The sequence below is a fragment of the Pistacia vera genome, unplaced genomic scaffold (genome assembly GCF_008641045.1).
Source record: "Pistacia vera cultivar Batoury unplaced genomic scaffold, PisVer_v2 Contig527, whole genome shotgun sequence".
Classification (NCBI taxonomy): Eukaryota; Viridiplantae; Streptophyta; class Magnoliopsida; order Sapindales; family Anacardiaceae; genus Pistacia; species Pistacia vera.
This window is the reverse complement of record NW_022196365.1, coordinates 1-72,089: the sequence shown is the minus strand read 5'-3', so window position 1 is coordinate 72,089 and position 72,089 is coordinate 1. Positions and strand designations below refer to the sequence as shown.

The 72,089-nt window shown below is 35.6% G+C and overlaps 4 protein-coding genes and 1 pseudogene across 8 annotated transcripts; 2 read left to right on the top strand and 3 right to left on the bottom strand.

Annotated features, from left to right (window-relative positions):
* Nucleotides 1-12,503: 12,503 nt before the first annotated feature.
* LOC116107090 (F-box/LRR-repeat protein At3g48880-like) lies at nt 12,504-14,294 on the bottom strand. 2 transcript variants are annotated; one of them, XM_031393381.1, is made up of 3 exons: nt 14,221-14,294; nt 13,330-13,675; nt 12,504-13,236 (listed from the first exon to the last, which is right to left on the bottom strand). In XM_031393381.1, exons 2-3 carry the CDS (start codon nt 13,668-13,670, stop codon nt 12,738-12,740), a joined length of 840 nt encoding a protein of 279 aa, XP_031249241.1. In that variant the 5' UTR covers nt 13,671-13,675; nt 14,221-14,294; the 3' UTR covers nt 12,504-12,737. The 2 variants fall into 2 exon arrangements, with proteins under 2 accessions (XP_031249241.1, XP_031249239.1); XM_031393379.1 differs by lacking the exon at nt 14,221-14,294 and having other exon boundaries at nt 13,330-13,800.
* Nucleotides 14,295-23,340: 9,046 nt separating this feature from the next.
* Nucleotides 23,341-35,458, top strand: LOC116107092 (putative ABC transporter B family member 8). Its single transcript, XM_031393383.1, has 9 exons — nt 23,341-23,592; nt 23,698-23,752; nt 30,275-30,453; nt 30,716-31,173; nt 32,288-32,828; nt 32,911-33,090; nt 33,216-34,502; nt 34,596-35,011; nt 35,107-35,458. Exons 1-9 carry the CDS (start codon nt 23,341-23,343, stop codon nt 35,456-35,458), a joined length of 3,720 nt encoding a protein of 1,239 aa, XP_031249243.1.
* A 2,166-nt stretch (nt 35,459-37,624) lies between these two features.
* LOC116107091 (pseudo histidine-containing phosphotransfer protein 2-like) lies at nt 37,625-38,931 on the bottom strand. The gene is made up of 6 exons (XM_031393382.1): nt 38,857-38,931; nt 38,375-38,505; nt 38,227-38,295; nt 38,054-38,125; nt 37,769-37,841; nt 37,625-37,648 (listed from the first exon to the last, which is right to left on the bottom strand). The coding sequence occupies exons 1-6, from the start codon at nt 38,929-38,931 to the stop codon at nt 37,625-37,627; spliced, it is 444 nt and encodes a 147-aa protein (XP_031249242.1).
* A 2,638-nt stretch (nt 38,932-41,569) lies between these two features.
* On the bottom strand, nt 41,570-46,168 carry LOC116107095 (annotated as a pseudogene).
* Nucleotides 46,169-68,448: 22,280 nt separating this feature from the next.
* Nucleotides 68,449-72,083, top strand: LOC116107094 (2-oxoglutarate-Fe(II) type oxidoreductase hxnY-like). 4 transcript variants are annotated; one of them, XM_031393387.1, is made up of 8 exons: nt 68,449-68,910; nt 69,952-70,147; nt 70,238-70,339; nt 70,435-70,486; nt 70,653-70,774; nt 70,881-70,981; nt 71,058-71,116; nt 71,884-72,083. In XM_031393387.1, the coding sequence occupies exons 1-8, from the start codon at nt 68,785-68,787 to the stop codon at nt 71,942-71,944; spliced, it is 819 nt and encodes a 272-aa protein (XP_031249247.1). In that variant the 5' UTR covers nt 68,449-68,784; the 3' UTR covers nt 71,945-72,083. The 4 variants fall into 4 exon arrangements, with proteins under 4 accessions (XP_031249247.1, XP_031249249.1, XP_031249248.1 ...); XM_031393389.1 differs by having other exon boundaries at nt 68,453-68,910; nt 70,241-70,339; nt 71,884-72,081; XM_031393388.1 differs by lacking the exon at nt 68,449-68,910 and adding an exon at nt 69,637-69,862 and having other exon boundaries at nt 70,241-70,339.
* Nucleotides 72,084-72,089: the final 6 nt, after the last annotated feature.

Genomic DNA, 72,089 nt, shown 5'->3' with positions numbered 1-72,089 from the left:
AGACAAGAGAGAAACTGATATAATTCCTCAGACAAACCAGGACTGCTTCGCTTGGTCCCACGTCGACATGACAAGAATCAGCCTAGAGGCAATGGTCCACACCTCAAAGTAGATCCGAATCACCCGCCAGTGAAGCAAAAGAGAAGGAAATTTGCACCAGAGTGCAACCAGATCGTCAATGAAGAGGTTGAAAAGTTACTGAGTAATAGTATGATCAAAGAAGTCCACTACCTCAAATGGCTGGCAAACATCATGGTCGTGAAGAAAAAGAATGGCAAGTGAAGGGTCTGCATTGACTTCACGGACTTTAACAAAGCATGCCCTAAGGACTCCTTCCCGCTCCCACATATCGACATGATGGTCGATACTACCATAGGCCACGAGCTCCTAAACTTCATGGATGCTTTCTTAGGATACAACCAAATCTTGATGCACCCCGATGACCAAGAGAAGATAGCCTTTATCACAGAAAAGGGAACCTACTACTACAAGGTGATGTCATTCGGTCTCAAGAACGTCGGGGCTACTTATTAGCGGCTAGTCAACAGAATGTTTATCAAACACCTTGGGGAAACCATGGAGGTTTAAATCGACGACATGCTCGTCAAGTCCCTGATAGCTGAGCAGCACCTTGACCACTTCAGCCAGATGTTCACCATCTTAAGGAAGTATAACATGAAGCTGAATCTAGCCAAATGCTCGTTCAATGTCTTGTCAGGTAAATTCTTGGGATACATGGTGATTGAGCGAGGGATAGAAGCCAACCCCGACTAGATCAGAGCGATCCTCAATAAACCATCTCCAACTTGCATCAAAGACATCCAGTGCCTAGCGGGACGAGTAGCCGCCTTGAGCCGCTTCATCTCTAGATCTGCTGACAAGTGTAATCTCTTCTTCCGCGCAATCAAGAAATCTATGAAGTTCAAGTGGACCCCTTCCTGCGGGGAAGCCTTGCAACAATTGAAGAGATACCTGATCTCCCCTCTACTCCTTTCCAAACCTATGGATGGGGAGAAGCTTTACACCTATCTAGCGGTCTTAGAGACAATAATCTCAACAGTGTTAGTTCGGGAAGATGATATGAAGTAGCTACCGGTTTACTATGTAAGTAAGTCACTCCTCGACCCAGAAACACGATACAATCAGCTGGAGAAACTTGCCTTCGCCCTCATCCATGCATCCAGGAAGCTCAGACCATACTTTCAGTGCCACTCCATAGTCGTACTCACCTCTTTTCCACTTAAGAAGACACTGTACAAACTAGAGCTATCAGGCCGACTCACGCAATGGATGGTAGAGCTTAGTGAGTTTGACATATCTTTCCAGCCACGTACTACTATCAAGTCCTAAGCACTAGTAGACTTCATCGCTAATTTCACCTCGAGCACCACTGTCCAAGCAGAAAGAGAGTTGTGATGTATGAACAGTGGGTCGCTTTCTAAGTGGACTCTCTCAGTAGATGGCTCAAGCAATGTGAATGGAAGCAAGCTCGGGCTAGTACTAACTGCACCAGATGGAGATGTCATCCAGTGGGCCATCAATGTGGTTTCAAGTGCACGAACAACGAAGCTGAATATGAGGCTCTCATTGCTGGACTCTCCCTAGCCAAAGAAATAGGAGTAAGGAGGCTGGAGGTGAAGTCCGACTCCTAACTCGTGGTTAACCGGCTGCAAGGCACTTATCAAGCACGCGACTCGAAGATGACAGTCTACTTGAACCTGGTCAAAGAATTGCAGACCCAATTCGAAGAATTCTCCATTGCCTAAGTCCCAAGAGCGGATAACTCTCATGCTGACGCCCTTGCTAACCTCGGCTCAACCCTTCAATATTCTTTCTAGTCATCCATCCCTCTGTATTCCTGTAATGGCTAGCCAACTGGAAGGAACAACCAGTAAACAAGTCGCCCTAGGAAGCAATGGACATCTAACTAGCTAACTACTGGATGACCTTGATAGTGAAGTACTTGGAACACAATGACTTCTCGGCTGACAAAAATGGAGCACGCCACCTGAGAGCAAGAGCCGTCAGGTTCACCATATATGAGGGCGAACTTCTTAGGAAATCATTCTCTGGTCCCTACCTAAAGTGCACAAGCCCAGAAGAGGCCAAACGTGTTCTCTCCGAACTCCATAAAGGCGAATGTTGAAACCATGCATGGGGACGCAGCCTTGCACACTGGGTGATCATCGCTGGATATTATTGGCCAACCATACGCACTGATTCGTCTTCTTATGTTAATAAGTGTGACAGTTGCCAGAGGTTTGCTCATGTCTCACACCTCCCACCCGAGCAACTCCACTCCATCCTCACACCTTGGCCCTTCATGAAGTGGGGAATGGACATAGTGGGAAAGCTATTGACTGTACCCAGGCAATGAGTCTTCCTGTTGGCTGTGACAGATTACTTCACTAAGTGGATCGAAGCTAAAGCTTTCGCATAAGTCAGAGACCGAGAGATAAAAGCTTTTATCTGGAAATATGTCATCTACAGGTTTGGGATACCGAAGGAAATCGTCACCGACAATGGATCCAAATTTATCAGTTCAGGCTTCAGGGATTTCTACGACATGTGGGGAATCAAGCTGAGCTTCTCTACCCCCCGCAACCCCCAGTCCAACGGCCAGGTCGAGTCATCGAATAAAACCATTATGTAGACCTTAAAAAAGTGATTACAGAAAGCGAAGGGTGTATGGGCAGATGAGCTACCTAGAGTCCTTTGGTCCTACCGAACTACAACTTGCTCATCAATGAGCGAGACTCCCTTCTCCCTTAGAGATGGTTTTGAAACAGTCATCCCAGCCGAAGTATCAATTCCGTCCACCAGACTCTAATGGGCGGACGAGGAAACCAATAACCAGAACCTCTGCCAGACCTTGGACACCGTTGATGAGCTACGCAAGCGGGCGAGCATCCGTAACACAGTTTATCAGTAACAGGCTGCCCGACACTACAACCGCAACGTCAAAATCAGAACTTTCAAAACATGCAACTAGGTCCTTCATAAAGTCTTTCAAAATACTAAGGAGATCAACTTTGGAAAACCCGACCCTACCTAGGAAGGTCCATACAAGATCACCAAAGAAGCGGGGAAGGGCGTCTACCGAATCCAAACTCCCGAAGGCAACGATATCAGCAACAATTGGAATGCAGTCCACCTCAAACGCTACTACTTTTAGGTGAACTCATTCATCTACGTGTTTCTTTTTATTTAAAAGGAATGAATGGGCCTATCCATCTCCCCATAGATAGTTGGCCTTATGGCTCGAATTTAATGAAGTATTATTCAGAAATTTACATCTTCGGATCGACCTTGCTTGATCAAATAATTTTTACACCTTCGGATCAGCCCTGCCCGATTCACGGATTTACACATTCGGATCGACCCTGCTTGATCCACGGATTTACACCTTCGGATCGCCCCTACTCGATTCATGAATCTACACCTTCGGATCGATCCTGCTCGATCTACAGATTTACACCTTCGGATCGGCCTTGCCCAATTCACAGATTTACACCTTTGGATCGACCCTGCTCGATCCACGGATTTACACCTTTGGATCAACCATACTTGATCCATGGATTTACACCTTCAGATCAGTCTTGCTCGATCCATGGATTTACACCTTTGGATAGACCCTGCTCGATTCACGAATTTATACCTTTGGATCGACCCTGTCCGATTCACGGATTTACACCTTCGGATCGACCCTACTCGATCCACGGATTTACACCTTTGGATTGACCTTGCTCGATTCACGGATTTACACCTTCAGATCAGCCTTACCCAATTCATGGATTTACACTTTTGGATCGACCCTGCTTGATCCACGGATTTACACCTTCGGATCAGCCTTGCTGGATTCACGGATCTACACCTTTGATTGACCTTGCCCGATCCATGAAGCTACACATTCAGTCGGCCAGACCGATTGAAGGGTCCTTACACCTCAAAATCGATAAGTCATCGACCCAACCCAATAGAGAGTCTACACGACTCAGCCACTAGGCTGCACCAAAATCATAACACAAGCATACAGTTCAACCCCTAGTGCATCTACGAACAAAGAAGCAATCAACAAATCATTCACCCATAAGGAAAAACATCAAAAACAGAATTGCAAGTACCATATAGAAGAAGCCTCAAGCAGCTAAGTTCAAAGTACAATGAAAGGCACACACACCAAGAAAGGGCATTGCAAGCCCCAAAATACATGACCAAAAGAAAAATAAAGCTAAGTGTCATCGGTGTGAGTCGCCTCACCCATTTCTGACTCGGTCACCTTATCACCAGTACCAGCACCAGTGCCCGCCCCTATAGCTTGGTTGCTCACATCCTCAGTTACCGATGGCCTCGGCTGGCTAGCAAAATCAAGCACCTGCTCATCAATCTACTCCTCTGTATGCCCAGCTCCCTTCTCCAACATCTCTTGCATGAGCTGGATGTCCTCATCCGGGTTTTAGTGAGAGGTGTTCCCAGCCTTATACTCAAGCATGAGCTCTCCTCGGGCCCTGATAATGGCATTATCAGCAATGGTAAGGCACTACTCCTTAAGGGACTTAACCTCTGTAGTCTTCTTGGCCAACTCTCTCCTCAGCCTTTCCAACTCATCCTCGGCTTGCTTCAGGCACTGTTGGCTCTCCTGCTCGGCCTTTTGCACTGCCGCCTCTCTCCGGCATAAACTAGTATTCGCCTTGGATACATCCTGTATCCTCTTCTCCTACGCCATTATGGACTTCCTTAGATGCAGACTGCTCGTGAATGCCTGCACAACAAAATAATTTCATCAGTATACAACCACGATGAACATAATAAAATAAACACTCCTGCCCTACCTGGAAAGCACGGGACACCCCCCAGTCAGCGATAGCGATCGCTCCCATCTAGTTCCAACGGGTCTTGTCCATCTTGAATAGGAAGGAGTCAGCTAATTTGCTCATCAAAGCCGCGTCAGAATATGCCGACATGGAAGTCAGAATCCTAAAGGTAATCATCTCAGTCTCTTCATCCAAGACCACTGTCTGGGATGACCCAGCTCCAACTGTAGGCTAATAGGTCGGTGGTGTTGCCACCATATCTTTCGCTCTTCTCTCCTCTTTGGTCGAGGATTCCCTCTTCCTCTTTTCCTGATGCCGGGTGATGGACTCGCTCGCACTGGGGACAGTCAGCTTCTTCATCAATCTTTTTACAAGCGTAAACTCTCTAACAATTAGTGGGTTCAGCCTGGACTTACCATAAGTGGTATGATTGTAGTAGCAAGTCAGAAGCACATCCCAAGTCTGCTTCAACAAAGGGAAGGGGTACCTCACTGAATCGATTTTACTCCGGCCCAAAGATGGCTGGTCCTAAGGTTAGCCTCCTCCAACACCATTCACCAATCCCTCTGTGTCTTGAGAATGGCTAAAACCTTCTGGGTCTGCACGTCCAAGCTGTCTCTGCTCTGCCCGGCCCGATTGAACTCAAGCTCTGCAAAGAAGAAACACAATAAGATTTAGTAATCAAAATACAAAAAAAAAAAAAAAAAAAAACAAGATTCGTATTAGAAAAAGCACTACCCAACTCTCACTCTTCAGCCACTCACTCACCATCTCTCTCTCTTTCTTCAAAATGAAGACCCAGTAACTCAACTAACTCTACTAATGTTATTATTAAATGCTAACTCTCACCCAATTTTGCAACTGCTACAATTTGCAATTGCTATTGCTGCAAATCAACTGCTGCTCTGCTGCAATTTGCAGCAGCAGCTGGCAACTGCCGTAAATTGCAACAGACACGCACCTTCAATCTAAGTAATAAAATTCAATCATACATAGCAATCAATCATAATTCATACATAGCATTGTGCTTAGTTTCATATCACACAGACACGCATCTTCAATCTAAGTAATATGCCTCGAAGAATCAACACTTGAAGTTCCAGAAAAGTAGAAAACACCAGAAGAAGACGGCAAAGAGAATGGAGAAGAACCAGAAAAGTAGACAACACAGAGACAAAGACGGCAGAGTCGCAGAGAGAATGGAGAAGAAGAGAATTTGTCAATTTGAGATACAATTGGGTATTTTGCTTTGTTTGTAAATGTAAAATTACAAAGATACCCCATTATTTATACTAATTTCTAACATTGCCAGGGGTCTATTTGATAAGTTAATAAATTATTAATGTTTATAAATTTATTAATTTAATGTTATAATTGGCCAATTGGGTATTTATAATATACTAAATATAATTTAGTAAATTTAATATTATAAATTATTAATTTTATAATTAATTAAGTTATCTTACTACATTGTAAATTGTAATGTTATAATTAATTAAGTAATATACTATTTAATTATAATGTAATATTATAATTAATTAAATTGTTAATCATTTAATTAAGTATTNAAAAAAAACAAGGTTCCTCACTAGTGGCTCACCAAGAGCTTGGAATATCGCCCTGACCTCTCTCCCCAAAGACTGCCTCACCCCTCACAAAGAAGTATCGATCCTTCCAATTTGTCACTTGACCGAAGGTTGGTCACTAGGTGAGACCGATCCTGCCTGAGGTTGATCAGATATTGACCCTTCTCCTTATCGTTTTCCTTCAGCAAATACGAATAAAATAGCTCGTGCAGCCCAAACATAACCTGGTTCCGCACACAAAGGTCCTCCAGTGCCATCAGCAACCTCCAACCATTCGACATGATCTGAGATAGGGCAATCATGAAGTGGTTCAGCACCTCCCAGACGAGGCGAGGAAAGGGAAACCTAGCCCGTCATGAAACCACTTCTCGTGAACACTCAACCAGCCTTTTGCCTCCCAATCGACCCGTTCGTACAACCGTGACGCCTTAATCTCGATTGAATCCGGATTATGATACATTGTCTGGAGCCGCCACACGTCATTATCTTTAAGCACGGGCGGATAATCCCTACTTAGAATCCCACTGCCCTATTGACTTGGCTCATCTTCAGAGCCACTACTGGATGAGGATGGACTACCAACTCCTTCGGAGTCTTCCCCACTCCCCCTTTGCCTGCCCGAACCACTCAGATTAGCAACACTCGTCTCAAGGGTAGCTACGTTCACATCGGTCGGTATACCCACTAGAATGCCCCCTTCGGGCATCATCACCATGGTCGGGGCACACTTGTACTCATTCCCAACATCTGCCCCAGCCCCACTCGAACCACTCGACTCCGAACCAGGCATTTCAGCCTATCCGCTCCTCCCAACTGACCGATCAACTCCACAATCCCAACTAAAATCCTAGGTAGCGGATCACCACTCGCCTTGCACCACTGATCGACCTGTCCGAGACCACCAGCTTAATTTCTTAATCCGAGATCACTGGTCAACCCCAACAATCGACCGACCTAATCTCTAGAATCAGCAGCAAGTTGGCCCCGCTCACCCCAAGCTATCGACCTAATTTGTGTAACCTTTCGCTCGGTTAGGATTACCAAACGTGTGTTTGACTACTTCCCGTTTAATCTCTTAACCACTCGGTCGGGATGACCGATCGATCCACTTACCCATCTAGTGTATTCTAACCAAACCCTTGACTAAACCTTTTCACTCGATTTGGTTAGGCAGGCCGACCGAGTCGAACCGAGGTACTACGTATCTCGTTTTCGTCTTCTATACTCCGTCCAAAACCAGAAAACACCAAAAAATTAGGCAAATCGCCAGTAACTCACCAGAAAACTGATATTCACTCTTATTCTGAAAACCAAAACTCCAACACCTCCAAAACTCAGGCAAAATCCCTCAAAACTTCACGAAATAAAACCCAATCTCCTAAGAACTCAGCAAAAACGAAGGAAAAGAGCAAAACAAAGCAAAAAATAGTGTAAGAAGACAGTATTTACGGTGAATGAATCTAGAATCTGCAAAAAGGAACCACCGTTACTAAAGGAAACTGGAAACCAAGAAAGCAGAAGAGAAAAGGAAAAATCAAAGAAAACTAAAGAAAAATGGATGAAAACAGGAAAGTGGGAGACGAATAATCCACTCCCTCGGTTTTATGGAAGAAATCTAATAGAGGTAGACATGTGGTAGCCCGCAATTGGCCCAAGGACAGAGTGACTCTTCATTTTCCTGACCCAAAACAAAGAACGGATCACCACCGTACACGTGGCAGAGATCCACACCACCTAGGAAATCGTACCAATGCATGAAAACCACGCTGAATCGCCCTTCCTACCTGACTGAGCCAACTCATTGCAGCACGTTGCCTCCCACAACGAAGCCAACACACTTCCATGCTTCACATGTCTAGGAGATTCTCCGAACCGAGGCTACTAGCCTGGAATAGTCTACCCTATTTCCTCGAAATGAGCAAGGCAAGAGAGGGCTTCACTATTCGGTCTTCCCTGGCGGATGAGTGGGTACCTAAGGGTTTGTTAGCACTTGCACAACCCTTGGCCTGGATCAGACAGCTCAGCCCGAGCCTCCATAAGAACATTAGGCCTAGTGTAACCCATTCGGCCCAATGGCACCTAGTAAGGACAGCTTGAAAGGATCACCCGAGTATCCTCCAAGCGGTCAAGCAAGCCGGTCAAGTCGATTTCATCCATTCATTAGGCCTAATACATTAGCAAATGCACCTTTAGTAGGTGAATTGTTTACTCATTTGACCTGGCATACCGATCGAAGACACCTGTGATAGGTAGCCTGTTCATTTCTACACTCGGCCAGACACACCGAGTGGCTACATGTACACCAGATGTTTCGCCTTAAACCCAGTTCGCTCGGCCCTGGACACCGATCGACTACACCTTCTTGAGCTGGTTGCACAATCCGACTCGACGAAGGACACCGAGTGATTCTTGACCACACGCTGTCTCCATCAGATCGATCAGTTGCGTCGGAGACGTAAATAACTTCTAGAGCAATCGTGCCAGCAAACGGTCGACTGCGAAGGACGATCGGAGACGCCTCGCTCGATTCCTACTCTCTAAGTTAAGAATAACTTAACTCAAAGAGTGGGGGGCAAACTGTTAGGGCCAAAAAATATCCTCGACCCAAACAGGATAACGCGTCCGACAATGAGGAAAAGCCTAGGCCCAATCCCGATGCAGCCCAAGCAAGAACTCCCCGGCTAAGGCCCATTCAGTATGAAGTACAATTGGTCCAAACCATCTGAACCCAGGCCTCTTAATCCCAGTACACTTCCTGGGCCTATGGTCGAATTCAGAGCCCACGGTCACCTACGGATCACATTCCTACTCGAACACTGATAACGTAGTCCACTACCATCCCAATTCCTCCAAGGTCCATGTCAGAGTCATACTTGGACTCCCTTTCACGTCAGGATAATGGGGCCAAAGGATATATTTCTGGAGGAAACTGATTACTATGAGAACTCCCAATCCCACCAGGATTGGGAGACTAGACAATCATTATTTAAACAGAGGTCATCCCTCTCACAAGAGAGATTACATTACACCTTCAGACCTCGGAGTTCCCGCTTGAGAACTTCACATTATAGTCATAGTCACAGTCCCCGACTAGACTTTTGGTAACCTCCCTACTTCCTAGCCCTCACTAAATCAGCCTCTTTCAGCCTTGCTAACTTGAACGTCGGAGTGCCTAGGGCAAACACCATCTCGGTGTTTTTAGTCGCTTCACGTTTGTTTCTCTACGTGTACAGGTACAACAGATCGCTAGTGACCTCAACCTCATGGGATTAGTCCCTCTTTCCATACATGTAGATTTTTACATCTATAGTAACAATATTAAAGCTGCTAATTCAAACTCATTTAGTATAAACACCAATAGCTTCATTATGCATAGAGTGAAACTGCTTGAGAGAAGTAGCTACTTCATTTTAATCTAAAGATTCGTGGGTCCATAAAATTATTGTAAGTTTTCATGAGTAACAACCAGCAAGAAATGATATCTTAAAAGTAGCAAATTTATGATGTCTTAACTTGAGTTTTTCTATGTGGGTTTGAGATACTTTGAATCAATGATTAAGAATTGATTTTCTCGTAAATTTGTCTTAAAAATTTGGATTACAATATAGCTTATTTTATACGTATCAAATGACACAATAATTTTTTCAAATAAAGTTATGGTGTAAAGCCAATAAGTTGAAGTGTACGAGAGATATCAGAAACATGGTAGATATGTACATCTAGTAAAGTATTTATGTGTTCTAAAATTTTTATGAGAAGATAAGGATATTATTGAATGGCGATAATAAGATTAACTTTGAAATTCCCAAGACCGATTCAACATTTTACAACTATTTGGTACAAGCAGAATGGATGCACATAGCTTTGATGGTAACCAGGGTAATCATAATGCTAATGATTAGAGATGATAGCCAAGCCGAGCCACTCGCGAGTGGCTCAGGTTGAGCAAAGCTTGAGCCGAACTCAAGCTCGAGCGGCTCGACTTAGCCGACGAGCAGAGTTCAAACACCCAGATACTCGACTTGCCAAGCTCATAAGTTGAGCCAAGCTCGATATATATATATATATAATACAGTAATAAATATATATAATATTATATAATATCTCCCCTTATCTCTTCTCTCTCCAGGGCCAGCCCAAGGGGTAGGCAGGTAAGGTCACCTGCCTAGGGCCCCCCAAAAAAAAGTCCCAAAAATTGGCCCAAAATTATTTTAAGATTTTTTTAAATAGATTTACAGAAATACCATTGGGTCTAAAAAAGTTTATAATTTTTTATCCAAACCGGTCCAAAGGGCCCCAAAAAAGCTGAAAAGGCCCAAATTCATTATAATTTTTTTACACAAATTTACAAAAAAACCATGTTTCATATTTTCCATTCACACCCCTAAATTAACCAAACTAGTTATTTAAATGTTTAAAATTTCAAAACACCCATTCAATCCCTAAAATGATGAAAAAATTGCATTTCCACCCCTCTACATTGCCATAGTGTCGCTGTCGGTGTTAAAGTGATGATTTCGATCAATTTTCTCACTAAAATCGACCGGATTCATCACTTAATCATTTTCAAAATGTTTTCCCAACCTTGACGACCCCGAATTTGGTCGATTTTTGCTGATTTTCGCAACCCATTTTCATTCTTCACCGCGTGCGATAGCAATTTTTGACATGTATCTACTGTCGTTGACCTTCCCCGACACCACCATCATCGTCCCCTCAACCCCCTCCCCAAAAGCCCTCACTTACCTGACCCCGGTAACCCGCTGTCCACCTCTCACGCTTACAAGAAAGATTAGGTAATTTGGCTATATTATCAATTGAAAAAGATTTGGTTTCTAAACTTGAATATAAAAATTTTATTTTTTTTTTTTTTTTTTTAAATGTTATTAAAATAAATTTGAATAATTTTTTAATATATGCTTATATTATTAAAAGGGCCCTAAAGTAACTCTTGTCTAGGGTCACAAATGTTCTTGAGACGCCTTATCTCTCTCTTCTCCTTTCTCTTCTTCATCCCGTCTCTTCTTCTTCTTCCTCTTTTTTCTTTTTCCTTTTTTTCCAGTTTTCTTTCTTTCATTGTCTTCATTTCTTTTTTCTCCTCTTCTTTACTTTCTTTTCTATTTTCTCTCCCCTCATTCTTTCTTCTCTCATTTTTCTCTCTTTCATTTTTTTTTTCTTTTTACCATGGTTGCTATGGTTGATTGAGGCCGTAAAGACGGCCAAATACAGATGGCCATGTGGGCTATGATGCCGGCCAGATCTTGTTGACTATGTAGCCCATGTGGTTGGCTAGATCTAGCTACTCACATAGGCCATGCTGACAGCTAGATCTGGGTGAGTTTTGAGTGGATTTTAGAATGGCTTTTAAGGTGGTGGGAGATGTTTGATGGTGGCTGGGAGATGGTTGGCTTTTGTTGTTGTGTTGTTATTGTTTTGTATTATATTCATTGTTGTTTTGGAGAGATTCTTGACTATGTTTGAGTGAATTCTTGGTCATGTCTTACAAGATTGCGTTGAATCAAAAGTTGGATAGAGCTCGGAATTGTAATTTTCATCAGATACACGAGTAGTTCACGAGTTCGAGCTAGCTTGAGCTCAATTAAATGAGCTCGAAACATACTGAAGAAACCTTTCTATTTCACTGGAATTGTAATTTAATTTGTTTAATTTGAATACTTTTGTTGATTTGAATCTGGACTTTGAACTTTCTTGAAGTTAATTTGAACAATCTTGAAACACTTCATTATGATACATACATATTTGGTGAAAGCTTAATTTAAAAATGATTAGATCTGCTTCCTTTATTAATTGAAAAATAATAATCAAAATAGTAATTCAGATGATTATTAATTATAACAGAAATGATTTATAATCCTCTTCTTATCCGAGCATTTGAAAAAAATCTTATGATACTTATATGTCAATTATTATATGTGATTGAGATTTGTATTTAATAACTTCCTCTCCTGCTGTGGAAATTTAAAGAAAAATAAATTTGTATTACAATCCGCTTTGACAATAAGATAAGATAAACATTATTTCCCATAAGAGAAGCGTCGACGTATATATATATATATATGGACAATTTCTGGTGATGCCCTGACACAATCTGCCTGCTTCGGAGAAATATTCATACTCCAACACAGGCGGCGTTGAGTATGGCAATAAATATGCCGACGTGTGTATAGTTTTGGTGTCCTAACCGGGCTCAACGTCGGTGTAGCCAACTTTTCCACTGGCAAGAACACAATTATAAATAACTACACTTGACTCAGTATGTTGAGAAGCACAAACACTACATATAGCTAGAAATATGAATAACTGCGTTCTTCAACTCTTACTTTTCATCATAATAAACAAAACTGTCAAAATCAATAATATTAGGCCCTGATTCTAAGGCATTTATATCCAAGGGCAACGTAGTGTCATCCATATACAATGGCGCCTCCACTGCTGAATGTTTATACTTGAATGTTGTAATATGAGAAGAAAGCTCCAATATCTTGTCATCAACCTCGAGACCTTCACAATAACTAACGTTTAAATATACAAGTTCTTTGCAACCTTGTAATATTGTAACTAGATTTTCATTGTCAATGGATACTTCTGTCAGATGCAAGTACTTAATCTTCGGAAGTAAAGTGACAATGGCTGATGCATCCTCGTTTCCAATGATTGCTTCAAAAGACCGACACTCATCCAAGTCTATAAAAACACTTGAAGATCCAAGGATTAAGCCTTTCAAATTTTTCCACTTTGTTATCGATTCTGGAATGATGGATAATTGCTGCCTGAAAACACCACAGGGCAAACCCAAAATTTCCAAGCCTGGACACCTGAAAACAATAGTTATTATATTACAACTGATGGGTTCAATTATAAATTTGGAGAGAACAAAACTAAATTTCATGCATTTTGGTTTAACTTACTCATCTGCAGCATGCTTTAATGCCTCTTCAGTACAATAAGTGGGGAACACAAGCTTGGTGGCATTTCTGCAGCTTCGATCAACTATGAACTTTATGAATGCAGTGCCAGATAATTCTTCGATTTCATATTGATCTCTATATCTCCTAATGATGTTTTTGTTTGACCATGAATCAAATGCAAAAGGAAAAGAAAGAAATTTCCAACACAAAGGATTAAGGCTTGCTTTGTGCCATGATTTGCATACAAAAGGAACATCTAATAACAGTGACTCTATGCCAACTCTTCCAAGCACATTCACTAAACAGTCCATTTCTAGATCCTCCCACTTTCGTTCTCCCATTTGATCTGTATGTATGTACATAACAATTGTTATAATTTCTATACACATACACTAAAATTCCGAGAAATTTAAGGTTTACTGTCGACGAAAAACATTGAGTTTTCAGAGCAACAAATATAACTATAGCCGTCATGATCTCCAGCTAATTTTGATACCAAAATCATTATAACCAGTCTTAAATCAAGCTAGATCCGAGAAAGGTTTAATAGACAGAAATTTATAAAATTCCTTTAGGCTGATTAACGATTAATATATCAAAATTCACTAAGGCTCATTCGAGTATTGGAGAAAATAATAAAACTTTCCAATAAACTAATTACTTATAAACTGCAGTGAAATTAACAAAAATATTTAAAAAAAAATCAAATTATTTCAAGTGCATGTTCCATGATCATAAACCAAAATTAAGATCAATCACTTAATTAAAAATATTATTCAAACTAGACCAGAAGTTGAACTAAGACAAATTTATAGCTGGCTAGTGAAGAAATAACGTAGCAGAAAGTAACAAAGGAGATCTAGGGACAAGAAGAAAGAACAAATTTGTCACCTGATAATCCAGCAACCTATCGATCGAGATTCAGAATGATAAAGAAATCCTTTAAAAAAAACAAGTCGAAGGAGATGGTTGTAATTAAATAATAAAAGTAGAAATCAGTTTCAACTTTAGTTAAAAGCAAAAAATGCTTCTCTTTATAAAAATTACTTTTAGACTTTACGTACATGTAGTGTTTTTCCAACTCACTAAATAAATCCCAACACCCACATAATTTACTTTCATCTCTACCTCCTTCAAGTTCCAGTTCCAGATGGTAAAATTGCCAATATGCTGATCTTTTTTCTTTCTTTGTTTAATTTTAAAGATTTAATTACTGGTTCATCAAGATGTAATTGTCAATTTAATATCCAAATTAATATATGATAGTTAATGATGTGATAAATTTTTATAGTGATTTAATTAAGAACAAGTTTTTCTACTTATGATCAATTGTACTTGCCACGGAAGAATTCGGATCATGCCCTTTATCTGAGCTTTTCTTAAATTTAATTTCTTTATGAGACATATATTATTTGGTGAAAGCTTAATTTAAAAATTAATATATCTGCTTCCTATTCTTTATTAATTGAAAAACAATAAACAAAATAGTAATACATATGATTATTGGGGACAAAATTAACCTAAGCCCAAATAGCGCAAGTCCAATATAAAGCCCACGTTAAGCTCATTAGGGAAGCCTAAAGATGGTTAACATTAAGCCCAATGGTCCAGATTAAGTAGATTGGGTCAATAACAGCCTAGGCCCGAGATTTCTGTTTAAAGGCAGGAGGCCCAAACATACGCTACAGTACAGTAGGTTGCCAAGTAGTACCACACGTGGCCCAATGAGAAGAATATTAAACGTGTTTGTAATGCTAAGCTTTTCGAAGAGGAAAAGCTATCAAATTAGTGGCAGTTAAGACCCTTTATAGTGTTATGACATGCCATTTGAGACTAATATTGTTTAAAGAAATATCAATACTTAGATATGCTAGGAGTGCTCACTGGCTAGAATATTAAAGTCAGATGCAATACAACGATACTTTAGCTAACTCCCAAGATCTATTAAACACTTTATAAGTTTAAAAGATTAAGTAAACCACAATATTATTGTAATCGATGACATCAAAGTTTAAACTTAGAAATTGAAGGAATAGTAAATCTCCTTAACTGTTAATCGTCAACTAACCCAGTTAGTACATTCATGATACCTTTAAAAAATAAAAATGCATTTTCTGATCATACATAAACAATGTGCATGCTAAATTCATTTTGATTTTTTTACATTCTTTTTACATGAGTTACATTCAAATACGATTGAATTCATTAAATTTTATTACTTTATTCAGTTAGTATCATTCTGATACCTTTAATCCCCATACATCAACTCAAACTTATAAAGTAATATGGACTAAAACTCTCTAGATCATGCATTTAAATCTTTGTGTGTATGGAAAAAAAAAAAAAAAAAAATCCTTCTCTCTTTGCACTTTTTTATTTTTATAAAACGTGACGTAATTTTTTAAGCTTCTTCATAAATGTTTTATCGTTTTGGTGTATTAAGGAAACTAAATCATTATTATGAAAAAACTAAAGAACACTTTATTGTTTAAAGGGTAAAAAAGGTGGTCATGAAAAGAGTTTGGAGCTCACATTGATATGGCATGATAATCCACTACCGTTATGAAAACAGATTTGAGGGTAACATTAAATCTAGCACGTTGCTCAACATTATAGTTTTCACTGATATTATGCAATTTTCATATTATATTATTTGTGTAAACGGAGATTTGGATTTAGTGTTTTGGTGTAAGTTCTATAGTTGTTTGGCCTTTGTTGTAAAGGATTGTACATCCTTGTGAATCGGTAAGGAACGAGAAGGAGGCAAGAAACAGTTCAAGACAATGATATTGCCAAAGTGTGCCAAAGAGAGAAGCATATATTGTGTTGTAGCCCTGTACAATGACTAATTTATACAAGTTTTGTAAATGTAGAATAGAATAATAATACAAATCCCTGTAATTATTCAATTAATCACATAAATTAAGGTGATTGATTGAAGCCTTAATCATTCATTGATCTCAACTAGTAGAGATCAAGGGAAAGCTATATAAGATGCATTCCATATTTCGTCACTCCCCCTCAAGCTTGTGATTTGTAGATATCAAAAACTTTAGGCTTGCTAAGTAGATATGAATGCTATCTACTGTTAATGGCTTTGTGAAGATATTTGCTGTTGTTTAAAGTATGAATGTCAAAGTCTTAATTACTCCTTCTTGTATTTTGCTCCTGATAAAGGGCAATCAATTTTTATATATTTCATTCTTCATGGAATAATGGATTTGCTGTTATATTGTTTGCAACCTTGTTGTCACAATATAAAGAACAAGTTTTCTTACTTATACTTCTAGATCTTCTAATAACCCCAAAACCAGATGATCTCACATGTTGTCTTTGCCATGGCTCTGTATTCGATTCTGCTGAAGAAAGGTATACTATTGATTGTTTCTTTGTTTTCTAAGAAATAAGAGGTCCCCGTACTTGATACAAAAACCTGTAGTGATTTCTTCGTTATCGGACATGTGGCCTTGTCTGAGTCCAGTGAGCTGTGATATCCAAACCTGTTCCTCGAGGAAGAGACTCCTAAACCAAGGCAACCTTCTAAGTATTTCAGAACCTTTATCGTTGCATCCATGTCATATCGTTTAGGTCTATGCATGAACTGATAAGAATGTGAATTACACAACTGGTGTCTGACGAGTCATGGTGAGGTAGATCAATCCCCACAAGTCTTTGATAGTTTGAGGGGTCTTCAGAGGTGGATAATCTTCAGAGGACGATATCCCATTGTCATGTTCTTGATAGTCATTTGGTGTTTTGTTCTATTGGAATAATACTTGGCTTGCATCCTAATTGCCTGAATCAAAATGAGTTCCAAGACATATTTCTGTTCATTGAGAGATATTCTTATCGGGGATCTTATAATTTCAATGCACAAGAAATATTTTGGCTCTCTAGATTTTTTTCGAAAGTTGTTTGTGAGATGCTCTTTCAGATTTGGTGTCTACTTCATCATTTCCTATAATAGAATGTCATCGTGTCATGATTAGAGCAATGAAAGTTTTACTTTGTGCTAGGTAAACAATGCATAGTCATGTTTGGACAAACAAATCTTATGCCAGTGGGAGCTTAGCTGAATTTCACATTCCATTGTCAAGATACTTGTTTTAGTTCCATATGGGGATTTTCATAGTGACATATTGTTCTTCCCCTGTCTACGAATTCTGGGAAGAAAGTTCCTCATGAAGTCACCATGAGAAAGGCATTATGAACATCCATTTGATGGAGAGGCCAATCACGACAAAGCCACTATAAGGAAAGCATGACAGAACCATTGTAAGAAAACACAAACATGCATGTATGGCTATAGGTAGAAAGTCTCCTGATAATCAAATCCTTCACGTTGAGTGAATCTCTTGGCTACCAATCGGGCTTTGTAATGTTAATGGAGCCATCACCACGATGCTTGATTTTGTAGACCCATTTGCAACCAATGGTTTTTTCTGAGAGGGACAAGGCATTGATCCCAGTATGGTTATGAGTCAAAGCATAAGTTCATCAGCCATTGCTTGACACAAGTGAATGTTGAATAGCATATGGTAACTAGTGGGTTCTCGATCGCCGGAGATGTACTGATACAGCTTTGTGTATAGGAGAGAGAAATCATACCTCACATAATTGGAGATAGATATAGTGTACCTAAAGAATAGAAATGGTGGGACACTCATAGTCTATTGTCCAAATCGGTGGTTGAGTCTGCCGAGTATTGTGGCTTGTAGGAATAATTGGAACTGGATCGGGAATCTTGGTGCGGAAATAATATGGGGATCTATAAGTATTCTGCTGGAGGATCATCAATAGATTTGTGTTAAATTATAGAGTGTTGGTTGAGAAATTAAATGAGCAAGTTTCAAGTGAAAAAAGGATCTTAGAGCTCAGCTTCAAGAAATAGCTTGGGTGATGAGATGAAGTAGTATCTTTGGTGGCAAATGGAAATATGTCTTCATGAACACAATATCTTTTGGAGATCAAGAACTTGTCTTCAACAATCATACAACATGTAACCCTTCTAGAGGATGGCTCCTATAAAAATACAATGGTGGCCCAGGTGCCAAACTTGTCATGTGAGCCATGTGGCAGCAAAACAAAGACAGCCTAATACTCAATGTGTCAAGAGTTGGCTGTCTCTTGAATAATACCTCATAAGTCTTTTATGAAGAACTTTGGTTGCATGCGATTGATTAGGTATGTGGCTGTGATCACATTTCACCCTAAAAGAATGCGTATATGGCTTGGTATCTAAGGGCAGAGCTACTTCTAGGAGATGACAGTGTTTTCTTTCGACAATCCCATTTTGTTGTGGAGTATATATGCAAGAACTTTCATGCATGTGCCAAGTTGAAAAAAAAGATTTACAACTATGATTAAAAAATCTTTCACATTGTCGATTCTAACCCTTTGGACGGAAGTAAGAAATTGGGTGGTGACCATGGATAAAAAGTTTTTATGTAGGTAAATGTTTGGTTTTGGATTGCATGAGGAATGTCCATGTACCTCGGAAAAAGTCATCAACAATTGCGAGGAAAAATATGGATCCATCATGATTTGGGTGATATGGCCCCAAATATGAATATGGATCAAGGCAAAAGGTTGAGTTATAGTGGAAGTGCTATGTGGGAAAGTATTCGGGCTTGTTTAGCTAATGGACATATAGGACACTGAGGTTGAGGATGTTGCACTGTGACCTAATTTTTGATGAAAAGTAAAAGAAGTTTTATTAATCATTGTATTACAATTGAAAATTTTATTGGTTGTAATACAAGTATTGAAAAACATTAGAAGACTCAGCAGGTGCCTATAGTATAGATCTCTTTTGACTTTACCCAAGCACATTAGTTTCCCAGTCAAGGGTCTTGAAATTCACATTTGTTAGGACAAAATTTTACAATGCAACTACTGTCTCCACAGATTTGGATACTGAGATGAGGTTAAAATGGAATGCAGGGACATATAGCACATTCTTAAGGGAAATTTTCAGATAATTAGACGGTCCCTATATGAGTGGTTGGTGTTATGTTCCGTTTGCATACGAATGAAAGTGGATAAGGTAGTGGAAATAACGGTAAAAAATTTTGGGTTACAAATTAAGTGATCACTAGCCTCTGAATCAAAATCCACATATCGTTGTTTAATTCAAGTAGTAAGAAGTGCTGTGTAATGTGTGTACAGCGGTCGGGATATTATTTAGCATCTAGAGCAACTGTTTATTGATCTAGGTTGAGAGTGGGTGTTGGTTGTTTCCAAGGAAGAGAATCATTTGGAAAGAAGAGGAATTAACATTTTGTCATTGGTGTTGGAATTAGGACAACCATGCAATCCAACAATGTTCTCGATCATGGTTTCTTTTCTTGCGTATTCACATATGATCGCCTCTATTGGATCTTGAATTTCTATACCCATTTGACTCGTTTCCAGACCATTTGACTAAGAGTTTGACCTGATTGACTAGCCTATTGACCTGTTTGACCATTCTATGATGTGGCATGATTTAAGTCTTAGATGCGTTTTTAACACGATTAGCTTCTGGTTGTTAGATTAAGAGATTGAATCTGGGCTCTTCATCTCTTCATATAATTAAAGCCTTTTCCACCCTCATTTTTCCTAGCCGCAAATTCTCTCCATTCTCTTTCACACTTGCAAGAGCCATTGGATCTGTTGATGGCCGATTGAGTTCAACTGGCATTGCTCTCATCTTGCACCGCCAGTTGAAAACTCCAGCGGAGAGGTGGTGCGGACTGGCCAGGATTGTGTTTCTGAAAGCTAAAAAGCTTGTTCAAACCGAGCAAAAAATGTGACATCTGTCGCGATCTCGAATTCTTTGATACTGTGGGAGCATTTCTATTGGCCCTTTAAGTGTTTCCTCGGCAGCTTCCAACTCATTCCAAACAGTTGAGCCGATTGAAATAGGTTTGATCGAGTTGTTTCCCTGTTTGAGTTCGATGAGCGATGTCGAGAGTGAATGTTTTGGTGAGATCATGCTTCCCATACATCTCCTTGATGTTAGCCAGATCTCGATGGCCATTTCTATCAATGGGAGCCCTGCCGCCATCTCTGTTGAATGGTAGTTGCTAATCCATGATCGAACCAACATATCACATTGGCTCTAGTGGCGTTGAAGATGTGTTGTGGTGGCGACTGGAAGGCTCCATTGAGGAAAGGGTCTCTATCTTTTGTGATGAGGGCTCATTGAAAATCACAAGACCAGGAGGAATAGTTATCGGAACCTGTGAGGGTTTGTTTGATGAGGACCAATTTTGGTCCATCGAAGACTAGTGAGAAGATCACATTGCCTGGTTCAGGGTGACTGTTGCTAGTGGTTGGTACAATGCAAAAAGGATACGGGTAGGGATTCATATTTGATCCAAACCCGATTGAGGAAAAAAATCCGAGTTATAACTCGGTATTCCAAATGAGGTTGATTAGGCCTTGAATCGGTAAAAGAATATAGGTTATAACTTGGCATTCCACATGGGTAAAGGACTAGGTCAGGCTTGGTTTGAGTTGTGTGGGTTGTAGCAGGCCTAGATTGAGTGTTTGGGCTTGAGTTGCATGGGTTGTTGTATTGGTTGGTTGTTTGGGTTTTCTGTATTTGTTGGGTTGATTTCCATTTTGGATTTCTAATGGAGTGTTTTTTGTTAGTTTTCAGGGACACAAGGAGAGGCTGAGTTGATTGGCTCTAACTGAGTATCTGTCTAGTTTCAGGAACAGAATGACAGACTAGGCTCATTTATAAGCGGAAGCTTTTAGCAATGTTTTGCTACCATGTAAGGAATCGAGAAAGAGAGGCAAGAGAAGTAATTCAAGACAATGATACTATCAGAGTATGCCAAAGAGAAAGATTTTCTGTGTATTTTCTATATTGTGTTGTAAGCTTGTACAATGGCTAATTTATACAATTTCTGTAAATGTAGAATAGGAAAATAATAAATACAAATCTTTGTAATTATCATCAATCACATAAATTAAGGTGATTGATTGAAGCCCTATCATTTCTAGATCTCGGCCAGCAGAGATCAAGGGAAAGCTACAATAAAGATGCATTCCATATTTCGTCATAATCTTTTGGGTTTTTGTATAGTTCACAAATCTTGGGCCAGTTCAAGGTTTTGGTGGCAGGGATCTCCTTCTCCTAGATTGTATTCTTTGATTCTTTTATAAAATTACCACGTTTACCCAAAAAAATAAGTGTTCTATGGTCTGCCTTGACTAAAATATGTAATGTGATTCCAATCCAATCGTGTTGTTACATACAATATTCATGATAGTGCTTTATAATTATACTTATATGAAATAATATATTTCTCAACCAAAATAGTTGTAGATGGTCTTACAATTGTTTTAATTCAATACATTTTTTCTGATATCAGTTGTAATTAATTTTTTGATTGCTTTGCCAATATAGATATAAGTTATAATTGGTTTTGTAATTGCTTTGCTTCCATACATTTTGCTGATATTATAGTTGTAATTTGTGTTGCAATTGCTTTGCCCCAATATGTTTTTACCAATAGATAAGGATATTTCTTCATGGTACATATGTATGCCTTCTTGGAAATTAAAATAATGTTCAAACTAAAATCCCTAACCAAAAACAGTAAACAATAAAAATAACAGAAAATTAGTTATCTTACCATTCAATTTTACTTGAGGAAAATAATTTAATAGATTATTTTGTCCTAGATGCTATCATGTATAAACTATTGCTAGGACTCAGGATAATTAATAAATATTTGGAGGTAAATCTAATGCCATGTTCGTCATTTGTTATTGCCAATTGTATTACTTCATTTTTGTTTTCATATAAAAAAACAATAATGCTAGGTCCACAACCTTCTCTCACAATTTCCGAAGTGACAACTTGTCATTGGTTGGCTCTCAAATAGGTAGGTAGGACCCATACTAGCAGGCGAGACCCATTTTGTGAGCTAACTAATGATAAGCTACCACGTCGGAGGTTGTGAGATTTGATTATGGACCTAGCATTACTTATAACAAAAAGTAAGAGACAATAACAAAAATGGCCCATTAAAAAAAAATTGATTTATCCTGGCTCAATCGCTTTGATGGTGTTGAAAGTAACAAGCACCCACAATATATAAATAATGTCTTTAACAACCCCACATAAACCTTAATGGTTGCTTCATGGAAAATCATGACATTCAGTTACATCCCCCTCCTTATAAATATATACACTCAAGTCTAGTGTCGATTGTTGCAGACAGTAAAATCTACAGTTACGGAAAGGACAGATCTTGTGAGGTTGAGGCCACTAACGATCTTCTAGATATAAAGAAGTAATCACGATGCTCATAGGGGACACGGTGTGGTTTCTACCATAAACACTCCAACGCTCAAGTCAACGAGGCTTGAAGGGTAATTCAGTGAGGGCTAAGGGAGGAAGGGTTAGTAGAATCTCGTCAAAGACTAGGACTATGGGGAAGGTAGCGATGGTTTTTGAAAGTAAGAATTTTTAAGAGCAAGTAGATGATATTGAGATTGAATCTCTAATGAGAGGTCAGGTCTCTATTTATATAGGTAGCTCAAGTAGCTTGAGTTATAGTAGAACTCTGAGTTCATAATGATGGAGTTTGAGTAAACAAGAAAGTCCTAATTTACTTGCCTTAGTAGTAGTAAGAATTATAATTCATGTAAGATTCGAGATCTTGGATGAAAAAGGTTGAAGGTGAAACTCTTAAGCGAATTAGGATATTAGTAGGACTCTAAGTCATTTGGAGTAGTCATGGGCTGATGGGCCTGATCCCAAGTGGGCTTGTAAGAAGGCCCAACTTGTTGAGTAGCCTTAGTCGGGGAACGATCCATGTCGTTTAAATAACCCATTTCGAGGAATGGGCCGACTTGTTCAATGGATCTTGGTGTGGGCCCAATCGGGATTGGGCGATGGCATTGACCCATACAGTAGACGTTTTGTATCTGGGCCTGAAAAGGCCTATTACTATTTTTGGCCCATACCAGTGACCACTTCTTTCTACACTAAAATTTTGTAAGTAAAATATGAGTAGCTCTTCAGAGATGAGCGAGCCAGAGAAAGGAGAGATGAGAAGAAAGGAGAGTAAGAATAGTATAGCAATAATTTTAAGATATGCTAATTGGACAGATATTTTGTTAATGATGTTGGGAACTGTTGGAGCTATTGTAGATGGCATGTCTACAAACTGTTTACTTGTCTTTGCCAACCGCATAATGAACAGTTTGGGATATGGTAATACCCAAAATCGTTATAGCTTCATGGACGAAGTCGGAAAGGTTAGCCGTCAACACACTTATCTCTTACTCACTCTTTTCTTTTTTTGTTTCAACTAACTCTTTCTCACCCACGTTTATTTATTTATTTTTTTGATCTTGTAATAGTGCAGCTTATATTTTGTGTACTTGGGTTTAGCAGTCATGGTGGTGGCTTTTATGGGTAATTTTTAAAAATTTTATTTGTTTTTTCTTTTTTTGGACCTTTGATTTATTTTGCTTTTTGAGGATAAGGACATGTTTGGACATTTAAAGCTAATTAGATCAAGAGGCCTTTGTGTTCCAAAGAGCATTGAAGAACTCAAGTTGGTAAAAAGGAGACAATAACAGTCGTAGTAATAATTCTTTAAGTAGAATCATACTAACATTATATAACGATACGTAGATATATAGTATTTGTAATCATTTTGTAAAATTCATTAAATAAATTAAACGTTTTATTTAAGCTCTTTATTTTCAATCATATTCAATACTTAGTGACATCTAAAAATAATTATGAAAAATGATAGCTATCCTAAAATTGATAAAGAATATCTATAGAAAAAAAAACTTCCCATAGAACTTTTGTTAATTATAAGTAAACATAGTTGGAAGTTAGCATTAATGAGTAATTATAAACCTCCACTCTTAATTATTAGAATCCTCTTTATATATCCTGTACTTAATATAATTTTATTCACATAGCATATTTTTCTAAATAAATTAATAGCAATGCTTTTAACAACACAAGATCATAACCTTTTCAACAATATTTGAAGTTTATAGAATATACTTTGCACTGCCTCTCATACAGAAATTGGAGGTAGCAGTAGCTGACTCTTTGGATTCAAGGTGAATGCAAATAATCATTTATGCAGAAACAAACACTCAAGTCTAAATACACAAGATCTTCGCAGCCTTGCAATTTAGTAATTCAGTAGATTTCCCCTATCAAAGAACTCTTCGACGACATATAAGTACTTAAATATTTGGGGAAAAAAAAGTGACATCTATTAGGCTCTCTTGATCATTAGCAATGATTTAGAGCATAGCCTGAAATTTCCAGATCAAGTTTCCCTCAAGCAATTTCACACTACGCATAACAAAGCTATATATAGGAGTTTATACTAAATATATTCGACTAAACAGCTTGAATATATGTTACTAACATACTACAGTAGACACAGTTAAACACACTTTCTGCCATTTCCAGGATCAGGTTGCTTTTATTCTAAGATGAAATAGCTACTATTGAGCTTTAGTATGGAGTTAAGCTTAAAAGATAAGAGACTGGCTAAACTGAGGAAAAGAGAGCACCAAGGAGAAAATGAGATTATATTTCTTACCCTAATTAATTGTTTGTAAACGGGGCAGTCTTAAGAATATTTGTGACCCTAGACAATAGTTACTTTAGGGCTCTTTTAATAATATAAGCATATATTAAAAAATTATTTCAAATTTATTTTTCTAACGTTTTGAAATGCAAAATCATTAATTAAATTTTTATATTCAAGTTTAGAAATTAAATCTTTTTTAATTGATAATATAGTCAAATTACCTAATCTTTCTTGTGAGGGCGAGAGGTGGACGGCAAGCTACTGAGGTTAGGTAAGTGAGGGTTTTTGGAGAGGGGGTTGAGGGGACGAAGATGATGGTGTCGGGGAAGGTCAACGACAGTGGATACATGTTGGAAATGGTTGTCGCACGTGGTGAAGAATGAAAATGGGTTGCGAAAATCAACAAAAATCGGCCAAATTGGGGGTTGTCAAGGTTGGGAAAACGTTTGGGAAATGATTAAGCGATGAATCCGATCGATTTTGGTGAGAAACTTGACTGGAATCATCACTTTAACGTCGACAGCGACATTATGGCTGTGTAGAGGGGTGAATATGAAATGCTTTCATCATTTTAGGGATTGAATGTGTGTTTTGAAATTTTAGACATTTAAATAACTAATTTAGTTAATTTGGAGGTGTGAATGGAAAATATGAAACATGATTTTTTTTTTTTTTTTGTAAATTTATGTAAAAAAATTATAATGAATTTGGGCCTTTTTGGCTTTTTGGGATCCTTTGGACTGGTTTAGATAAAAAATTATAAAATTTTTTAGGCCTAATGGTATTTCTATAAATCTATTTAAAAAATCTTAAAATAATTTTGACCCCTTTTTGGGGCATTTCTTTTGGAGGCTCCAGGCAGATGCCTCACCTGCCTACCCCTTGGGCCGATCCTGTTTGTAAAGCAGGTAGGTGAATATATACAAGTGAGTAAAATACGGAAGAGAATAAATTATGTTCTCAGATAAAGCATCAAACACTTTGAATACTATCAAACTATGGATCACAGAGTCTTGAACCTTCATGCTTGAATTTAGTAATATGAGAAGCAAGCTTCAATATTTCATCATCAACCTCAAAACTTTCACAATATCTTACGCCTAGAAACTCAAGATTATGTGCAATATGGTTATTAGGTTTTCACGTCAATCAACGCCTACCTTATATCCAAGTACTTAATCACTGGAAGTAAAGTGAGAATTGCAAATTAATGTAACCTCTTTCACGGTGGAAGTTCCATGACCACTCAGTAATTTGAAGTGATCATAAAGAAAAAATGCAATGAAAACATTTTAAGAACACCTCTCAAGTCAAATGAGATTAATAGACCAACTGCCCTAGGTCTTTTTACCCATTTTACACTGCTCATACCCTGTATAAGTCGTACCTCATACAAAGAGTGAATAACATTTTCCCACCTAAAGTTTGGCATAACTACATTTTCCCACCCATAAACTTTGAAAAAAACATTTTCTCGCCCATCTTTAAAATTCAGACCTTAGTTTTAACAGTGAAAGATTATTCTCGTCAGTTCATGCAAATGTTATTAACTTACTATAGGGTCAATATCAGTTACACCCTTAAAATACAAATAGAAAATTGACAATTGCATTCACGGCTTCACCAACTTGGAAATTAGCCATTTAAACCTTTGTCTTCAATTTCTATAACTATAATGGAGGTTTCACTTTTAAAGTATGCATATTTCTAATAAAACTTAAAATGGTATATATTTATTTTTAAAAATTATAATAATATCTGTCAATTAAATATTTATAAAACTACAAAATAATATTTCATTAAAATTGTATATATTTTATGAAAGTATATAAAAATATAATTTCCAAAAAAAAAAAAAAAGGGAAAAAATTTAAGAAAGAAGAAAAATCAGAAAATAAAAAATTTTGAAATTTTGAAAAAAAATTAAAAAACTGCAAAAAAATAGTGTTGGAATGGAATAAAATTTGCGATTTTTAGACGAAAATGCCTATAGTACTATATTATACACACACACATATATGCTAGACAATAAAATTTCTTGAAAATATATTAGGTAAAATAACCTAATAATTTAAAATATTTCATAAAATATTTAAATTGAAATAGCATATTCTATATATAACTAAATTTAATTTAATTTGATAATATAAAACTTATTATTTTATTTAAAAAAATTTATAAACTTCAAAACCAGTCAACACCGATCAAAGTCGTTGGACGATGATGTTCTTTCACCCTTCCGGCATCAATGGCAACAATTGAAGAGTTTAAATTTAATAATATAAAATTTATTATTCTATTTAAAAAAAGTTTTAAAAAATTTATAAACTTCAAAACCGGTCAACATTGATCAAAGTCGTTGGAAGATGACGTTCTTTCACTCTTCCAACATCAACGCCAGCGATTGAAGAGTCAATGACCATCGATCTGGCGATCTAGGCAAACATCGGCCACCAAAGACCGACTTATTGACATCACTTGCGATGGTTGTATCTTTTGTCACTGCACTTGACATCAATACGCTAGTCTTCGATGACCAATGTCTGCTTAGATCACTAGATCAACAGCCGTAGACTTTTCACTATATATTGTCATTCACTCTCATACAAACTATTAGTTTTATCTGTTACCAAAAGATGAAATTTCATCATAGACATTATGGATAAAACTGGAGATCCAAAAGAACATTTAAATCTCTTAATAAATGATGATTTTTTTCTCCTAGACTGTTAAGCAAACTAAATAAGATGAAATAGAAATTGTTAACAAACTTTGAGACCTGTTTTTTTTAAATAAAAAAATAATAATAATAACCCAAGCAAGCTTGATAATCATCATTGAAGGCTAGATCATAATGCAAAAAAATTAGAGACTCGATTATATTAAACATGTACGACAATTGATTTTATTAATCTATTTACTTATGCTTTATTTTATCTATATATAAAATCGTAATAAATTTCTAATTTTTTGTTTTATATTAAGAAAATCAGGAAATCGCGAAGCAGCTAGGTGACGACAATGACGATTGGTGACCAATCCAAGTTCAGGATGATGGAGGTTTTGATGTAGAGATGAAGGTAATGCTGATGGTGGTGTCAAATGGGATGGTTGGTGTTGGAAGTTGCCAGAATCAGGGAGAAAGACATTTGGTTTTCATGTCTTAGACAGGTGGCAACGACGACGTAAGATCAATGGTCAACCAGAGTTCGAGATGATGTGGGTTTTAATGTGGAGATGAAGGTGATGCTGATGGTGGTGTGATAGGATACTATTTATGTTTTATATGAGAAAACAGAACATCCAAGAAGAAAGTCGTAGTAATAATTCTTTAAGTAGAATCATACTAACATAATAACGATACGTAGATATATAGTATTTGTAATCATTTTGTAAAATTCATTAAATAAATTAAACGTTTTATTTAAGCTTTATTTTCAATCATATTCAATACTTAGTGACATCTAAAAATAATTATGAAAAATGATAGCTATCCTAAAATTGATAAAGAATATCTATAGAAAAAAAAACTTCCCATAGAACTTTTGTTAATTATAAGTAACATAGTTGGAATTAGCATTAATGAGTAATTATAAACCTCCACTCTTATATTAGAATCCTCTATATATCCTGTACTTAATATAATTTTATTCACATAGCATATTTTTCTAAATAAATTAATAGCAATGCTTTTAACAACACAAGATCATAACTTTTCAACAATATTAGAGTTATTAGAATATACTTTGCACTGCCTCTCATACAGAAATTGGAGGTAGCAGTAGCTGACTCTTGGATTCAAGGTGAATGCAAATAATCATTTATGAGAAACAAACACTCAAGTCTAAATACACAAGATCTTCGCAGCCTTGCAATTTAGTAATCAGTAGATTTCCCTATCAAAGAACTCTTCGACGCATATAAGTACTTAAATATTTGGGGAAAAAAAAGTGACATCTATTAGGCTTCTGATCATTAGCAATGATTTAGAGCATAGCCTGAAATTTCCAGATCAAGTTTCCCTCAAGCAATTTCACACTACGCATAACAAAGCTATATATAGGAGTTATACTAATATATTCGACTAAACAGCTTGAATATATGTACTAACATACTACAGTAGACACAGTTAAACACACTTTCTGCCATTTCCAGGATCAGGTTGCTTTTATTCTAAGATGAAATAGCTACTATGAGCTTTAGTATGGAGTTAAGCTTAAAAGATAAGAGACTGGCTAAACTGAGGAAAAGAGAGCACCAGGAGAAAATGAGATTATATTTCTTACCCTAATTAATTGTTTGTAAATGGGCAGTCTAGAAATTTGTGACCTAGACAATAGTTATTTAGGGCTCTTTTATAATATAAGCATATTTAAAAAATTATTTCAAAATTATTTTTCTAACGTTTTGAAATGCAAATCTTAATTAAATTATATTCAAGTTTGAAAATTAAATCTTTTTAATTGAAATATAGTCAAATTACCTAATCTTTCTTGTGAGGGCGAGAGGTGGACGAAGCTACGGGTTAGGTAAGTGAGGGTTTTGGAGAGGGGGTTGAGGGGACGAAGATGATGGTGTCGGGGAAGGTCAACGACAGTGGATACATGTTGGAAATGGTTGTCGCACGTGGTGAAGAATGAAAATGGGTTGCGAAAACACAAAAATCGCCAAATTGGGGGTTGTCAAGGTTGGGAAAACGTTTGGGAATGATTAAGCGATGAATCCGATCGATTTTGGTGAGAAACTTGATGGAATCATCACTTTAACGTCGACAGCGACATTGGCTGTGTAGAGGGGTGAATATGAAATGCTTTCATCATTTTAGGGATTGAATGTTGTTTGAAATTTAGACATTTAAATAACTAATTTAGTTAATTTGGAGGTGTGAATGGAAAATATGAAACATGTTTTTTTTTTTTTTTTTTGTAAATTTATGTAAAAAAATTATAATGAATTTGGGCTTTTGGCTTTTTGGGATCCTTTGGACGGTTTAGATAAAAAATTATAAAATTTTTTAGGCCTAATGGTATTCTATAAATCTATTAAAAAATCTTAAAATAATTTGTGTTTTTTCTTTTTATGGATCTTTGATTTAATTTGCTTTTTGAGGATAAGGGCATGTTTGGACACTTAAAGCTAATTAGATCAAGAGTCTCTTTGTGCTCCAAAGAGCATTGAAGAACTCAAGTTGGTAAAAAGGAGACAATAACTGTCATAAGGAAACGAGGTCATTTTATGGAACCCTAGAATGCCCAAATTTAATTTGAGTAAACTACTCATTTCAATGCTATAAAACAAAAACCCTCGTATAAATTTAAGTAAAGAAAATGGCTCTGAGACTAATGAATATATATAATTTGTTCTCACAGAAGGTTATTGTTGGAGCAAAACCAGCGAGCGGCAGGTGCTGAAGATCCGCTACAAGTATTTGGAAGCTGTTCTGAGACAAGAAGTCGGATTTTTTGATTCACAAGAAGCAACAACTTCGGAAATCATTAACAGCATATCAAAAGATACGTCTCTCATACAAGAAGTTCTCAGTGAAAAGGTAAATATTTTGTAATAGGAAAAGGATCTTAAGCACCTTTTCTTGACGACCCAAGAACGTGATATGACTCATGCACTCTATAAGAAATAAACATTTGATTGCAATCAATTGAATTCATGAGTTTGATTTCCAGATTTTCTGTGAAAATCAAATGGATTCATCGGGCCTAGTTCTATGTTCATCTTCTTCTGTTCTTCCATTTAATGGTTTAAGATATCTGAGTCCTTAATTATTTTGAAACGTTTTCTTTTATGTTTTGCAGGTGCCCATGTTTCTTATGCACGCTTCTGTGTTCATCTCAGGACTTGCATTCTCCACATACTTTTCATGGAGGTTGTCTATAGTAGCCTTTCCAACGCTACTTCTCCTGATAATTCCTGGAATGATTTATGGAAAATACCTTCTTTATCTGTCGAAGAAAGCCTACAAGGAGTATGGCATAGCAAATAGCATTGTAGAGCAGGCTCTAAGCTCGATTAAGACTGTGTATTCATTCACGGCTGAGAGGAGAATCGTTGATAGATATTCAGATATATTGGATAGAACAACGAAACTGGGAATTAAACAAGGCATAGCAAAAGGTTTGGCTGTGGGGAGCACAGGGCTTTCTTTTGCAATATGGGCTTTCCTTGCTTGGTATGGAAGTCGTTTGGTGATGTACAAAGGAGAAAGCGGCGGAAGGATCTATGCAGCTGGCATTTCCTTCGTACTGAGTGGACTGTATGTGCTTAACTTTCGTTATATATATAAATCAATCTTTCTAATCAGTAGATTCTAATTATATATAAATACAGATTGCTCGTATGTAAATATAATGAGATTCGGTATAAAAGCCATCTTTATATATTGATGAATCTTAAAGTAGCTAGATTTTTCTAAATGATTTTATCAATAAACAATATAGATGCTTCATAAAATACTCATCTTCATCATCATCTTATTAAAGCTTTCTTCCTCTTTAATTTACAATTACATGCCATTGAAGCCTTACTACAACTATACTTCACTATTTAATTATATAACTAGCTTTTCAGCCTTGTAATCATTTATATATGGATTCATAATTGAAACCTTCATCTTTTATAAATCGTGAAAAGAAGAACAAATACTGGTATCTAGGACTTGAGGATGGGACCTCCATGCTTAATCCCCTAGCTAGCTTGAAATTCATTTATTGGGTGCCTCTGTTTGAGGTTTAGTTTTTAATCCTGTAGTATATTTAAATACACTTTGTTGTAGAAAGGTTCTTCCACCAATTAACATATACAAGTTCCATGTTCCTTTAAGCAAAGATCTAAGCTTCTTCTACAAACTCCTAAAGGTTTAGTTCATATGCTCTTATAAATTCATTGCTCTATGAGTCATATTCTGTACTTTGAAGAGATGGAAACTAGCTATATTATTTGATATAACGTTTTTCCCTTCAGCCAAAAATATCGAGTCTCTGGATTCTCATAAAAAGCAAGTATTTTGAACCTTATTTTGCCATGAAATGTGTCACTTTAAAGGAGAGACTTTATTAAATATTATTTTTCTTAGAAGGAAATTAATGGCATTTAGTTAAGCAAGAGGAAAGAAGAGATTGAAATTGGAGTCATCATTTATGCTGCATTTGCGAATATCTTTAGTTATTGTAGTCAAAAGCATTAATTATTTGGTGCAATTTTTAACTTAAAAAGCTTGATTTGAATTTTCAACCCTTTCTCTCCTTTGATCCAACGGTACAAAGTATTGATGTAATACTTTTTGAATAAAAGAGACGTTGATTTATTTTTGTAAAAAAGAAATTGATGTGTATTTATTCTAAAAAAGAAGGTGAATATGATGCATGCAGATCCCTTGGAATGGCACTTCCTGAAGTAAAGTACTTCACAGAAGCTTCAGTTGCAGCAACAAGAATATTCAACAGGATAGACAGAATTCCTGAAATTGATGGTGAAGACACAAAAGGACTTGTATTGGAACAAATTCAAGGAGAAATAGAATTTGAGCATGTAAAATTCACCTACCCTTCTCGTCCTGACTCAATTGTACTGAAAGATTACAGTCTCAAAGTTGAAGCAGGCAAAACTGTAGCTCTTGTTGGGGCAAGTGGAAGTGGAAAATCAACTGCAATTGCACTTGTGCAGCGCTTTTATGATGCAGATGATGGAATTGTGAAGATTGACGGTGTAGATATCAGAAAACTGCAGTTGAAATGGGTTAGAGGGAAGATGGGTCTAGTTAGTCAAGAACATGCGTTGTTTGGGACTTCAATAAAGGAAAATATTATGTTTGGGAAGCTTGATGCCACCATGGATGAAATCATTGCTTCAGCCATGGCTGCAAATGCTCATAATTTCATAAGACAACTTCCAGAAGGTTATGAAACAAAGGTAAGTGGCTCTTAAATTTCATCATGAGTAAGTTGAAGAAAATTTAGTCTTCACTAATTAAGATAATCAGCTGGTGTAATAGGTTGGTGAACGTGGAGCACTTTTATCAGGTGGACAAAAGCAGCGAATTGCTATTGCTAGAGCCATCATTAAGAACCCTGTGATTCTCCTACTTGATGAAGCAACAAGTGCTCTTGACTCTGAATCAGAAAAATTGGTGCAAAATGCCCTTGATCAAGCCTCTATGGGAAGAACCACACTGGTAAATTTGACTAATTTAACTGATATTGGCTACTATATATTACAATAAATAGGTCATTTATAATGTTTGTATACAGATTATGCAATTGCATCATTTTTCTTTTTAACAATTGTTTGATATGTCAGGTAGTAGCACACAAGCTTTCAACAGTGAGGAATGCAGATCTTATAGCAGTCGTAAGTAACGGTTGCATCGTCGAAATAGGCTCACCCAGTGAACTCATCAACAGAACAAATGGCCACTATGCAAAAATGGCAAAAATGCAGAGACAATTCAGCTGTGACGACCAAGAACCAAACCCAGAAACGCATTACTCATCAGCGGCAAGAAGTAGTGGTGGCCGGCTTAGTACATCAAAATCGAGCCCGGCTGTGTTTGCTTCACCACTATCCGTTATTGATAGCCCACAGCCGGTAACTCACGCGCCACCGTCCTTCTCTAGGCTTCTCTCTTTAAATGCGCCTGAATGGAAGCAAGGTCTTGCTGGAAGCCTCTCAGCTGTAGCCTTTGGCTCAGTGCAGCCTATTTATGCCCTAACCATCGGTGGCATGATTTCAGCTTTCTTCGCAAAAACCCACCAGGAAATGCAGGCTCGAATTCGTACATATTCCTTAATTTTCTCTTCTCTTACCTTGATTTCTCTTGTTTTGAATCTTGTGCAACATTACAATTTTGCTTATATGGGTGAACGGCTAACGAAGAGAATCAGGATAAGAATGCTTGAAAAGATTCTGACATTCGAAGCCGCTTGGTTTGATGAAGAGCAAAATTCCAGTGGAGCTTTGTGTTCGAGATTGAGTAATGAGGCTTCTATGGTCAAGTCCCTGGTTGCAGACAGAGTATCCTTATTGGTTCAAACTACTTCTGCCGTTACCATTGCGATGATTTTGGGGTTAGTTGTGGCTTGGAAATTAGCAATAGTTATGATTGCGGTCCAACCTCTCACGATTCTGTGTTTTTATACTCGAAAAGTATTGCTCTCAAGCGTTTCAACCAATTTTGTGAAGGCACAAAATCACAGTACTCAAATTGCTGTGGAAGCAGTGATTAATCATAGAATTGTGACTTCATACGGAAGTTTGGGAAAGGTTCTTCAACTTTTTGATGAGGCTCAAGAGGAACCCAGAAAGGAGGCAACGAAAAAATCATGGCTTGCTGGAATTGGTATGGGGTCTGCTCAATGCCTAACTTTCATGTCATGGGCTCTGGATTTCTGGTATGGTGGTACTTTGGTGGAAAAGGGAGAGATTTCAGCAGGGGATGTGTTTAAGACATTTTTCATATTAGTAAGCACTGGAAAGGTTATAGCTGATGCAGGAAGCATGACTTCTGATATAGCCAAGGGCTCAACCGCAATTGCATCCGTATTCAACATTCTTGATCGCCAATCTCTCATTCCAGGCTCTTCACATGTAAGTAACATACACTTTATCCAATTTTACTCTTTCAATTGAAATGGTAGCCTCAAGTATTACTTTGATAGATGGGTTTGTAAATTTTATCAGGCAGGGGAAGGGTCAAGTGGAAGCAAGTTAGAAAAAATGGCAGGGAAGATAGAGATGAAAAGGGTTGATTTTGCATACCCAAACAGGCCAGAGAACCTTGTGTTGCGACAATTTTCCTTGGAGGTGAAACCAGGAACAAGTGTTGGACTCGTAGGAAGAAGTGGGTGTGGAAAATCAACCGTTATTGGATTGATTCAAAGATTTTATGATGTTGAGAGGGGGTCAGTGAAAATAGATGGGGTAGATGTAAGGGAGCTAGACGTTCAATGGTATAGAAGATACACGGCGGTTGTCAGCCAAGAGCCAGTGATATATTCAGGCAGCATTCGGGATAACATCATGTTTGGGAAGCTTGATGCTTCAGAAAATGAGGTGGCGGAAGCTGCTAGGGCTGCAAATGCTCATGAATTCATTTCGTAAGTATGCTATGCAAGCTTTTAGTGTTTGAAAATTAACCTAATCTGATTGTTTTTGAGCTAATTTTTTACTACATCATGTTATTTTGTTGTAGATCACTAAAAGATGGGTATGAAACTGAATGCGGTGAAAGAGGAGTTCAATTATCAGGAGGGCAGAAACAAAGAATAGCAATTGCAAGAGCTATAATCAGGAACCCAACAATACTGCTACTAGATGAGGCAACCAGTGCTCTGGATGTGCAATCTGAGCAGGTTGTGCAAGAAGCGTTGGACCGAATTATGGTGGGAAGGACAACAATTGTGGTAGCTCATCGACTCAACACCATAAAAAAGCTTGATTCCATTGCCTTGGTTGCAGATGGGAAGGTAGTGGAACGAGGAACCTATGCTCAACTCAAACACATGCGGGGTGCCTTCTTTAACCTCGCCAGCCTTCAATCATAGAGATACAAAAATGGCAAATGGGGAGAGCTTGTTGTTGAATTTATGTCCTATATATGCCAGACTATATTCCAAACCTCCCAGTTAAAAAACCTGTATAGTGTTAAATATATCAGTGTAATTACACTAAGAGTTGTGATGAGCAGACTGGACGGTTGTTAATCAGTACTAAGCTTCAATCTTTCATAACCCATTTGTCAATGATTTGTTCAATGTTGGAAAATTTCTTAATTATGGGCTAACATGAATTATATTTTGATCTAATCAAACTGGACAAATACATAGTTCAATGAGATATCCTAATAAGCTTATGTGATAATTCCAAAATTTGCCTAATAGATTCATTTTGAATAATCTGGGTTTGACGACTAGTGTAGGTTTGAGGCTATAATAGGCTTTAGGGTTTATTAGGTCTTTGATGGGCAGACCCAATAGACTAATATATAAATTGGTTAGGTCCCATTTTCAAACGCAATCTGAGTAATTTAGTTAACCCATTTGTTAGTCGCATTAAGCGTGCGTTATTGGAAAGAAAGACTTACGCTTTTTGTGACATATAAAAAACTGCCGCTTCTTCTATAAGGTATCCAAGAATGACAAATCATAAATAAATCAGGTTTGTCTTAGACTTTATACTCTTAATTCAATATTTTATAATCCATATGTTCATCTTTTGCCATATTGATAATCATATTGTTTGATTTATTATTGATAGAATGATTTATTAACGTTTTAATAGACAACCCATAACTTGTTACATTAAAAAGGATTTGGTAAAAGAGTAAATGACACATACCCACCCAAGGTTTGATGAAATCCCAGTTGGTACCCATGGTTACATTTATTCCAGATTCTCACCCTTAAAGTGGCGGCAAAATGTTTGATGTAACGGTAAAGGGGTAAATTGGTCATTTTGCATGGACAGCACACGTTAGTAGATCGTCACCTCTAACAGTCCTCCAACGCATGTTAGCAGACAGCATCCCCAACATTTTTCGCCCTTTTTCTGGCAATTCTTCCACCCAAAATCACCTTTGTCACCACCATTTGAACCCTCATCTTCTCTTTTACAAAAAATTACCCTTCAAAACCCCTCATCACTCGTCGATCGCTAGCCATGATAGTTGTGACATGCAATTGGTTTTTGCCGATTTTTAGTTGTTTTGAACAGCGAAAACCCCAACCACCACCACCATTTGACTCCTCACATCCTCCCCTACAAAACCCCTAACCTTCCCAGCCACGACAACTCATCGTTTGTCGTCCACCACTTCACCAGAAAACGATCGATGAACACGAACTCTTGGCTAGCGAACGACAACTAAACGGTTATTGAGGACATAGGGGTTTTATAGAGTTGGAGACGTTGGTTGCAATGGTGGTGTCTAATTGGATTTTTTCCATCGGAATCGACCGAAATCTAGCAAAGAACAGCGAAACCCTAAGCCTAACGACGCTGGCTATTTGAGGGGCCAATGAGTCAGGAACCAGAGGGGTTTTGGACGACAGACTATGGGGAAGGTGATGGAGGTGACTAGGGGGTTTGACGCCATCGAAAACATCCCAGATTAGGCAAAAGTTGAGGGGGTGTGAGTGACCGAGGGTGTTATTGAGATAATTTGAAAATAAAATGGTAAGTTATAATTCTACTAATTTAGGGGTTAAAACTTAATTTTTTTTAATTTAGGGTTAAGGGTATTATGAAAATTGCACCCTCTATACCTTAAAAATTGATAACAGTGTTATTTTAAAGATTGAAATTTAAAATAAATGAAACTAGGGTACCAACCCAGATTTCATCAGAGCTTGGGTGAGAATATATCGTTTACTCTCGGTAAAATGAGAAGGTTTTCATAACAGAGATTGAAAATTTTATTATAACATAGAGAACTGACACAAAGCACCCTTCAGTTCAAAATGAAAACTGAAGCTGACAAGACGCTGAAAGAAACGAAGTACGACTCGAGGTTATCCAAAACATAGATAACCTTTTATTACATAACAAGACACAGGAATTCAGTTTACCAGAAACCACCTAGAAAATCTAGTTGTCAGCCCATTACAAATCTAAATTCCGACAGACACTAAACTGGAAACCAAAAACATAAAACAACACCAGCATAACTGAACTTCAAATAAGCCGACTGTCACCGCGGGCTCCTGATTCCTTCATGGATCAACTTGTGCCACCAGCTAAGAAATTCATATTATAATATTAAAAAAATTAAAAAGTTAATGAAATGATGTTTCATTTATAATCAAAATTAAGCTATATCAAATTAAAGACAACTGTGTTTATGGATAAACTTAAACCTCATAGTAGGTCTCGAGTTTGGCCTTGAGAGAGTTGATCTCCATTCTTAGCTCCTGCAAGGAGGCCCTGGCACTGCCCACACTCAACCCAACGTCAATAATTTCATATGCAACCTTATTTAATTTATATATAGTTGAAAGTGTTTTGAAAATAATGTTAAGATGTAGACATGTAAAAGCATTTCATTATTTGAAAACTTTTTCAAAACAATGTCAAAACTACTATATGTCTGTTCATACATATTATGGGATAATATTTTAATTAGATAAGAGTGAGAAAATCACCCTTCCATATCTCCTTCCTTGCAATCTTCTCTTGTTCTGTTAACTGCAATCTTGACTTTGTTGGCACCAATGCTGCAATTTATGACAATCAAGAGTCAAGTTTATGTATATTTTTATATTTATTTAAGATGATTTTGTAAGAATGATCTAAAACATTTCTTGTTTTCATTTACCTGGCGCTGCCACCTTTGAGCTGATGAAGGTACCTGTCTAACTTAAGGTAATCGACAGGAGATTTGTTCCTGTATCATCGATCAAACCCATTATTAATTGTAGTTTTTTCATTATATATAGAAGAAAATTTGATATTGTTAAACTTACATTTCTTCCTCAATGATAGCTAAATGGTTGAAGGAATCACTAAAGAACACGCTGACGACTTCCTCAACGAAATTAGGATTATCTTCGTTTTCCAGTTGTTCGAGTTGAATGAAATAGTTATCCAGAATTTCCTGCAATAAGAAACATAGAAATCTTCCCTTATTAACTTGGCTTTCGTCATTTTAACTCTTTTATGTGTGCGTCAAAATCATCAAAATTCAAATTTCATGTTCCTAAATAAGACAATAATTATTTTTTCCAAAATAAAAAGCAAATGCATGCATTTAAATCGTATTACAAAATCATTTATGTAACCTTCACATAAACATTAATGTAGTATAAGAATTTCCATGAAAAATATGATAAAGATAATTAATTAATAAAGGTGACAAATTTTATATAATCTATCCATTTTGCTAGGAAGATAAACACTTCCAAAAATCTATTTTTCTTGTACTAAAATGGCTGGCAGGAAAATGAACCAGTGGGGGAGAGAGAGGAACCTCATCGAAGAAGGATTGCCTCATTGCAACAACCTGTTCTTTCAAATCCGCCATTCTGAACGGAATCAAAATAATGTTAGCAACGCTAAAGGAGGAATATCAAAAACTGAAAGTGATTAAAAACAAATGAATATTTCAAAACAATTTCTTCAACTCAAGTTAAGAAGAATTGGAAAAAATTTACTTAGAGAGAAAGTGATTGAAGTTTTGGATGCAAAAATGACAAGCCAAATGGGAGTATATAGAGCCAAGAAGAAAACTAACAAGAGTCAGCCTATGTATGAGCATACCATTCTTCATTCTGAACACTCAGATTACAGTATTGATTATTAGAAATAATCAGTTGTAGACAATATAAACTTGTTACTCATATTACTTTAACGATAGTGGACACGTTGCACCATAATAACCGAGTGATTTGTGATTAAAGGAAACTAATAACTTGATTTAGAATCATATTAAAACTAATAACACGTGGTGAAGTAAGCGGTTGACGCGTAACCGTTAGCATTCTAATACTTTTTTATACGAAAACATTGAAGTATTTCTCTGTAAGTAATGAACTTAGAATTTTAAATCTTTCTCAAAAGAGTCTCAGATTTTATATCTATGACTGTAGATATTGAATTTAATGAATTGGATTCTCTAAAATTTCCATGTTATAGTTAAACAACATACAGGAGATTACCTTTCCAAAACTTAAATCACTCTGTGGATTATACTCTTATATTACTAAATACCACTTACAATTGAAAGTTTTAATACCAGTTGTAGCTTGCTAGTTGTTTTGGAAGATTATGATAAGTAGTGGTATTAGAAATAATAATATTATACGTAATGTTGTAAGAAAGTTGTTATATTAATCATAAAATATAAATTTTAAAAAGAACTACTTCTCTTAGAATTTGGACTTCAATTCTTCAGAAAACGAAGAGTTCATTGAAAGATCAAACTTTTATTTAATATACTAATCCCAATTTTAATATATTGAGTGAGATTTGATTTTAAGACATCTTGTTAATCACAAAATATTTTAAACAACTAACTACTAGTGTATTAATACTTGAGTCATTTCTATTTTCAATTTCTCTACTCGATTAATTATTTTCAGTGATCTAAAAGACTACCTATGTGTTAAATGATTTTCATTTCAATTTGAAGCAAAAACATTGTTAACAAATTAAGAAATTGTGTACAGTGAATATATACTTGCGTACTTCTTAAAGTGTTAATAAAGATAGTCACTGAAACTTTTATCTGATCGATAGTTTCAAGCCTGAGAGATTAGTTGAGATACAAGTAAACTAGTCCGAACACCCGGATCCTAATATATAATATAATATATTATATATATTAGTAGATATATATATATTATATATATATATTATATATAATAATATATATATCATATATATATATATATATTATGATCCGGGTATATAGAGTAAGTGACTTTTTCCTAATCAAATAATAGTTTAATGGCGTTTTCTCACCCACATCCTTCTAAAATATCATTTTACTATCTAAATTTACATTCTGTTTCCGATTCTGACATCGTTGCGACCCTACACCACCACCATTCTCTTCCCCAATCATCACTCATCAAAGCCCCTCAAACTCTATTCCCGTCGACCCCGCTAATCGCCCGCAATAGAGCGATTAGAGTTTGCACAACCATCCCTCTCAAGTCAAATTCCGATCAATCTTAATCACCAAAACCTAATCTTCTACCATCAAAAGACTCATCGACCTCCCCCCTTCAAAAACTCCAATAGTTTGGATCGAGTTTACTCTCTGTTCACCGTCGGAATATAAATTTGGGTATTAAAGTAATATTTTAAAAATCTGTGGGTGGGAAAAAGTCATTAACTCAAATATATAAACGTGATTTGCGATAGTGTTTGCTCCCAGTTCAAAAATATTTACGGTTGTGTTTGTTTTGTTATTTCTACACTATCCTATCCCTATCTTACCCAAAATATATATTTGTTTCCCTATTCTGAAAATTCAATTCTATTTTATTCAATTACTTTTAAACCCCCTAGGTTTGTTAATTTAACTAAATACAAAAAGAAAAAAAATTAGAAATCGACAAAAACACCCACACCCACCCACATTTGCCAGATTCTGGCCACCACTGTTGGGAGGTGACTGAAATCTAATGTAATGACGCACTACTAGCTAAATCTGGCTGCTAACACGTCGATTTAGCCATTTCTGGTGGATCTGGCCAAAAAGACTAGATCTACGACCAAAGATCTGGCCGTTGACAACCAAATATTTGGTCGTAGCTAGTCGTCAACGACGGTCAAATCTTGGCTATCATTAACGACCAAACGTGACCACATCGACACACGATCGACCAGATCCAATCGATTGTACGCCATTACAACGACTGTCGACCACCCTCCAATGGTAGTGGCTGACTATCGACATTTAATAGATGAGTGGAGGTGTTTTTGTTCATTTTTAATGTTTCATTGTAGTAATGTTTAACTAAATTAACAAACCTAAAAAGAAGTTTTTGCTAATTTTCAAATCATATCCGATAATAATCACTAAACTAAATTTTTTCAAAAATTCTATCCAAATAATAAAACAAACACACATTCTAGATTAAAAATTACTGTAGATTAAAATTACTGTAGAAACCATTTATGCAACGGCTGTCCTAATAAATGAAGAGATATTCGACACCAAAATAAATTAATTAATAAATATGAGAAGAAAAGGGGCAAACTTCAAAGCTTCGTTGTCACAGCTTCTCACACAAATAAACTACATATATAAATTAAAAGACCAATATTTTCTGCAGATACAACATGCTTTTTTCTCACCAATACCAGTTTAAAAATATAAAATTATAGTGCTATATATAAATAAAGAAGAAATTAATTAATAAATCCCTTCACGCTTGAGCTGAAGGAAGAATTGGAGCTGAAATTGGAGATAGAACACAAGACAATGGTTCAGAAGAAAGATATTTAGCACCGTTTTTATCCTTCTAGCTTGTCTTCATATTCATGTATATACTGGAACACCTCTAATTTGTTTTTAATACTTGGTATTTAATTTGCCTTGACCAAACCGACAAAAATTGAGGATTGATCTACCGTTTTGTAGTAACAATCCTATTACGTTTGTTACTAAGAAACAGTGTTATTTGGCGGTCAGCTCTGTACAGGTCAAGAATGGCAGCTGAAGGAGGAACATGCTGTCCTATGGGGTGTATCGTCACTATGTCATCCTGCAAACCTCATCTCTGAATTAACTTCAATGGGTCAAAGAGAAATGGATTTGAAGTAGGAGAGAGAGAAAATGGTTGCATTACTCCCTTTTTTTTTCAGTGTCTTTTCTGGCGCCTTCTCCTGGGTTTTAGATCAACAACAATGATAGAAATGTTATCAGAACTGTTTTTTCCATACGCTATATCCTTGAGATTATCAGCCACGGCTTGTGCCGGAGAAACCTCTTCATTTATCATCCTGCGTCTCCGTCTTAGCATGCGACGAGCAACCTCTCCAACCTCTTCGTTTGTCATGACATCCCAAAGCCCATCACTTGCCAATATCAGACACTCATCCTCATCACTTCTTGTCACGAAAGTTATCTCTGGCACTGGAATTATCCATGGCCTTAAGTACCAATCACCTGCCCACACCATTAACTAATAAGTACTATAACTAACAACCCAATCATCTCCTGTTCACAAGTCCCATTTCTTTAAAAATAGAATAGAAACCAGTAGCATTTTAATGTTAAGTGCTCAGAACCCAACAAACAAACAAACAAGCCTATCATGGACGCACGTTTCAATTTCCTACTGTAATATATAGTCCACCATCTGAAATGATAAACCCAAGCAAACATTATCAGAGGCTTCAAGTAATATGAACCAACAACTAAATCCCTATTAAAACAGATGGTCGTACTAATAGTAATGGTGGTTTTGTTGACAATAATCTTCATGCATGTGTTTTAAATTTGTTGTTTATTCATTTTCCTAAATGTCAACAAAACGTAATTAGATTTCTTGCGATGATAAGAACCACAAAACGTCCACATGAGCACAAGATGATGCAAGGGAAATAAGAAAATGGGGGTCCAGGTGCCAAAGCGTAAGACACCGAGGAGAAATGCATATCACTATTAGAACTTAAGGCATTCTAACACGCTTATGAACTAGCTTCTCAAATTATTAACAGTCACTTTGTTTTGTCTTTTCCAGAAGATCACTTAAAATTTCAACACTAATGGTGAAGGAAAGAGCTTAGTTATGCACATCCTGATGATGGTGGTGGTGGAGAGAGCAAAAAGTTATATGCTTTTTATCAATGATACCATGGAAGCCAAAGCTTCCAAAATTGCTGAGCAAGAAATCTGAAAAAAGTGTGAGGAATAGAGTTAAAAAGAAACCTATAGCTCTGGACATAGCAAGAACTCCAAAAACCCTAGCACCATTCCAGTTTATGACTTTCCCTCCCTCTCCTTCGATTCTCAAGAGTTCGTCGTGCCTATCAGGCTGTAAAACCAACAAGAACAATATCTTCTCAGCTCTATGAATAAAACATACTTCCGAGAAAACCATAACTTGTCAATAATTACTAAAGGGGCTTCTTCATTCTTTTTAAGCCCTTCATATATATGTATAATAAAATTCATACCATGTACTACTCAGGCTACATTTCCTTGGACCAAATATGTTTTAGTTATTAAAATTGGTATTTTTTTTTTTTAGCGTGAACATACAACATTAAAGAAGTGTGTCAATAAAATAAATCCAGCAAAAACAAGTAAATAAGATGGAACATCCTGGAAGAAATTAAAGAGAGAGAGCAAAAAGAATTTTGATATGACCTTCTGATCGACGGTCAAGGTAGTTGTTTCAGTCCCCGACACACACAGCCTTGATTCGCCACAATGGATGTAATAATTGGCAACCGATAGAACCGTAACTACAGCAGTTGATCCAACCATTTCTGGTGCATAAGCTTCCGTAAGGACCTCATTGTCAGTCCTCTTAAAACCACTAGAAATGCCATTTCCCATTTCTTCTGCCACCCACATCCATCAAAGGCTTCTCGATCCCACCTTCAGCTATCACCTCGTGCATTCGCTCAGCACAAAATTTAGCCACCTAACAGTTACCATCAAATTAATAGGGTAGCATCTGTAAATAAAAATTCCCCACTTATGTTTCCTGGTCATAACGGAAATAATGAGTTTCACTTAGATTTTAACCAGTCACAAAATGACAAGCTGCACACTTAACAAGTGTATATCCCATTTTGCAGCCAAAAATGATAAATAATTTTAAAAAGAATAATTATATAATTTAGGTATCCTCTTTATCATTATATCACATTTTTAGATCAGTTATAATACCTACAAGCAAGTATAGCATTATCGTTACAAAATTTAATTACAATGTCAAATAAAGCCCACAACAATGATTTAATTTTAGTGCTCTCTTGATCCGAGATTCGAATGGGGATTTTTGCTAAGAATAAAGATACAACACTAAGTTATTTATCTATTCCGAATAACATACAGCACACCTCCAGAATACATACCCAAATCCACCAGATGGCTTTACATTGGATGATTTCAACCATTCATTTGTTTTTCAAAATTAAGAAAAAAGAACTAAATTACACTCAATTTGAATACTTTGATAACCTGTCCAAGCCTCTCTTTTTAGCAAATTAGGGCACACATTGTCTACTGATTACTCCGTACTGTGTGAATTTATGTGGGTTAATAATGCCGAAGGAAAAAATGAAATATTTTACCTTGGCATGTTTGGTGAATAGAAGCCACTAATCAAAGTATACAGCACACAGGAGTACATAATTTTCGCATTTATGAAAGTAATGGTATTTTTGCTTTCTAGTCAATCAACAAAGTATTTTGATGGTGTGAAGGCTATTGGGTATTGCACGTTTCAGCACCATTACCTACCACTTAGCTGTATGAAAAATGACACGCAAACTTTAAAATCTGCAGTTCCTGCCCCCCATTTAAAGGAAAATAAACTAAAAAAAAAAAAAAGAAATACAACTTGCTTATAACTGATGCCAGCCAGTGGCAACAGAGACGAACTGTGATCCCATCGTATCTAATCTTCAGAAACGAAACCAGTAAACGTGTCGCAAGATCAAAGGTCTAAACCCCACTAGATTTTATTTCCAACGAAAAAAGGAACGATCATGATCTTGTCTGAATACCATTATTGATTTTTATTTCAATTTCAACAGAAACTTGATGACAATTATTTCTACTTTATTATAATGAATCAGACGGTGATGATACGTCTGTAACGACGATTATCACGCATAGTAGTGACGTTACACATACCTCACATACAAATTTTCCTTAAGGTCACCGGCTTGGAACTTAAAATATATCTGGGGCTACCAAAAACACGTGTCTATGAACGGTCCTATAAAATTCTCCTATACAGCCACTGTTACTATTACACGTGTCTCACTATTCGAATAAATTATTGCACCCTATCTAAGGAGATAGAATAATTTGATATATGAACCATGAACCCCAACAAATACAAATATATACAATAAAAAAGAGTAATGCTACCTCCAAGAATCCAGGTCCTATAGTTTTTAATTATTCATTCTTTTAATTGAAAGGAATGGTAAATACTAAATGGAGTGGTTAAATTTTGAATTTCACAAACATCAGGAAACATTTACCTGCGGCCACCATGGCCATCATACGCCGAAGAAATGGACGGGAGAGATCTCAGCAGATGTTCTGGAACCGGGAGCCGTACACCCACCAACGTGATCGCACGTGCGAGACATGAAGGCTGGTCTAACGGCGATGGCGTCTTCCATCTCTCTCCGTCTCCCAACGGAAGCAAACCCCCAGTTAAGTCCTTGATTATTCCTTCCCAACACTTTGGCCTCGCAGTTACCATCGCCGTTAACTCATTGTTGGAAAAACGGGGTCCACCAGCTCGGGATTACCCTTCCTCCACCAGAATAACCGGATCTCGCCGGAACTAGTGGAATGTCTCCAAGCTAGAGGTGCTTCTAGATCTTCAGTGGTGATTATGAATGATAGGCCTGAACTGGTAGAAGCAGATCATGGTCAGGGATGATCGATTCGGTCGAGTTGATGCTCTTCTTCTTCCTCTAATAGAGGTTCCATGTAGTAACTAGTAATTTGGTGAGAGAGAGAAGAGAGAGAGAGCTGAGAGTGAGAGAATAGAATGAGATAAAAGAAGAGAGAAGGGAGTGATAATAGAGTGACACGTAATATAGAGATATGAGTCGATGACACACGCATTTGAAATGAGGAAAAGAGGCATTGATTGTAAGTCGTACTCATTCGCTTTTTGCAGCACCGCCACGTGTCTTTTCCTGATCCGGCGCTGCCACGCTGGTGTTGTGGTCGAGGTTGGGACACCGATTTATTATTTAATTTGGTAAAGTTTCTCTGGTGGCCTGTGTTCAATTAACAGCATGTACCCGCAATCAACGCATGATGTGTCAGCTTGTGGGTGAATAGATACTGAATTGTGTGATCCAGTTGTCCAGCATTGTCTGCAAAATATCTGGGCGGTGATAATTAGGATAGCTTTTAGCGGTATGTATGATGTACTAGATTGTAGACGATATGGAGACTTTGTTATGCGGCACGTTGCTAGGGAGTGGGTCCTATCCGTTAGGTAGAATTAGATAATCTGTGTGAAATAGGAACAGTACTTACCTACTGTGAAGTGCCACGTCCAAAAGTTTCGTATCATTAGAGAATTGAAAAGAAGTCGGACGGCCAGTATTAGCACATCATCTGCCAACACTTCATCACGGATTAAGAGAGGGATGGTGATCCACGGCAAGCAAATGGGACCCACGATAGACACAGAATCGGTACTCCGGTGGAGTGGTCCCACTTCATCACTATCAAATCAGTAGGGTCTTATGGGATTCCATTAGATGGAATGGCACTCCGTTAAAAAGCAAAATAGGAATCAACACGTGGGATCCGACCCCACTTTTTTAATTGGCCACGTATCACTCAATCAGGGGTTGGTTCTTCGGTCATCCACAAGACTTGGATAAATGTCTTAAAAGGAGAGATTCCTTGAAGTGCCTTAATTACGGTATTATCCTAGCCTTATGATTCTCACATTACGTGTCAAATTAATAAAATAATTATTTTAAAATTTATTAATCTATATAGTGTTTGGTAATGAACAAATCCTGATAATTTCTGGTAAGAGCAATTTTGAAGTCAAAGTTGATTGATAACTGTTGTTGGGGACCATTATCTCGAGAAAACTCCAGCTTTTTGTATGTGATAAAAGGAGATGTATTGGAAATTTCCATTCAAAAACTGTTCAAGTGAATCCGTAAACTAACACAATTTATATGGGTAATAAAAATCCACAGAGAAAGAGGAGCTTAAGCATAAAAAGAACACATGAAGAGGGGATAGAAATGTCATTTTGAAGAGTGAAATGGTATAGTTATATTTAGTTTAGATATGTTTCAGATTTCTCTTTCTTTTTTTATGTTAATTTTAAAATGTGTGGGTTGGAACCAAAGATTCGGGAAAATCAGAAATTAGAATAAGTTAATCACGACACCTAATCCAATTTTGTACTTAAAGCTGGAATGATAAATAGTCAGCTTGCTATCTAACTTTGTAGACAGAAGAAAATAAGGAGATGTTGCGTGTGGAATATCGTATCTAATCTAGAGTTGTTTTAAGGGGAGATCTTAGCGTGGCTAATTGTTGATTAGTTACTTGTTGCCGACAGAAGTTGGTAGAAGAGCAACTTAGTTGTAGCCACAATCAATCTAGGACTCCCCTGATTTTATATTTATTTTAACTTTTTTACTTCCTCAAGGTTGTTGAATGCACCAAACTCTTTTTTGAACCATCTCTAAAATTTTCTGTTTGGTTAGATTCTAAGTTTTTAATGGGTATGTAAATGTAGCCATAGTGTTTATCAGTTTATGTGAGAAGCATTTGGCTCTATTTCTTTAAGTTTTTAAAATAGTATTCTATAGTGAATAAGATTTAATCAAATAATATAGGATTTTGAGAATGTGTTTAGTGCATTTTCTGAAAATATTTTTTAAAAATATTTAGATTATTTTTTAATCCTTTACATTTGTTAATTTAACTAAACACTTCCCCACAATAAAAATTTATAAATGAATGAAAACACTCTCACCCACCCAACTATTGCCCGCAGCTAGCCACCATCGTTAGATGATAGCTGAAAGTCTTGGAGTGGCGCACGACCAGCCGGATCTAGCCGGTCATGCGTCGATGTGACCTTTTTCGACCAGATCCATGGCCAAAGATCTAGTTGTTGATGACAATCATATCTTGGCCGTCGTTGATGACTAAACGACTGTCAGAAATCTAGATATGACTATCGTCAATGGCCAAATCTTTGGTCGTAGATATGGTCGAAAATGACCAGAGCCAGATCAATACATGATCGATCATATTCAACCGGTTGTGCACCATTCCGGAAACTTTCGGCCACAGTTCGGTTGTGGCGGTCGGCAATAATTGGGTAGGTGGGGGTGTTTTGTTAATTTATAAACTTTTATTAAGAAATGTAATTGTTAAATATTTTGAGTTGAATAGGATATGATTGAATTTTGAATTGAATAGTCAATATTAAAACAAATATGTATTTCATTGGATTGGATAAGATAGTAGGGTAGGATTAAGCTTGAAAAGTATACTATATATATATATATATATATGGTTTTTAACCTCGACCTAATTGATAAGTGTCCCTCACTTATATATGTATTTTTTGTTTTAACAAGTTTAACCTTATTTGAAATTATTAAAAAGACAATATAATTTATAAATACACTCAAGGATGGACTCACCCCTTTTGAGGGTATAGCATACCCTTAAATTAAAAAAAAAATTTAAAAATTTGGAAAAAGCTAAACTACTGTAGAGAAAACCTAACCTCTGAACACGAACTCACGCTTGCTCTTCTCTTCAACTTCAACCTTTGAATTCTAAGGTATTTGCTCTTGTAATACCCAAGATGTCAAAGGTATGTTCCTAACTCAAAATAGTCCTTTAAATGTTTATTTTATGTTAAAAAGCATAAAATCTAACTAAGGGCAAAATAGTCAATTCATTTGGAACGTTATTAATTAATTATCCATAGAAAGGCTTGGGGGCAAAATGGTTATTTTGCCTATGGATAAGCATTGAAAAAGTCAAGGATGAGTAGGCTTCATTGCATTTAATGACATTAATTAAGTAATAATTATGTCTAGTGTGAAATGACCAAAATGCCCTTATATGAAGAATTAAGGACTTATGAGTTATACAATTAAAATAATTGGGCCAATTGCATAATTTTGGAAAATAAATGAAATATTTTCCTATAAATGAGATGAAATTCGTTCAAGCCAAAGGAGAGAGCCTTTCTTCAACATTTCTTCCATTTTCTCTCAAATCTTCCATGAAACAAGCTTTCTTTCTCTAGGTTTTCAAGGAGTTTTGCATAATTTTTCAAGGAGAACAAGATAGGAGCCTTGGATCTTCAATTTGAAGGGTTTAAGGTAAGGATTAAAAACTTTAGTTTTGATGTGATTTGAAGATTTGAAGTAGATGTTGAGGTATAATGTTATATATGTAGGATTAAGGTGTAAAAGAAGTCAAAGGCAAAGGATTTGTTGGAGGAAGTCTTTAAAAAGGTAAGGAAGAACCTCCCATGACTTTAGGGTTTATGCTAGGGTTTGTAGATTTTTATGAAACCTTAAATTAAGGCTTTAAGGCATAGAATTAGTTGATGGCAAGTGTAGTTGAACTCATTTATTCTACTTATTGCCTTGAATTCATTATACATGAAGTTATTGCTCTTTATGTTTTATGAGTTGTTATGTTTGATTGAAGAAAATGAAGTGTGGATACTGATTGTGGCAAAAATTGTAGTATTGGAGGCCACATGGTGTTGAATGGTTGCTATTAGAAGTGTTGATGTGTTGTTTGCATTAGCTCACAATGTTATAGCAATAATGGATGATTATGGAAATGAGATTTTACACTTCCTTTAAGATGTTAAAGACTATTAAGGGGAGGTTTATTTGATCCACAAGTTAACCTATTGGTTAATGTCAATAGGAATTGATGTGGCATAGTTAATATGAAAATTCGGATTTAATGGGCTTAGGGGTTTTGTTAACCCTGCTTCTGTATTTCGACCATAACTTGAGTTATAAAAATCGAAATGAGATGATTCTTGAAGCATTAGAAAGCTAAGACACAGACCTATAACTTTTATGTTTATGCCAAGAGCCAATTCGTTTGAGAAAAGGATGGAAAATGGCCTGAAGCATAAACTGGTTATTAAAGTTTAAGATTTAACATAATCAATTCTTATGATTATGAATTGATTATTAATGTATTATTGTAATTATGCCATGTACTAATGTTTACCCATTAGTTAGATGATCTTTGAAAGATATACATGGTCATGATGTCAATACATGATTAATGTTATGAAATGGCATGAAGATGCAATATAATACATGTTTTAAGATGATGTATGTGAGCAAGAGGTAATGTAAATGGATTGATAATCCATAGATGAATTAAAAGTATTAAGCTCACCAAAATATGTATTTACATGCCATAAGATGTTAGAGATGCAAATAGACATGATAGAGATGCATATAGACATGATGGAAAACGCGTAAGCATATCCTCGTATATCGGTTGAGGAAAGATGAATATATGCTTTAGATGCTAAATAACGCGTAAGCACGCCTCCCGATGATATGAGCTCTAGATGAAATTTGAGGCTAGATGATATGAAGTGCTTAAGATGCTAAGAAAGGTCCGATCGGCTAGACGTTAAATGTTTCATATGCATTTAGTTGCATTACATGAGTTATGATGTTATTTACATCATGAGATGATTTATACTCATGTTAGATGATTTTAGATGTTATGTCATGATATGTGATGTGTGTGTACTATGTTTACATACTTATTTGTATGTGTACACATTGATGTTTATATAGCCATGGGATAAAATGATGAAAAGCATATGAATTAGTAATAAAAGGGGAAGTATCCCTAGATGTAAAAGATAAGTGATGTGTTAACAGATATGTTTAAATAAAGATCAAATAGTACATTTAGAATGAAACAGATCATTCCTTACTGAGCGATTAGTGCTCACCCTTTCATTGTTGATTGCTTTGCAGGTAGACTAGAAGCGAGGGACGCTAGAGACAGCGGGACTATACGTGAGGGGAGATGATTTATTGTCATCTCGATGTTTTTATCTTGATGTAAATAATGTAAATGATAAATATTTGTGAAATACCTTTGGAAGCTTCCACCCTATAAATATGTTTTGATTGTGTAATTTCTTAAAGTTTGTAAATTATAAGTTTGGATCCTGCGCGTGACATTTTATATGCATGTTTTGGATATTATTATTATTATCCTTATACAGATTTTTTCTAAACACAACTCGTTCTCCAGACATGTATCCTCTGGATTCTCATTGAGGGATATTCAGAGGATACCTGACTGGAGGGGGGTTTTACAGCTCTTTTCAACTATTTCGTGCCTATTTGGTTGCCGAGAAAATGAGGTTAATTTTTCTACTTTTTTTTGCTTTTGATGTGTTAGGTTTTTTTACTTTATTTTTGTGGTCTGAATTCTTAGTTATTTTTTGTTTAACTTGTGTTATGTGTTTCATTGATGAGAAAGTGAGGTAAAGTTTTGTTCATTATTTTTTTTGTAACTGTCTTTATCTTTTGTAGTTTGCTCTAAATTCTACAATTTTATTTTATTTTATTAAGCTGTTTTTAGTCTGTTAGGTTTATTGAGAAAATGTGACTAAGTTTTGTTTATTTTTTTTACAATCCTTTTGTTTTGTATTTTGCTCTGAATACTACGCACTACAACAGAAATGGTCTACGGTAACACTGGACAGTAGCACTTTTACTTAAAGTGTTATGTAGACTATCTATGATAACATTTGATGTTAAAATGTTATAATAACAATTTTTATTTGTAACACTTTAACTTTTTATAATACATTTTATATCAATGGTAACTCTTTTTTTTTTTTAATGTTACTAATATATGTCTACCGTGGCAATTTTAAAGTGCTATAATAGACCTAATAATATAGTAGTTTTTTTATAATGTTACCATATAATAAAAATATGATAACATTTTATAAGTATTACTATAAACCAAATTATTTACCAGGAAACAAAATATTATTCTCGCCAACATGAAATGAGGTTGATTTTGTCTCTTTCTTTTTTTTTTTTTTTTTTTTTTTTTTAGGGGTCAAATTTATATTATTTGGGGTTTACTTTGTCACTTTTTATTCATATAGGGACCACAAATATGTTTTACATATGCCCAAATATTAACCGGGAAAATACACTTAATGCTGCCATTTTTCATTAAGGCAAAGCAAAAGTTTCCACCCATTTTCCATCAAGGCAAAGGCAAAAGTTTCCAAAGGTTTCTAATGTAAAATATTAAAATATAAAATAAAATAAAATAAAAAATCTTTAAACTTTTCGTTCTCTCTACCCTAAACTTTTCATTCTCTTTGATTCTTTGATCTCACCTGATTTTACAAGTTTGTTTTTGTTCATTTATTTGTGCATATTAATTATGTGATGAATTTGAATAAAACATGGGGTCATGGTTGGCTGATTCGTTGGGCTCCTGTGAACTGGTCGCATGGTAGTCTTGGATTCAGAGTGGTTGATGTGGTTGGGGTGCTACTGGGTTGTGGTTGTGAGGGCTACTTGGGGTACTGGTATGGGTGTTGGTTTAAGGGGATTTGTTGGTTTATGAATGAGATTTTTCCATTGACTCCTATTATGTGGCAAGAGTGGGTCGAGACGAAGCTTCTATTTCAACTGGGTATGTTTTAGCTTTTGCAATTTGTGTTCTTTTTATTGATTTCATGATCAAATTTTGATCGCTTAGGGTTTATGGTTACCCAGAGAAAGCATAAAGGGAAAAATTAAATGGATTCATTTGAAAGGAGGAAGTGTGTAGGAATTAAGTCTGGAAGGGTTATTTATGTAATTCAACATCAAACTCGTTTTAGCTTATTTGTTAAGCTGTTAAGAGTTAGTTTTAGTTAGCTGGTTAGTTACTTAATTAGTTAGTCAGTAATTAGAGAGCTTAACAGATTTGTATATAAAGTTATCTGTTAATGAATGAAAAGTGTGAGCATTATTCAGAAATATCTTTCTTTTCTCTGTTTATTCATGGTATCAGAGCAGGAAAGAAATTCTGGTTTCTTCTGAATTTTTTTTTTTCAGCTTTTGAGCTTTGTTTTACTGATTGGTTATTACTCGACAAGATGATTGAGTCAAGTAATACTGAAGCTGGAGAATCACCAGCAAATTCTAATGAAAATTCTGTTTTGAAAGAATTCTATGATGCTGCAAAATTCGGACCATCCAGACATGCAATTGGTGAATTTTCTACTTACAGGTAACGAAAACTATCTAGCATGGAATAGATCAGTTTTAATTGCATTAGGTGCAAAACAGAAGTTAGGGTTTATTAATGGAAAAATTCCTAGGCCAGAACAAGATTCATATAATTTTGAACTTTGGTCAAGGGTTGATTGCATGATTAGGTCATGGTTATTGAACTCTGTTTCGAGTGACATAGTAGGTGCTTTTCTTTATGCATCTACTGCTGAAGAACTATGGAATGAACTTAAGAAACACTATGGTGAAAGCAATGGACCTCTGATTTATCAAATTCAGAGGGAAATTACTTCAGTTTCACAGGGAAATGAGACAATTTCGAAGTATTATACTAAATTGAAAAAACTTTGGGATGAGTTTAACTGCATTTTACCAGTTCTTGAATGCAGTTGTGGATCAGGAAAGAAGATGAATGATATTAATTCTCTGAATTGTTTGATGTAATTCTTGATGGGGCTTAATGATTCCTATGATCAGTTAAGGAGCCAAATTTTACTACTTGAACCATTACCTACTGTTAATAAAGCTTATTCTATGGCTTTGAAAGTTGAAAAACAAAGGGAGGTTCATATCAATTTTTTCAGATTCAAGTGGCATTTCTGCTATGTTTGCTAAGGCACAGATGACTCAAGGAAATAATTCAACAAAAAAATATGGGAGCAGTGGCAGTAACTATAATGGGGGAAATAAGAATAAACAAGAAAATAGGAAGAAGAATGCTAATAAATACTGTGATTTTTGTAACCAAAATGGACACACAAGAGAGTTTTGCTTCAAAATCATAGGTTATCCAGAATGGTATGAAGATCTGAAAGGTCAACAGGGTAAAGCCAATACTGGGGGTAGAGCAATGGTAGCACAAATGATGGCTTCTCTTTTGAATTTTGAGGACATTGGTGAAGAAGAAAAGAAAGGCTTACAAGGACAATCGCTCACTGATATTATACAGCAAGAGGTTATGAAGCTGATGAAAGGGAAAATGCAGCTGGAAAATAATCAAGTGAACTTTGCTCATCTAGGGGACTTTGCAGGTATGAATTATAGCTTACAAGTCATTGATTGCTTAGAAGTAGAACATGGATTGTTGATATAGGTGCTTCAAACCATATGTGTGTTGATTTGAAACTTATGAACTCACCCAAACCTATAACCAAGCCTACACCTGTCTATTTACCAAATGGAACCATAAAGTTTGTGAACCATATTGGAAATATCCTATTAAGTTCTAAACTAACCCTTCATGATGCTCTGCATGTTCCATCTTTCAAATTTAATTTACTTTCAGTACCCAAACTCACTGCTAATGCAAATCTTAAGTTTACTTTTTACCAAAAACATTGTGTTTTGCAGGACCTACAAAATGAAGAAATATTAGCAGTTGGGAAACTATTTGGGAATTTATATATTCTCGACAAAAATAGTCTCCATTTTAGGAATTCTTTTATATGTAATAAGACAAAAACACAAGCTATATCAACTAAGTGTTTACCTCCTGCTTGTAATACTTCTTTTTCTGCTAATAAAGTGGATCATTGCTCATTATCTCTTTGGCATAAGAGACTTGGTCACAGCTCTTTGAATGCATTGCATCATTTACAATTTATTGACAAATCTGCTGATGCATCTTTTTCAGATTGTGATGTGTGTCACAAAGCAAAACAGTCCAGGTTACCTTTTCCTATAAGTAGAACTACATCTCTTAAACCTTTTGATTTACTTCATTTGGATCTATGGGGTCCTTATAAAGTAAGATCTGTTATAGGAGCACATTATGTGCTGACCATTGTTGATGATCATAGTAGGGCAGTATGGACATTCCTTCTTTCCCACAAAACACAAACATTCACTACTTTACACAATTTCTTTCATCTTGTAGATACCCAGTTTGATGCTAAAGTTAAAAGCATTAGAACAAACAATGGAACTGAATTTCTTAATTCTAGTTGTCAGCAACTATTTCATACATTAGGCATCATTCATCAGAGAACATGTGTCTACACACCTCAGCAGAATGGTATTGTCGAAAGAAAACATAGGCATTTACTTCAAGTTGCTAGAGCCTTGTTTTTTCAAGCTAATATGCCTATCATGTTTTTGGATTATGCCATTCTTATGACAACTCACATCATTAATAGGTTACCAATCTCAGTCCTTCAGTGGAAATCCACATATGAACTACTATATAACCAAATTCCTAACTATGATTTTTTTAAGGTTTTTGGTTGCCTTTGTTATGCAACCAATACACTGCCACATAAAGATAAATTCGCACCAAATGCTAATCGATGTTGTTTCATTGGTTACAGTCAAGGTCAGAAAGCTTTTAAGCTTTATGATCTGTCTTCTAAAACAATTTTTGTTTCTCGAGATATGGTTTTTCTTGAACATTTGTTTCCTTTCTCTACTAACTGCACTGCCAACAATTCTTCATGTGTGCCATTAATTCCTTCTGATCCTGAAGATTTGTTTCCTACAGATACTGATCATTTACCTGCCACATCTCAACCACAATCCACATCTGATTTTAACATTTCTGATTCTATACCTTCTGTTGAGTTAGAAACTCATTCATCACCTAGAGTTGATACTATTATGCATGCTGAACCTATTACTGATGCATTGCTTCCTGAAAATTTGTCTCCTGATCATGTAGACATGCATTCATAGTCTAGTAACATTTCACCTATTCCAATTACTTATTCTCCACCTAGGCAAAGTCCTAGATCTAAATAGCCACCAAAATGGATGAATGATTATGTGCTGCACTGTCATAATTCCCTACAGCTCTCATCTGTTGATAAATCTCATTTTTCTTCAATATATACACCTCCAACTTACCCTTTCATTGATCCTCCATGTCTATCACATACATATATCAATTTCTTAGCTAATGTCTCAACAATCCAAGAACCCACTTCCTAGCATCAAGCTTGCCAGCATCTTGCTTGGATTAAAGTTATGAATGCTGAAATTGATGCTTTAGAGTCCAACCATACTTGGGAATTAGTCCCATTACCACTTGAAAAAAAACCAATTGGCACGAAATGGGTTTATAAAATTAAACTTAAACCAGATGACAGTGTAGATAGATACAAGGCCAGGTTAGTGGCCAAATGTTACAATCAAATTTATGGGATGGATTATTTGGAAAGTTTTTCTCCTGTTGCAAGCTTGTTACAGTTAGAGTTTTCTTGGCCATTGCTATTGCCTATTCTTGGCCACTACATCAATTAAACATTAACAATGTCTTCTTACATGGCTAGTTGGATGAAGAAGTCTATCTTTTTCCCCTTGATGGGTATTCTAAGGCACAAAATGGAGAGGTTTGCAAGCTCAGAAAGTCATTATATGGTCTGAAACAGGCTTCCAAATAGTGGAATCATGAGTTCTACACGAAATACTAACCTATGGTTTTGTTCAGTCCAAGCATGATCATTGTCTATTTACTAAACCTTCTACCGATAATTTCTTGGCTCTAATTGTCTATGTTGATGATGTTTTAGTAATGAGACCTAATGAAAGTGATATTGCAACAGTTAAGGCTTATCTACATTCTGTTTTTACTATCAAAGACTTAGGATATGCCAAATACTTCCTTGGGATAGAAATAGCTCGCTCTTCAGAGGGTACTTTTATCAATCAATGGAAATACATTTTGGACATCCTTGAAGACATAGGTTTGGTTGGTGCAAAGCCTGTTTCTACTCATTTTCTCAAGGGTTGCAAGCTTAGTTCAGAATATTCCAATCTCTTATCTTCTCCTGATCAATATAGGAGATTAATTGGTAGATTATTGTATCTTAATTTGACAAGACCTGACATTAGCTTTGCTATTCAGCAGCTAAGTCAGTTTGTCAATTCTCCTTGCCAAGAACATTGGGATGCTGCTTTATACATTATGTGATATCTAAAGGGTTGTCCTTCTAAAGGCTTATTTTTCCCAGCTCATTCTTCCTTTACTGTCATAGCTTATTGCAATGTTGATTGGGCTTCTTGCCCTGATTCCCGAAGATCTCTCACTAGCTATTGTGTGTTCCTTGGCTCATCTCTTATTTCTTGGAAGACAAAGAAACAAACTACAATTTCTAAGTCTTCTGCAGAGGCTGAGTACAGGGAGTATGGCAGCCACAGTCTGTGAGTTGCAATGGATTTCATATTTACTTCAAGACTTGTTGATTTCTTTTTCACTTCCTATCAATCTTTGGTATGATAATCACGCTGTCCTACACATCACTGCCAATCCAGTTTTCCAAGAGCACACTAAGCATTTGGAAATTGACTGTCATGTGGTTTGGGATCAGTTCAAGGCAGGCTTCATCACTCCCCAGCACATTCCCTCTTCACAGCAACTCGCTGATTTCTTCACTAAACCTCTTGTTGCCCCTCAGTTTACGTATTTCTTGTCCAAGTTGGGCTTAGGTGATTGTTACCTAGCTCCAACTTGAGGGGGGGATGTAGGAATTAAGTCTGGAAGGGTTATTTATGTAATTCACCATCAAACTTATTTTAGCTTATTTATTAAGCTGTTAAGAGTTAGTTTTAGTTAGTTGGTTAGTTACTTAATTAGTTAGTCAGTAATTAGAGAGCTTAACAAATTTGTATATAAAGTTATCTGTTACTGAATAAAAAGTGTGAGCATTATTCATAAATATCTTTCTTTTCTCTGTTTATTCAAAGTGTTTATCATTTGGGGTTTAAATGGTGAAAAAGATGTCGAATTAAAGTTTATGTGACTTTATCTACTGAACCTTAGCTCAAATGTTCGCTTAATTGAGTAAAAGAAATGACGTTTTGGGCTTTCTTTCTTTCTTTCTATTTTGTTTTTTTCGTATGTTGCAACTAGGAAGCAGTGATGGTTGACTTGGGAGGTTAGTTTTCGATAATTTGTTGTTTTCTAATCTTTTGTTTGTTTATAGGTTCTGAGTTCCCTCTTGTCGTTGCTTTAATGGACAGCCTGCTTGTCCTCTTACAAAACTCATTTCTCTTAGTGTAAGCGTATTTGTTTCTCTAATATTAAAAATCAGTAAGTGTACCTCCTGATTACAGTTACCCCCAAAGCAAAAAAATAAAAGGGAGGTCAGCTAAATTTTAAGATTTTGATTTTTTCTTGTTCTACATGACTGATACTAAAGCTTTGGATGTACTTTAGTATTTTATCGCTCTGTATAGCTAAAGGTGGTTTCTTGCTGATTCTCTGCTTCAACTTTGCAGACCTGAGGCATTTCTGGGGATTAAGAAGATTTATGAAAGAGGAGTTTATTATCTGGTAGGTTCTTGTTATCATTTTGGATTTTGAATTACTTTATGCATTGATTTATGGATTAAAACTAGTGATCATAAGAATTCTCACTTAAAAATAATTTTTTGACAAAAATAAAAAGTTTAGCTCGACGGATCTATGACTTTTGATTGGCTGAATTATTCCAATAAGCAATTACTAATGACAAAATGGCTCATCAGTGTCATTTGTATGGTAGAGATGTTTGTAGGCCTTGCAATTCAGAATGGATATCAATATTCTTACATTTGTGATAGTGTTTTATGACACATGGTTCCTTTTTGATGCATCATCAAATGTTTCCACCTAATTGTACGATAGGATAAACATTTTCAAGCTACTTCGGAATGGAAATCTATTTTTTGAAGTGGCAATACATTTTGGAAGTTTCAATTGCGAGTTGTCATCTTTTTCCCTACTTTTTGTGGCAAATTAAGTTCTTTCTACTTCCAGTCAGATTTTGCATATATGTGGAATCAGGGGATAAAAATATTAATTCCTTTCTTTGGTGTTCCTTTAACTAAGTAGTTCTTTAAAATTGAATGACTAGAACTTGTTCTGACGCAGTTTGTCTCACTTTGGTGTGACTACTTGAGATTTGTGCAAGAATATGATCAATATGTACGTGAATTTTCACCTGTTGGTATTGCGAAGGCAAAAAATCTATTCGAGCATGCTGTAACTGCTACTGGTTTGCATGTTGCTAAAGGCAGTAAAATATGGGAAGCATACAGGGAATTTGTGCAAGCCATTCTCCTTACCATAGATGAGACCAACATTAAGGTGAGAATTTATAATATATATATTAGAAACTTATTAGAAAAAGTGCCTAAAGGGGATGCAGTCTATTAATCAATTTACTTGATTATTAAAGACCAACATTTAATTGTCTACAAATAATGCAATTTGAAAGTTTAATGGATAGTTATTCTTCGTCCACAATTTGGTATGTGTTTTATCCAATGTGGTTTCTATGTTTCACTTTCTTCTTAGGATTTACTTTTCTATTACTAACATTATATATTTATGCACAAGGAATGTTGTGGGCCTCTTGCTGGCATGAATTACTCATCCAACCGTGCATTAGTAGACTACTGAGTTAAGAAATTCGTGTTTGCCTATATTCAAGCTGTACATCAGAATAGGTAGGTGACCTAGAAACCCTTTTTTTTTTTTTTTTTCCAGTTTTGTATTCTCTATATTTTTTACCAATTTGCTAGTGCATTCAGATTTTCTAAATTTGATTGCTATTTGTATGAAATAGTACCATTTATTGTGCAAGCTTCTTATGGTCAGATCGTTATATCTGAGAGGCATCCCATTTTTTGGATTTACTCTTTTTAACAATATTATTATGTTAGTTTTTTTTTTCTTGACTGTTGTAAGAGGGGTTCATCCACTTTTCTTGCCACAATCATCTTTATGTTTCCTTGTATGGTTCTAACTTTGGTTGTCTTGCACTATGTAGTGAAGTAACCATGGTTTCCAAAGATGGAAAAGCTTTTTGCTTTATACTCTTTCATTGGCTAGGAGTGATTTTGTGATACCTTATTCTTTAGAACTAAAATTTGATGAGCCTGTGAACCTGGGGTTTGATAAATGAGACTTTGCTGGTGGAGAACCGTGATTAACTTTGTAATTTGTACCATTTTTTGTGCCAATGATGACAATGTATCATTAACGAGGCTTTAGGTTTGTTTCTTGTTTATTACAGTAAAATATGTATTTCTCATGACTATTGTTTGTGCCTATGTTGACAATATTTCATTACCAAGGCTTTAGGTTTTTCTGCTGGAACTATTATCATCGTATGCTCTGTTATCATAGTATGCTTGTGAAGTTGAAGATTTAAACATGTTCTTTTCCTCTCTGTTTTGCATTAAATATTTTGGGTGCTTTTGTCTTGATCTTTTCTTGAATTTACAATATATATGTATTGTCATCTTTGAGAACATACATGGGAATTGAAGATGTTTTTTGTATTAATGGTTTTGTAGGTTATGAAAATGCAAGAGTATTTTTTTGGTAAATCACAATTGGGAATGGAAGATGGTATGCATGATGGTTTTTGTTGTTAGAATTTTTTGAATGATTGGAAAATATTAACTATTGTTCATAGTTAAATTTCCAATCATCTAGGTATTATAATGTAAAAATGATTGGTAGATATTTGTTAGGCATATGTAAAGCTTTTTGTATATGAAAGTTTATATCTTACAAAATATGATATGATATATGAAGCTTTTTGTATTAGATTTTATGGATGTAAAGGATGTGGGTGCGTATTTATTAGGCATATATGCAAACTTTTTGTATATGGAGATTCACCATCAATGAAATATTCTTTGAAAAATTAGTGTATCATTGTTTATAATTTGTATTATTAAAATAATAACGGTAACAGTTTCTATATATGTTATAATAGATATATTGATAGCACTTTCAAAATGTTATGGAAAATAATTTTGTAACATTTACTAAATACAATTAATGATACTTTGGTAGCACTTTTAACATGTTACTAAAAACTCTTTTGTAGCATTTTAACAATGTTAAGAAAAACCAATCTATAGTATTGTAAAAATGTTGCAAAAAACTAAATTGTAATAGATTAAGAATGTTACAGAAAACTTATTTATAGCTTTTTGAGAATGTTACAGAAAACTAAACTATAATAAGCTAAGAATGTTACATAAAACTTATTTATAGCATTTATATAATGTTATCAAAAATCATTCGTAACTACGAATAAGTGTTACAATATACTTAACAATAACATTTTATGGCAGTTACTGAAATGATTAGTAACATGCAAAAGTGTTACCAATGTCTACTTTTTAGTAACATGGGTTGTCACAACATTCTTATAAATGCTACCAATTACTTACAGTAATACTTTTTGCATGTTACAGTAGGTCATTTTTCTTGTAGTGAGGGTTTTTTTTTTTTTTTTTTTAAATTTATTAAAGTGTTTTTAGTATGTTAGATTGATGAGAAAATGAGACAAACTTTTGTTGTTTTTTTACCTCCTTTCTGTTTAGTAATATTGCTCTGAAATCTAACTTTTTGTTATTTAAGTATATTTTTTGTTTTGTTAAATTTTTAATCTAAATGGTTGAGTTTTGATTTTAACAATTGGATTTGGAGTTATATAACTAGAAGTTTGACTATTTCTCTAGTGATTTTAATCTATCTCTTTGTAAACTCTTATAAATTTTACTTGTATTATAGTTGTGATTGAACTCTAAATTTGTGTGGAATATTTTTAGTGAATTGTGGTTGTTGTAAATTCTTTTGATTATATTGAATTTAAGTAGACCATTAGATTCCCATGGTTTTTTGCTCTCTTCACATTGAAGAGGTTTTTCCACGTCAAAAATTTATTGTGTTTCCTTGTGAATTGAATGTAATTTTCAACACATTTGCTCAAGCTTTTGCATCTCGTAGATTTATTTAAGTGGAAAAGTATTATGTTATTGCATCATTTTCTTTCAACTTCTTGATATTATCTTTTTTTCATTTGCTCAAAGTTTGGTAGTTTTTTAAAAGTTTTCAATAGTTGATTAACAAATAATGATGGAGCCATAGAGGCTCCCCTGGGTAAAAATAATCTTGGGCCCATCCCTGAATACACTCATTCTTTATAATAAATTTTTGTTTTAATTTTTAACATGTAATCTTACATAAACCATAACTCATTTAACCTTTTGTTTTATTTCAAATATTTGTTTTTTGAAGAAAATATAATAATAAAACTATGGAAAAAGTAATCACACAATATGATGAATTTGATCTCAAGAAGAAAAAATAAGTTCTAAATTTGAAATTAGGAAATTGGGCATAAAGGTATGAACAAAACTACCCAATTAAGTTTGAAATTGGGAAAATTGTGTAAAATGAAAAACCTAATTAAGTTTGAAATTATGGAAAATAAATCTAATTAAGCATAAGAAGGCTATTTCCGATTTTAAATAGGGTTTAAGGAGATTTTTTAAATTATAGAAGACGTCTATTTAATAACAATGGATATTACCATGAAACAAAAGGGTTCACAAATCACTCACTATCAAGGCCACCACTATGAAACAAAAAGGAGGCAAGAACTTGATATTGGGTCTGGGTCTGCTATGATTGGTCTATAATAAACTCACTACAATTGTGGGCTTGATTGAATGAGAATATGTTGATGCAATGCAGGCCTGTAAAAATACTAAGATTAGGGTTTACCTTTGAAATGGTTCATGTCTAAGAAATCCAACGGTTATCCATACCACCAAAATAAAATAAGAATAAAGAAAATCTCATTAAATCCAATATATATCATTATACATTTAATTTTTGGCAAGAAAAATATATTCAATTAGGTGAAGGTGCCACTTTAACCTCATATTATTCGGTCTAACCCAGATCAAACGAATTAGCTTCTAGCCTCAGAAATATGTATTTTCCACATCTAGCTCATAAAGTTTGCACCGCTGTATAGGATGCCTTACGCAGGATCTCTACGCGGACTAAAATATAAAAATACATATAAGAATTTTTTTTTTTTCTTTTTTTATTAAATGCCGATGGATAAGACGTTTGATTTTTCAAAAGTTAACAAGAGGGCATGGGCCTTGACTGGATTATAATTCAACCTAATACGTGCATGCCTAAGTAATGCCGCCGCACATTGCCAAATCAAAGGTGACAACATCATTTTTCATCCACTTCCATTCTAATTATAAGTTTAATTTCTGAAAATATATCATCTTATTTCTGATTGATTTGTGGTTTGAGCAGCCAATTAATGAAGACGGCTTAAACTAAAATTGAATTTAATCGATACAATTTATTTTTATATCCATTCAATCGTTGAACAACATAAATTTATACACGGTCAAATTCCAACAAAATCAATATCTACTTTCAGATAATAATAAAAAAATGCTTTTGTTGACTGCATAAACTGGTACCCTGGGCCCTGGCTGGGTAGTATGGCTGAAATACATTTTCCCACTCTGTTTTGTGGAGGAACACTTAGCCTCCCCTGGTTTTGGAAACTGACAATGTGGCACTCATTATTAGTCTCCATCGACCTATATTTTTCATTGTCCAGTTTTGACAGTGAAATACTCTTTTTACCCTTATTTTTGCATTGCCCCAATTAATAAGTATTGTTGATGTGTGATTTTGACACCAACGAAATGCACGTGTGAAGCGCTGAGCTGACTCAGAAGACACACGTGAATATAAAGAAAAGAGGATAAATGCAATGAGAAAAGCGTTTTTAAAATGCTTCGGATGCTAAGAAAGTAAGTCCTACGTCCACTGTTATATTATTAATGATAGGGGTCAGATCGCGTGAGCTGACTGACCTTCAAATGATAGTACAAGAAAAAAAATGCTTTTGTATTACAGAAAGAATAGCTAATCAAGAATAAAAATGAGCAAATCCTTTGAATGAGAGAGGAACTCTCAATTTATAGTGGGATGTATTGAGCTAATGATTACTGAATCTGTGAGTTGGTGGGATTATCTGTGCAAATCCTTCTTTATGTCACATTACTCACCTTCTAGAGTGATTTACGCGATTTGGCGCAGGGATTGGACACGTGGGATCACCACAGCTTCTGGCTGGTCTGGCGCGCACCCACTATTCTGACAGAAGCAGGCTGCAGGTATACCCATGTTCTGACTTTTGCAGGCTGACTGGACATTACGTCAGCCCTATATTTTTCAGGCATAACAAGTATTAAAATCCAAAATTAATGATAATCTTGATTATTCGACTAAGAACACATAAATCTCAACCACAAATTAAGAAGAACTAACAATCTTATACCAAACAAAGACAAAAACTAATTAATAATGATCAAACTAATAGTTATCATCTAGATTAATCTCCACAAAATTACCTCTCTTCATCTCAATTAAACAAAATATATTAAACTATATTCATCTGTTCAAATTAATTGAAATACACAAAATCATAACATATTCATCCACCACCTCCTTTAAACTCACCAAATTATGTACTTATAACAATAACAATATAAATAACAATAATAAACCATGAGTCTATAATAAAAACGACCAAAAGAGTACAGTAGGCAAACTACACATTCCTAGTTCATAATTTCTAAAAAATTTCTTTAATCCTAGAAACCATAAATCAAATTAGGGGCGGATCCAAAGTATGTTGAGGGTGGGCCATGGCTCACCCTCAATTTTTTTTTAAAAAATTTTTAATATGTAATTTTTTTTTCTTTTTTTTGACAATTTCGAATAAAAAAACAAAATATAAATGTTATATGTCATTAGTTTTTATTTTAACCTACCTTAACAGAAATTTATGGATTTGCTACTGAATAATCAATGCTTAGTCTAAGTGAAAAGAGTGACTTGACTATGAGATAATTTGGTTTTATTTTTTTTTAAATTGTTTCGTGTTTAGGTAGGGTTAAATTAATTTTTAAGGTTAACCTTATATGTGTGAAGTAAAATTACATTAATATCTATTTACTGTTAAACTTAACGTTTGCCTTTCTAAAATAGGTGATACTTTGATAATTTCTAAATCTAGGGTTGGAAAAATTTCACGAAACATGGGGTGGGAAAATGATATTCAGCCTATATTATTAAAAGCCAACTTTGCTGGTAACAGAAATAAGTGTCAAACTTATTTTAAAATCTATATTACAAATCAGTTTCGAGTTTAAAGCTTTTCTATAAAAAAACCCAACCAACAGCAAAATCTATTTTCATTGATCCTATCTCTCTCTACATTCTCTTTCTCTCGATGGCCACTCCATCTTCAGCTTCTAATATCATTCTAAACTATCCAATCGATCAAATTTTCGACCTGGACGAGGCTTTAACTATGACTGCAGCAAACACTTGGTCCCCAGAAGAATTGTCAAAGGATTCAAGCCATCGAATCACGGAACCGAACACCAGTTTGACATCAAAGTTGCAAACTGTATCAACTGCAGGCGTTTGTGCGGTGTGCATGGAAGGTTTTGGGTCGGAATTTCCCGGTAAGCAGGTCATATGTGGGCACGTGTTTCATGATATTTGTATCGCCATGTGGGTTTCCAACTGCAATTCTTGTCCTCTGTGTCGGAGTATTTGCATAATCTCGGGCCAAGATTAACCAGAAATCTATCAGTGTTTCTTTCAAGGTATGTTTCGGTTGAATAAATATAATATTTTATTGTTGTCAATGAAAGTGACCCCCGACTGTTTATGAATGCACAATAAATGGGGAGCATTGTTTTTTTTAAAGTCAATACGTGCTACCTTCAATTTCGGTGTAGTATTATTTATAATTATGTGTATTATTCCATTAAATATTCAAAATACGAGTAAGGGGTTTCAATCAAGATATGTCACGAATCTCACTGTCTTTACTGGTGTATTTGGTTCAAATAATATTGGATTACTAAAAAATTAGGAATGTGTTTGGCTTATTATTTCTGTCCATATTTTCAATCATATTCTCTAAATAATGTTTGGCATATTATTCTAGAAATATTACCCTGTATTTTTTAATTACTTTTAGACCTCATAAGATTATTAATTTCATTAAATACCCTCTAAAATAAAAGTTTAAAAATTAATAAAAACACCCCCGTGACCCATACTTGCTAGATTTCGGTAACCACCGTCGGTGGTAGCCGGAATCTACCACAACGGTGAATTACTAGCCGAAACTGGTCGGTAATTCACCAATCTGGCCTTTTCCAGCCAGATCCATAGTGGATCTAGTAGGAAAAGGCCAGATCTAGTCGTTAGCGACGGCCAAAGAAATGGCCGTCGTTAACGGTCAACAATTTAAAATGGCTATCGTTTTGGCCTTTTCCGGTCATCGACGGCTACAACAGGCCATAACGACGCGTTACGACACAGATTCAACCGGTCTATGTCGTAACGCGATTTTCCTGCCAGATTCCGGCAGTGGTGGCCATAATCTGGCACTGCGGGTGGTGGGGGTATTTTTGTCATTTTATATGTTGGGGTGTTTAATAAATTAGTAAACCTATGGGCTTTTTTATAAATTTTTAAATTTTACCTTGTAATACTTCCCTATTCAACTACCAAATATTATTCATAAAATCCTATCCAAAATAATAAACCAAAAGCACCCTAGATTATCTTGAAGATTATTGAGAATCTTTAGGAAAATGTGTTTGGTTAGTTGATAGATATGTTATATTAATATGTTTGGTTAAGAGAAATAAATTAGTGGTTATGTTATTTAAATTACTAAAATATCCTCTAATTAATTGAGGTGGGGGTGGTAGCTTGGGTGGGTTGCAATTTGTTTTGAATTCAAGAGTAATTTTATCAAAAAAGTTAATTAATTGGGATGAAATAGTGAAAGTCATATTCGTGTAAATTAATTTAAAAATAAGAGTATTATTATCCGAAAATTTTAGTAATAAAGGATAAAAAAAAAATTATTTTGATAATCTTACAATACCTAAGAAAATTGAGGTAATCAGATTACCTCCAATATTACCAACAGTAATTACTATTGGTATTTAAAGATTACTAAAATCTTATATTACTTAATAATTAAATATAGTAATAAAACAATATAAGATGACATAACTCAATAATCTCATATAACCTCCAACCAAACGACCCTTATTTGAAGGGCTACTAATTAGTTTGGTTTATTCCCTCGTGAAAATTGCGTGGGAATTCTCAATTCTATACCACTGAATTGGGCTGAGTTTAAAGGTCTCAAGACTAGCATTAATATGGCCATATGTATGAAATGATATTAATTGGATCCAACTACTTTTAAACTCAACCTGGAAGCATTGGGCTGAATAACATCGAGCCATTTTTCTGGCTGGATCCATCTCATAACCTAGCTAAGCCGGTCCCCAGCAATGCATTTTTGACAGAATTTTGTCATCCACTTATTTATTTATCAACTAGTATGTGATAAGTACCACCAATTCAAAAGATGAGTCTATGATATTGTAAATCCTTTTTTTTTTTTTTTTTTCAGAAGAGTGTTTTCCATTTTTTAGTTATTTATGTGATTTTAACAAAACAAATATAATAAATGAATAAACATGAAATAATTAGTTATTTCAAGTTGTTGAAGCTAAACATTTAATGTTAGTAAGGCATTAAAAAAAAAAAAGAAAAAAGGTAATCTCTTTTTTTTTTATTATTATTATGATTGGGAGAATTTTTGACCGCACCTCAAACTCATTTTTTTATGTTCGAGAGTGCTTAGGTCAACTTAAACACATTTCAAGCTAGAAGTTAGAATCTTTTGAATAATTCACTCAAAACAAAAGTTTCTATCAAACCTCTCGATCATCCAGAAATAATTAAATAATCTCCGTTTTCACGAAGAATACCCACCTGGCCACCTCTCTTCGCTTTTTATTCTATATCATAAGAGACTTTAACTCTCCTTATCAATCAATAAACTGAGTTTCAAAGGTTTGCAACTTCTTCTTCTTCTACTTAATTATAAACCCCCCAATTCAGTTTCTTAGTTGAATTGAAGAATACATTTTTCTTTGAAAATGGTTAATTGCTACAAATTTATAGGTCTTGTTTGGGTCAATAGTGGGTCTCATTATCTCAAACGTAATTATTGCGAAAAGAGTGATAAATTCAATGATAATGACTCGTGATTGATTCATGATGTTGGTTTTAAAAAGAAGGGTGTTTGTGTTTTGATCTCCCAACTTGAAGCTACATAAAAAAAAAGGTGGTTATGGTTACAATCCATTTGGTCCATTTCTAGGAAAATTACAGCCAATTTACTCTTCAATGGTACATTCTTTTTCAACTAGCTTCTGCTATTCTCATTTCCTAGAAACACAACAACGTGTACGAAGGGTCAGAGACTTGCAAAGAATAACGAAAACCACTCAACAAACCTACCCTCACCATAATCTTCAAATTTTAGAATATAAATTATTCAAACAAATAAATGGAGGGGCCATGGCGATCATAGCAGCAGGCAGGCAACAGCTTAACCCCACGACAACGCTTTAATTACAACTCTCTTTTCTATAAATTTTCATCTTCAGCTTCTCATACTCTGCTCTTCACCTACAAAAAAACACACCAACTCACTAACAAGAATTACCAAACCATAAAATGGAAAAACAGGGACCGGTTAAAAATGGCGCTGAACCATGTCCCGCCACTAACAGAGTCTCGCTCCTTAACTGCATCGATCTCTCCAGCTCTGACATTCACCAATCCGTTTCTCTCATCAAACAGGTCCTCTTCATATCATTTTTAATAAAAACAAAATCAATCCATACATTTTCTTNCCGTTTTCACGAAGAATACCCACCTGGCCACCTCTCTTCGCTTTTTATTCTATATCATAAGAGACTTTAACTCTCCTTATCAATCAATAAACTGAGTTTCAAAGGTTTGCAACTTCTTCTTCTTCTACTTAATTATAAACCCTCCAATTCAGTTTCTTATTTGAATTGAAGAATACATTTTTCTTTGAAAATGGTTAATTGAGACAAATTTATAGGTCTTGTTTGGGTCAATAGTGGGTCTCATTATCTCAAACGTAATTATTGCGAAAAGAGTGATAAATTCAATGATAATGACTCGTGATTGATTCATGATGTTGGTTTTAAAAAGAAGGGTGTTTGTGTTTTGATCTCCCAACTTGAAGCTACATAAAAAAAAAGGTGGTTATGGTTACAATCCATTTGGTCCATTTCTAGGAAAATTACAGCCAATTTACTCTTCAATGGTACATTCTTTTTCAACTAGCTTCTGCTATTCTCATTTCCTAGAAACACAACAACGTGTACGAAGGGTCAAAGACTTGCAAAGAATAACGAAAACCACTCAACAAACCTACCCTCACCATAATCTTCAAATTTTAGAATATAAATTATTCAAACAAATAAATGGAGGGGCCATGGCGATCATAGCAGCAGGCAGGCAACAGCTTAACCCCACGACAACGCTTTCATTACAACTCTCTTTTCTATAAATTTTCATCTTCAGCTTCTCATACTCTGCTCTTCACCTACAAAAAAACACACCAACTCACTAACAAGAATTACCAAACCATAAAATGGAAAAACAGGGACCGGTTAAAAATGGCGCTGAACCATGTCCCGCCACTGACAGAGTCTCGCTCCTTAACTGCATCGATCTCTCCAGCTCTGACATTCACCAATCCGTTTCTCTCCTCAAACAGGTCCTCTTCATCTCATTTTTAATAAAAACAAAATCAATCCATACATTTTCTTTTTCTTTTTTATTTAATTTGTGTATATGATTTTCCAGGCATGCTTGGATTGTGGATTCTTCTACGTGATTAATCATGGGATAAGTCAAGAATTCATGGACGAGGTTTTTGGTATGAGTAAAAGGTTTTTTGAATTGCCATTGAATGAGAAAATGAAGCTTTTAAGGAACGAGAAACACAGAGGTTACACACCTGTTCTTGATGAGCTTCTTGACCCTGATAATCAAGTACATGGTTAGTTGTTTTCCCTTCAACTTCTTTCTTTCTTTTTTTCAGTGTCAATGAAAGTTCTGATCGTTTATTTTTTATATGAATTTTTGGTAGTAGGAGATTATAAGGAGGGATATTACATAGGTGTTGAAGTACCTGAAGGTGACCCTGAAGCAGAAAAGCCCTTTTATGGTCCAAATGTGTGGCCTGCACCAGGTCACTTTATCAATTCACTGGTCTGGAGTAAAATTTATTTAGATGACTTTTGTTCAGAAACAATTTTTATTTTTGGAATATTTTGCTTTTCTTAGATGTTTTGCCTGGATGGAGGGACACAATGGAGAGATTTCATCGAGAAGCTTTGTAAGTTGTGGCAAACATATAGAAGTCTTTTAATTTACATGCATATGAGTTAATTTTTCCTTTATGGTGTTAGTAGAGTTTCAGATACTAAAGGCTATTTTACTGTCTATTCATTTCTGTCTTCAACTATTGAAATATACTTGATCTATTATTTATGTGCATTCAGAGAGGTGGCTAAAGCAGTTGCAAGGATAATAGCCCTTGCACTTGATTTAGAGGTTGATTTTTTTGATAAGCCTGAAATGCTTGGAGAGCCTATTGCTACCTTGAGGCTACTACACTATGAAGGTGAAATTCTAAAATTGGAAGGCCAATGAATTCCATTATAGACCTGACACCATTGCGCTATTAAAATGACTTCAGTGTTGTTAATTTATTCTTTTCTTTCGTTTAGGTCAAGTTTCTGATCCTGTGAAAGGAATATATGGAGCTGGGGCACATTCAGACTTCGGTTTGGTTACCCTCTTAGCAACAGACGATGTGTTAGGTCTTCAAGTATGAATAATGCCCTAAAATGTGACCATATTTTTCATTTTGTATTAAGCTACTGACAGTTTTAGATTAATCATAGATATGCAAGGATAAGGACGCTAAACCTCAGACATGGGAATATGTAGCACCAGTAAAAGGGTGAGTCAGGTTAATATATGTTTATTTAATTGTTAACACTCTATCGGTGATTAGTGTATTACTGCATGTTGAATACTCTTTCAAGATTCATGATTAGTTGTCATGATCAGATTTTCTGCTAAGAGCCCCTTCACATCTCCTAGCAGTAAACATCCAAAGGGAACATAATTAAACCCTGGGCCCTGAAAACTATTCTTCTTCTTGGTTGAAGAAGTAGTTTACCGATGTAGCACTATATGTATCGTACTTTAACCTTTCTTGTTTTTCATCAATTATGTCTTCATTTTGAGTATCCCTTCCATGAGTGATTTTTTGTTATTGTAGATAATTTTTTTCTTAAATTGTACTTTGATCAAATTTTCCTTTTTGAGATTCTTATTTTTTATTTTGTAATAATCTGGTGGAGATCCCGTATATATATGTACTGCACTGGTTGTGATGCATACCAGTAATTCTGTAAATCATGATCTTTCTTTAATAAAAAATCCTTTCAATATTCTGTTAAATTTTGGTTTACAATGTTTGGACTCCAATTCTAGTACTTTCCCTGTTATCTTTCTAGGTGGTGTATCTTTAGATAGTTGTAAAGACTAATGTACAGACATTAAGGCATACATAATACTAAATGCATTCTGTTAATACAATGTGATGTTTTATCAAAATGCATACTGGTAAGAATTTTAGATTAAACTGCCTTGGTGACAGTATAGTGACAGGCTTTGTATTTTGGGGTAATGACATCCTTTCACTATGGCTTATCTTTACAGATCATTTATTGTGAATCTTGGTGACATGCTGGAGCGGTGGAGCAACTGTATATTCAAGTAATGGTTTAGATTATTCTTACATTTTATTCTTTACAAGATATGAGTGAATTTACGGCTTCACAAGGCAGTCAGGACGACTTACCTGTAGTTACATTAATCATGAATAATAATTAACCTTAAACTTTGTTTGTTTTACATTTGGGTGT

Excerpts from the sequence above, each read along its gene's own strand:
- LOC116107090 (XM_031393379.1), bottom strand. The coding sequence starts at position 13,718 with ATGTGTATAGAAATTATAACAATTGTTATGTACATACATACAGATCAA. Across the intron at positions 13,237-13,329 it reads TTAAAGCATGCTGCAGATGA|GTGTCCAGGCTTGGAAATTT; the intron begins GTAAGTTAAACC and ends TATTGTTTTCAG.
- LOC116107092 (XM_031393383.1), top strand. The coding sequence starts at position 23,341 with ATGAGTAGCTCTTCAGAGATGAGCGAGCCAGAGAAAGGAGAGATGAGA. Across the intron at positions 33,091-33,215 it reads CTATGGGAAGAACCACACTG|GTAGTAGCACACAAGCTTTC; the intron begins GTAAATTTGACT and ends TTGATATGTCAG. Across the intron at positions 35,012-35,106 it reads AATGCTCATGAATTCATTTC|ATCACTAAAAGATGGGTATG; the intron begins GTAAGTATGCTA and ends ATTTTGTTGTAG.
- LOC116107091 (XM_031393382.1), bottom strand. The coding sequence starts at position 38,931 with ATGGCGGATTTGAAAGAACAGGTTGTTGCAATGAGGCAATCCTTCTTC. Across the intron at positions 38,296-38,374 it reads GCTATCATTGAGGAAGAAAT|GAACAAATCTCCTGTCGATT; the intron begins GTAAGTTTAACA and ends TCGATGATACAG. Across the intron at positions 38,126-38,226 it reads CTCAAAGGTGGCAGCGCCAG|CATTGGTGCCAACAAAGTCA; the intron begins GTAAATGAAAAC and ends CATAAATTGCAG.
- LOC116107094 (XM_031393387.1), top strand. The coding sequence starts at position 68,785 with ATGGAAAAACAGGGACCGGTTAAAAATGGCGCTGAACCATGTCCCGCC. Across the intron at positions 70,487-70,652 it reads AGATTTCATCGAGAAGCTTT|AGAGGTGGCTAAAGCAGTTG; the intron begins GTAAGTTGTGGC and ends ATGTGCATTCAG. Across the intron at positions 70,775-70,880 it reads GAGGCTACTACACTATGAAG|GTCAAGTTTCTGATCCTGTG; the intron begins GTGAAATTCTAA and ends TCTTTCGTTTAG.